At 40.5% G+C, this 72,089-nt stretch overlaps 1 protein-coding gene across 1 annotated transcript; it reads left to right on the top strand.

Moving 5' to 3' along the window:
* The first annotated feature begins 58,584 nt into the window (after positions 1–58,584).
* On the top strand, positions 58,585–66,067 carry LOC121243559 (leucine-rich repeat receptor protein kinase HPCA1-like). The gene is made up of 19 exons (XM_041141689.1): positions 58,585–58,879; positions 60,145–60,277; positions 60,838–60,909; positions 61,007–61,081; positions 61,202–61,273; positions 61,502–61,666; positions 61,813–61,887; positions 62,009–62,080; positions 62,170–62,238; positions 62,335–62,403; positions 62,488–62,562; positions 62,640–62,711; positions 62,800–62,940; positions 63,044–63,519; positions 63,606–63,761; positions 63,876–64,018; positions 64,118–64,337; positions 64,423–64,658; positions 65,572–66,067. Exons 1-19 carry the CDS (start codon positions 58,780–58,782, stop codon positions 66,061–66,063), a joined length of 2,913 nt encoding a protein of 970 aa, XP_040997623.1. The 5' UTR covers positions 58,585–58,779; the 3' UTR covers positions 66,064–66,067.
* Positions 66,068–72,089: the final 6,022 nt, after the last annotated feature.

The raw sequence follows: 72,089 nt of genomic DNA, 5'->3' as shown, positions 1-72,089 counted from the left end.
CAACCACCATCCCTGCTTACCACCATCCCTACAGTTCCTTTACACACAATGAATACTTAACAGAGCACTGTAGGCGGGAATCACAGGCGGGACTCTACCACCGTCCCTACTTACCACCATCCCTACCGCGTGCACCGTAGGCGGGAATCGCAGGCGGGACACAACCACCATCCCTGCTTACCACCATCCCTATCGCGTGCACCGTAGGCGGGAATCGCAGGCGGGACTCTACCACCATCCCTACAGTTCCTTTACACACAATGAATACTTAACAGAGCACTGTAGGCGGGAATCACAGGCGGGACTCTACCACCGTCCCTGCTTACTACCATCCCTACCGCGTGCACCGTAGGTGGGAATCGCAGGCGGGACACAACCACCATCCCTGCTTACCACCATCCCTATCGCGTGCACCGTAGGCGGGAATCGCAGGCGGGACTCTACCACCATCCCTGCTTACCACCATCCCTACAGTCTCTTTTCCTTTTACTCACATGAAAATCCAATTTTCAATAAACACATGAACATGTATGCAATCATGCGAAAACCCAGTTTTCATAAACACACGTGATCCTGCGTGCAATATGCGATGTACATGAACAAGCCATAACCAACAACCAACAACCACAATTCACAATGCAAACAAACACACAACTCCGTCCACAATCCATCCGACCCCCGAAACTCCTCGGACTCAGTCCGGTAAAACAAACCAATTCACAGATAATATGCGTTAGTGCAAAAATATATTTAAATCACGAAAGTTCTTTGAGGAAAATACTTACAGTGCAATATAACAATTTCCGAAGGATCACGAAGTTGAAAAATGCGACGTTTGAGCAACACCACAGTGTAAAATACACTGTGGCCGTGGGTCACAAATACCAACTTTCAAACGGAGGCAAACGAAGACCCAAGATTGATAGGGTAGGGCCTAGGGAGGTCGGTGAAACCAATGGTGGTGGTGGTTTGCCGTGGGTGGCGGCGAAATGGGCGGTAGAAGACCAAAATGCCCAAATCGGAAATGTAGATGGTGGAGCTTCACCGGTGACGGATCGGAACTGGGGTTGGGTCCAATGGGTTGCTAAGAGGTCGGGGATGAAGTGGTAGGAAGATGGTGGCCAATGGCGGTGCGACGGCGGCGCAACGGTGGAAAGAGTGCCGCGGCTTCGTGGGCTTCGTGGGGGCTAACGGCGGCACGAACGGAGGTGATATTGGTGGGGTAGGACGGCCGGCGGCAGGGGAATGCAAGGGACCGGGCGGTGTCGACCACCGCCGACGGACAGCGGCGCTGGGAGGGGACGTTAGAAACGGGCGGAGGAGAGGAGAGAGAGAGATCGCGCGGGAGAGAAGAAACCGAAGGAAAATAAGGAGAAAAAGAAAAAAGGGAGGAAAAGAAAAGGAGAGGAAAGAAAAAGAGGGGAAAAGAAATGAGGTCCAATCCTCATAACATGGGTCACAAAAATGATCCAACGGAGATGATTTTAAAACCACAAGTTAAATAAAATAATTTAAATGTAATGGTAAAGTCAAATTGAAATAATTAAATCCCACAGTAATTAATTTAAATATTAAAAGCAATTTAAATGCATAACAATAAATAAATATTTGGAAAGCACATAAAAATAATTTTCACCAAATTAAAATCATAGAAATAAACTTATTAAAAATCCAACCAATTTTAAAATAAGAGGATAAATTTTTGAACAATAAAAAATAATCCTTCAGTAAAAATACACTAAAATACGGGGTGTTACATCCTCCCCTCCTAAAAATAAAATTTCGTCCTCGAATTTTGTAGGGCCAAACATCACTCTAAAGCAGGATACCAAATACAACCAGAACACTCTTAAGAAAATAATTGAAACAAGTAAAATTGCCTGCCATATAATAAAATAACTAAATAAACTGAAATAACAAAAATAAGATAAATAAACAAACAATTAACGTACAATAAAATAAATTAAAATAATATTCTCCCAACAAAATAATTTCAAATCAAAATTTTAAAATTTTCTGGTACTACACCTATGGGACATGTGGTTTTACCCAGATCCGAACTGCTCTGATACCACCTATGACGCCCCGACTCCCACGTACAAAAACAAGGGAATCGTGACGTCAGGATGGTGACAACACGGTCACGCATCCCAACGAAATGTGCTCGAGTGTGTGCAACATGCAAAGGTGCACAAAAAAAAGTCGCAGCGGATAATATAAATAAGTCAACTAAGTACCAGAAATTTAAATACAAATATTTAACACAATTTATCTTTAAAAATTATACAGTCATCCCAAATATAATACAAAAGGTATATACATAAATTGATAAAAACATAACTCACTAAACAGGAGCAATCCCAGATCACTCCTCCAACGGAGCCAAGCTAAGGCTCGTCATCATCATCTGCATCAAAATCTGCGATACCATAAATGGTACCACAGGTAAGTATAAACCAAACAACTCTCGGGATAAAAAAAAATTAATGCAACCAACAATACGACAAAATACATTTAGTCATAAAATACCATTTTTCCCAGAAAAATGATTATTTCCAACACACGCCAAAAATCCCATTTTGGCCCAAAATATCCGTAAAACATTTTCCCAGAAAATTATTCACACAAACAACCCATTTATTGGACACTGTAGGCGGGAATCGCAGGCGGGACACAACCACCATCCCTGCTTACCACCATCCCTACAGTTCCTTTACACACAATGAATACTTAACAGAGCACTGTAGGCGGGAATCACAGGCGGGACTCTACCACCGTCCCTGCTTACCACCATCCCTACCGCGTGCACCGTAGGCGGGAATCGCAGGCGGGACACAACTACCATCCCTGCTTACCACCATCCCTATTGCGTGCACCGTCGGCGGGAATCGCAGGCGGGACTCTACCACCATCCCTGCTTCCCACCATCTCTACAGTCTCTTTTCCTTTTACTCACATGAAAATCCAATTTTCAATAAACACATGAACATGTATGCAATCATGCGAAAACCCAGTTTTCATAAACACACGTGATCATGCGTGCAATATGCGATGTACATGAACAAGCCATAACCAACAACCAACAACCACAATTCACAATGCAAACAAACACACAACTCCGTCCACAATCCATCCGACCCCCGAAACTCCTCGGACTCAGTCCGGTAAAACAAACCAATTCACAGATAATATGCGTTAGTGCAAAAATATATTTAAATCACGAAAGTTCTTTAAGGAAAATACTTACAGTGCAATATAACAATTTCCGAAGGATCACGAAGTTGAAAAATGCGATGTTTGAGCAACACCACAGTGTAAAATACACAGTGGCCGTGGGTCACAAATACCAACTTTCAAACGGAGGCAAACGAAGACCCAAGATTGATAGGGTAGGGCCTAGGGAGGTCGGTGAAACCAATGGTGGTGGTGGTTTGCCGTGGGTGGCGGCGAAATGGGCGGTAGAAGACCAAAATGCCCAAATCGGAAATGTAGATGGTGGAGATTCACCGGTGACTGATCGGAGCTGGGGTTGGGTTCTATGGGTTGCTAAGAGGTCGGGGATGAAGTGGTAGGAAGATGGTGGCCAATGGCGGTGCGACGGCGGCGCAACGGTGGAAAGAGTGCCGCGGCTTCGTGGGCTTCGTGGGGGCTAACGGCGGCACGAACGGAGGTGATATTGGTGGGGTAGGACGGCCGGCGGCAGGGGAATGCAAGGGACCGGGCGGTGTCGACCACCGCCGACGGACAGCAGCGCTGGGAGGGGACGTTAGAAACGGGCGGAGGAGAGGAGAGAGAGAGATCGCGCGGGAGAGAAGAAACCGAAGGAAAATAAGGAGAAAAAGAAAAAATGGAGGAAAAGAAAAGGAGAGGAAAGAAAAAGAGGGGAAAAGAAATGAGGTCCAATCCTCATAACTTGGGTCACAAAAATGATCCAACGGAGATGATTTTAAAACCACAAGTTAAATAAAATAATTTAAACGTAATGGTAAAGTCAAATTGAAATAATTAAATCCCACAGTAATTAATTTAAATATTAAAAGTTATTTAAATGCATAACAATAAATAAATATTTGGAAAGCACATAAAAATAATTTTCACCAAATTAAAATCATAGAAATAAACTTATTAAAAATCCAACCAATTTTAAAATAAGAGGATAAATTTTTGAACAATAAAAAATAATCCTTCAGTAAAAATACACTAAAATACGGGGTGTTACATCCTCCCCCCCTAAAAATAAAATTTCGTCCTCGAAATTTGTAGGGCCAAACATCACTCTAAAGCAGGATACCAAATACAACCAGAACACTCTTAAGAAAATAATTGAAACAAGTAAAATTGCCTGCCATATAATAAAATAACTAAATAAACTGAAATAACAAAAATAAGATAAATAAACAAACAATTAACGTACAATAAAATAAATTAAAATAATATACTCCCAACACCACAAGTTAAATCAAAATTTTAAAAATTTTCTGGTACTACACCTATGGGACATGTGGTTTTACCCAGAGCCGAACTGCTATGATACCACCTGTGACGCCCCGACTCCCACGTACAAAAACAAGGGAATCGTGACGTCAGGATGGTGACAACACGGTCACGCATCCCAACGAAATGTGCTCGAGTGTGTGCAACATGCAAAGGTGCACAAAAAAAAGTCGCAGCGGATAATATAAATAAGTCAACTAAGTACCAGAAATTTAAATACAAATATTTAACACAATTTATCTTTAAAAATTATACAGTCATCCCAAATATAATACAAAAGGTAAATATATAAATTGATAAAAACATAACTCACTAAACAGGAGCAATCCCAGATCACTCCTCCAACGGAGCCAAGCTAAGGCTCGTCATCATCATCTGCATCAAAATCTGCGATACCATAAAATGGTACCACAGGTAAGTATAAACCAAACAACTCTCGGGATAAAAATACATTAATGCAACCAACAATACGACAAAATACATTTAGTCATAAAATACCATTTTTCCCAGAAAAATGATTATTTCCAACACACGCCAAAAATCCCATTTTGGCCCAAAATATCCGTAAAACATTTTCCCAGAAAATGATTCACAAAAACAACCCATTTATCGGACACTGTAGGCGGGAATCGCAGGCGGGACTCTACCACCATCCCTGCTTACCACCATCCCTACAGTTCCTTTACACACAATGAATACTTAACTGAGCACTGTAGGCGGGAATCACAGGCGGGACTCTGCCACCGTCCCTGCTTACCACCATCCCTACCGCGTGCACCGTAGGCGGGAATCGCAGGCGGGACACAACCACCATCCCTGCTTACCACCATCCCTATCGCGTGCACCGTAGGCGGGAATCGCAGGCGGGACTCTACCACCATCCCTGCTTACCACCATCCCTACAGTCTCTTTTCCTTTTACTCACATGAAAATCTAATTTTCAATAAACACATGAACATGTATGCAATCATGCGAAAACTCAGTTTTCATAAACACACGTGATCATGCGTGCAATATGCGATGTACATGAACAAGCCATAACCAACAACCAACAACCACAATTCACAATGCAAACAAACACACAACTCCGTCCACAATCCATCCGACCCCCGAAACTCCTCGGACTCAGTCCGGTAAAACAAACCAATTCACAGATAATATGCGTTAGTGCAAAAATATATTTAAATCACGAAAGTTCTTTAAGGAAAATACTTACAGTGCAATATAACAATTTTTGAAGGATCACGAAGTTGAAAAATGCGACGTTTGAGCAACACCACAGTGTAAAATACACTGTGGCCGTGGGTCACAAATACCAACTTTCAAACGGAGGCAAACGAAGACCCAAGATTGATAGGGTAGGGCCTAGGGAGGTCGGTGAAACCAATGGTGGTGGTGGTTTGCCGTGGGTGGCGGCGAAATGGGCGGTAGAAGACCAAAATGCCCAAATCGGAAATGTAGATGGTGGAGCTTCACCGGTGACGGATCGGAGCTGGGGTTGGGTCCAATGGGTTGCTAAGAGGTCGGGGATGAAGTGGTAGGAAGATGGTGGCCAATGGCGGTGCGACGGCGGCGCAACGGTGGAAAGAGTGCCGCGGCTTCGTGGGCTTCGTGGGGGCTAACGGCGGCACGAACGGAGGTGATATTGGTGGGGTAGGACGGCCGGCGGCAGGGGAATGCAAGGGACCGGGCGGTGTCGACCACCGCCGACGGACAGCGGCTCTGGGAGGGGACGTTAGAAACGGGCGGAGGAGAGGAGAGAGAGAGATCGCGCGGGAGAGAAGAAACCGAAGGAAAATAAGGAGAAAAAGAAAAAAGGGAGGAAAAGAAAAGGAGAGGAAAGAAAAAGAGGGGAAAAGAAATGAGGTCCAATCCTCATAACTTGGGTCACAAAAATGATCCAACGGAGATGATTTTAAAACCACAAGTTAAATAAAATAATTTAAACGTAATGGTAAAGTCAAATTGAAATAATTAAATCCCACAGTAATTAATTTAAATATTAAAAGCAATTTAAATGCATAACAATAAATAAATATTTGGAAAGCACATAAAAATAATTTTCACCAAATTAAAATCATAGAAATAAACTTACTAAAAATCCAACCAATTTTAAAATAAGAGGATAAATTTTTGAACAATAAAAAATAATCCTTCAGTAAAAATACACTAAAATACGGGGTGTTACAAGGAGAAGACGATCTTCATCACTGATCGGGGACTACTACTACAATGCGATGTCGTTCTGTCTCAAGATTGTAGGTGCAACTTATCAGCGACTAGTCAACCGAATATTCAAAGAGCAGATTGGGTGAAACACGAAAGCCTAAGTGGATGAACTCTTGGTAAAATCAAAAAGCCCGAGTAGCATCTAGATGATCTTTAAGAAGCCTTTTCAGTGTCGAGAAAGTACAAGATGAAGCTCAACCAGTTGAAGTGTGCATTTGGTGTCGAGTCAAGTAAGTTATTGGGATTCATGGTCTTAGAACGTGGCATCGAGGCTAGCCCCGAGAAGGTCAAGGTAGTCGTAAGTATGCCCCCACCATGGACGGTCAACGAGGTCCAGAGGTTGGCATGAAGAATCGTCATGCAAAGCTGCTTTATCGCAAGATCAACCGACCATTGTTTTCCCTTCTTCAAAGTCCTCAGGAAGGCACAAGAATAGGATGATGAGTGTAACCAGGCCTTTGACGAACTTAAGAAGTATTTGGCCCACCCGCCACTTAAGACTAGCCTGGTGGAAGACTTGAAGGAGTACCTGGTCGTGACCTCAACCGCCATGTCTGCCATACTAGTTCGCACCGAAGGGAGATCTACAACCCATCTACTACAATAGCTGCGCTTTTTGAGGAGTCGAGGCTAGGTATCACTGCAGGGAAATGTTGGCCTTCGTATTAATTGTCGACGCAAGGCAACTAGGACCATATTTCCAGGCCTACCCGATGAAGGTACTCACTGACATCCCCCTTAGGAAGATACTGCAGAAGCCTGATGTGTCTGGTCGGATGAAGAACTGGGAAACTGAGTTGAGTGAGTTTGACATCGAATACCTTCTCCGGACAATGATCAAAAGGCAAGTCCTGGCCGACTTTGTGTCCGAGTTCTCAGATTTCCCTGAAGAAATAATTGTGTCACCCTAGGGCAAGCCTTGACAGGTCTACATTGATGGCTCATTCTAGCGGGGTGTAGGGGTGCTTATAATCACAGAGTCCGAAGAAGAACTCAACTATCCGATCAAACTTGGTTTCAAAATCACCAATAACGAGACAAAGTATGAGGCACTGCTGGAAGGGATGACGGTAGCCAGGTCATTGGAAGCAACCAGGTCGCAGTAAAAGTCGACTCACAGGTGGTGGTTGGTCAAGTCATGGGATAGTTTGCCACTAAAGGTGAAAACCTGAAGAAATACCTCCAGCAGGTAGGAAAGGAGAGCAACCCCTTCAGATATTTATACATCTAGCTTCCCGATGGGAGAAAACCATAAGGTAGATTGCATGGTGAAAGCCGCCTCGGGTATGGAAGAAGCGACCTTCCCGAATCACACCAATGGAATCGGCGTGTCCACAGTCCAGCTATTGCAGATGCCAGAATGGGCTGGGAACATCATAAGATTCCTTGAAGGAGGACTGGTCCCAAGCGATCGGGAGGAAGATTAGGAACAGAGCAACGCGCTTCACGTTGGTGGAAAGGGTCTTGTACAGGAAAGATATTTTTTAGCCCCTCTTGAGATGCATCTCGTTGGAAGAAGCCCAGTATGTGCTGGCCAAGATACATGAAAAAATATGTGGGAACCATTTGGGTGGAAGAGCGGTGGCTACATGTGTGACGCACGCGGGGTACTACTAGCCTAATTCCCTCAAGGATGCAGAGAACTTCAACAAGAAATGCTCTAAGTGCCAAGAGCACACGGCGAACTGTCTGCCAGAAGAGTTGACCTCCATTGTCTCCCTGTGGCCCTTTGCACAATGGGGACTCGAACTCATCGACCCGTTTCCTAGGGTTAAAGGAGGAGTGAAGTTCGTAATGGTGGTGATCGACTATCACGGCCACGATAGTCGACCGCCATAGTGGTGGCAACCCAGGCCATCATGAGGTTTATGTGGAAATCCATAGTCGGTCAGTTCAGGATCCCTCAAAGCTTCATATCAAATAACGACAGGCAGCTCGACTACTCCCATTATTGGGAATGGTGCACAGAGCTCAAGATTAAAACCAAGTACTCATCTCTGGGACACCTGCAGGCAAACAGACAAGTAGAAGCCACCAACAAGACGCTGTTTAACATCCTAAAGAAATGGCTGGGAGATCAAAAGCGGAGATGGGTTGAGGAGCTCCCCAACGTGATATGGGCCTACCAAACGTCCGTCAAAACCCGCATGGGAGAGACACCTTTCGCCCTTGTGTACAAAATTGAAACTGTGTTCCTGGCAGAAGTGGGATTGCCCACATATTGGATACAACACTTTAACACGAACAATAATAGCGAAGGACTAAAAGAGTACCTGGACCTAATAGAAGAGATACGGGAAGAAGTAGCAAGTCGGACAGGGAGCAACAAGCAAAAGGTTGAGCAGTACTTTAACAAGTAGGTCCCCAGGGATTCAAGGTAGGACGCATGGTCCTAAAGCAGATGGGCATCACCATCCATGGAATGCCAAACACTTGAAAAAATATTTTGTTTTAGAACCACGGGTTTGCTCGACTATATAATTAGCAAACTTATGAATAAAAGTTTGATTTCGCCTCCTTTCATACAAGCCGAGTTCCTTGATTAGCCGCGATGCATTAGTTGAGGGCCAGAACCTCCCAAGCTCTACCCCTATATAGCCAGTCGGACACGTCCCTTGACTTGCTGACCTTCGTGCAATGCATGGTCATGATGCAATGGCTAAGGGTCAAAGTCTCCTGATCTTTCCCCTTCACAGCCAGTTGGAACACAAGCTCTTAACTTGTCGACCTTCGCAACAAAGCCTAGTCCCTTGACTGGCCGTAATGCATTGGCTAAGGGCCAGGAGCCTTCAGAGCTTTGCCCCTTCACAGAAAGTTAGACACAAGTCCCTTGACTTGCCGACCTTCATGCGATGCATGGTTACAATGCATTGGCTAAGGGCCAAAGCCTCCTAAGCTTTTCCCTTCATAGCCAGTCAGAACACAAGTCCCTTGACTTGCCGACCTTTGCACTATAAGCCCAGTCTCTTGACTGGCCTCGATGCAATGGCTAATGGCCAGGAGCCTCCCAAGCACTGCCCCTTCACCGTGAATCAGAGACAAGTCCCTTGACTTGCTGACCTTTGTGTGATTCATGGTCGTGATGCATTGGCTAAGGGCCAAAGCCTCCTGAGCTTTCCCCTTCACAGCTAGTCACAACATAAGTCCCTTAAATTGCCGACCTTTGCACCACAAGCCCAGTCCCTTGACTGGCCTCGGTGCATTGGCTAAGGGCTAGGAGCATCCTGAGCTCAACCCCTTCACAGCCAGTCAGACACAAGTCCTTTGACTTGCTGATCTTCGTACAATGCCTTGGCATAGGGCCAAAGCCTTCCGAGCTTTCCCCTTGACAGCCAGTTAGAACACAAGTCCATTGACTTGCTGACCTTCGCACCAGAAGCCCAGTCCCTTAACTAGCCGAGATGCATTGGTAAGGGCCAGGAGCCTCCCGAGCACTGCCCTTCACAACCATTAGGACACAAGTCCCTTAACTTGCCTACCTTCGTCAATGTATAGTCGTGATGCATTTGCTAAGGGCCAAAGCCTCCCAACCTTTCCCCCTCGCAGCTAGTCGGAACACAAGTCTCTTGACTTGCTGACTTTAGCACCGCAACACAAGCCCAGTCCCTTGACTGGCCATGATATTGGCTATGGATCAGGAACCTCCCAAGCTTTGCCCATTTACAGCTAGTTGGACACAAGTCCGTTGACTTGCTGACCTTTGTGGAATGAATGGTCGCGATGCATGTCTAAGGGCCAAAGCCTTTCAAGCTTTCCCTTTCACACCTAGTCAGAACACAAGTCCCCTGACTTGCCGACCTTCACACCACAAGCCCAGCCCCCTAATTGGCCGTAGAGCACTGGCTCTACACCACGGGTCGGGACACAAGGTCATGTCTGCCACACAAAAACAAAAGTTCCAAGGGAAATAAAAAATAAGAAGAATAAAAAGAAATTGCAAGCATGAGAACACTAGGACAAAAAGGAAGCTAGCTTTGTGGGTGTGTGTATATATATATATATATGTCAACTCAAAATTACAAAAAGTTTAGATTACAGGAGGAAGAAAAGAATACAAGAAAAATATAAAGGCATGGAGGCCGTGCAAAAAAAAAAAAAAAAAAAGAAAAAAAGAAAAAAAAAAGAGCCTAGGAAGATGAAGGAGGGGCGCCCGAGGGGAATAGGCTCTTTCCTAGCTTCCTGAAGTCCTTGATGAATGCAAAACTAGAGGGTCTAGCTCCAAGGACATCAGATCCAAGGTGTTGAGGTCCACATCGGGTTTGGAACTGTTAAAGGCCCTCCTTGTAGACGTACCCCCAAGCAGCATCCCGAATGGCCCGAGTGCACTTAATCTGGGTCATGATCTCCTTTATGTGCTCAATGCTGCTTTGAAGGCTGATTATCACATCGTTGGTCGGCTGCAACTTGGTCTCAAGATTGTGGATTTGGACCTCCCTCTGCTGCACCTCAGCCTTCTAGCGCTGGACCTCCTAGACCAGGGAAAAGTGTTTGAACGGGAGTTGAGAGCACCTCCTGACAATAGAAGCAAGCTCCTGATCCAACTGGCTCTTCTCTCCTCGGAGCGCAAAAACCCCTTCCAAAGGCCGTCCTCCCTCTTTTCCGAGTCCTCAGTGCTTCTTGAAGGTGTCGGATCTCCATGGAAACTTTGGCGAAGTCCACCTTGATGTTGGCCAACTCCATCTTTAGCTCGGACTTCTACCTCTTCACCCGCTGAACCTTGTCCCATAAGTCCTCATGATGATTCTGCAATTTGTTCAGGACTCTAGCAGCAAGTCACACTCTACTGAGGTAGCCTTCATCTTCTACTGGGCTTTGCGGATCTCCTGGCAGGCAATGATGGTAAGAGATCAGAGCGCCCGAACCTCCTCCTTGAGCTCCCCACTCTCTTCGAGAATGATGCTTGCCAACTGATTAGCAACCTGCGAAGGAGGAAGGCGTTAGAGACATGAACAACAATGGAAACTCCCCCCCTAAAAAAAAAAACTAAGAGAAGAGTTATACGTGTGCGAAAAGAGGCCTCAGCTTTTTAGCCTCGCGCTCAACCGCCTAGACACGGGCCTAAATGAAGCTAGAACAGTGGGTTGGCCGAACCCGGATCAGCTCAGGAAGAAGACGCATCCCCTGCTAGATGCAATGCTGGCTGTGGGACGTCTTTAACTAGCTCCTATGAAGGACCAGTACCGAAGGTCCTAAAAAATGGGGCACAGCTAGTATGGGGACCTTATCCTCGGGGAAGGCCCTTCAGCATTGGGGACCCTTTCCCTCTGCCTGACAAGGCTTGTCTGCTGAGGGGCTGGGTGGAGACGCCTTCTCGGGTGAAGCAAAGTAAGAATCCACCTCCGGACCGGGAGAGGATCGAAAGGGCGGGGACAAAATCGACACAAAATTGTCACTAAGCTCCACGACAAGGGGGAAGCTCAGGCTCGTTCCTCCCTATCATCAAGATTTGTGACCCCCAAGCTAGAGGGGGCCCAAACATCCAAAACAATTGGCAGGCCGACGCCTTCTAGAGAGAAAACCTTTAGGAGAAAAGGGGAAGCCGGAGACTTGACCCAGGGTGGAACTAGAGGGTCAATCTCTTGAGCAAGCGACTCCTCAAAGGAAATAGGAGAGTCCATCTTTAGCCCATATGAGGGGTCGACTGGGAAAAGGCATCTAGAAAGGTGGCTCGGAAGACTTCACCTTCTCCCTCCTCTTCGGCAAGAAAGGGCTGGATGGTGGGCACTGGCGGGACTAACATCAAGGCAGACATAGAAGACTTTGGCTGCAGAAAGGAAACTGTGCCCCATATGGAAGTGGCAAGGGCCACTAGGTGCACTAGGAGCACTCCCTAGGCGGGAAGAGTAGGGGCATCTGGGCGACACACATGTTGGGATCACCTAGCCCCCCTCCAGGGAGCATCTAGGCGACATGCAAGCTAGGAAGAAGTCAGAACCTCGAAGAGGTCACAGCGAGCCACTGGGAACTTCCCACTTCGCCTCTTGAAGTCTTGAGAGGAAGGGGTGGCCTGGACTCTAGGGAGGAGCCTTCTCTACTTCGGGACCCCTCAGTAGCCTTCTTCACCGTGCGCCACCTTCCCATGCTTGCCTTTGTCGCAAGCAGCAAGAGAGCTTCAGGACTGTTTCTCCCCGAGGTGATGGCGGGTCTACTAGGAATTCCTGACCAATCACGCACGAACGGTTGGGAGAAGTCAAGAAGCTCCTGATATTGACGTCCGATAACACTGCGTTATTTTCCACATTGTAAGGGTGGGCCGACACCCAGGACAACACAGACGCAAGCCTAGTTTTTTCCCTACGGGATAGATCAATGACCATGCTTTTGGATAATGGAACGTCGTCGCTCACCCTGGGTGGAGGTGGTGGAGCCGAGTCAGAGCTGCTGCCACTAGACATCTTGGCCAGGGGCTTCTTCCCTTTTCCTTCCAAAGGTAGATTAGGGGACCTCTTACAATTAGGCTTACCTCTTCAGGCAAGGTGACAAGTGTCACTAGGGGTAACTGATGGAAACAGATCCCTTGTTTTGCATTACTCGATAGACACCATGAGTTGGCCATTGCACGAAACCCGAGCGTAGGAAGGTGAATGGGCGCATGTAAGTGGGAACATCTCAGTCATGCGTTACAGGCTGTCGAAATAATTTTTGAGAATTGATGGGATAATTAGAGGGGGCATTTCCATCTCCTCCTCTAATTGGGCCTAGTCAGGAAATTGAAACCCATCTCGACTCACGTCAATCCCTACCTGTAGGTCTTGGATCCGCTGAGAGAACCCAGCCGTGGCGACCTCTCTTGTCATGGTTGTCAGTTTCCTGGGTACCTAGTTTGCCTCTGTCTTGCACGGCCAGACTGACTCGTGCTTGCTGGGCACCTAGGCCTCCTAAGGGGGCAGTTTCATCTCTCCTCCTGCTCTATTTTCCTTTCTTATACTTTTCTAGGGCCTTGGTCCATCCCGCTGCGTTAGTATTCTTGTCAGCTTGTTACTTGGATTTCATCGAGACAGTAAAGGCCCGGAGTGTGTCCTTAGTGTTGATGAAGCCGCCCACTTGCTCCATGAACTTCTGTAGTGTGGCGGTAGATTTTCTCGCCAACTTCAACATGGGTTACAGAGCCATATCCCTCCCAAGAATGCCACTAGTGTATTTTTGCAACCTGGCCGTCTGTCTTCATATGCTCTTCATTGAACTTGGCCAAGTATCCCTTTAGGCTCCCGTCCTCATTCTGCTGGATAAATGTGAGGAACATGCGGGCCAACTTTCCCAAGCTATCAATCGAATTGGGTGCCTTTGCAGGTGATCTCCCAAGGGAACCTTTGCAGGGTAATATGAGCTTTGAAAGTTTCCAGGTGCTCGAAAGGGTCTTTATACCCATCGTACATGTCTATCTTGAGGACCCTAAGCTTCAGTGCTAATGATGCAGCCATCAGTTTTGCACTATAAGACAAATTCGTGCACTGGTAGGAAACTCCTCATATTTATCCATGAGGCTATGCAGCTCATGATGGATGTTCTTTCTTTTTTCTTCGCCGGTGTCTGCCCCGCTTACGCTGTCTAGCATTATTACTTGGTGTCTGGCTTTTACACTAGATATCAGGGGGACATTCTGTACCCTATGCCAGGGGTTAGCATCTCGAGCACAAGTCCAGGCCATAGTCTTTAATGTGGCCTGGCTTCTTGGGTTGTGCTTTGATGGTAGGCGGGCAGAGCGGTCACTTCCCATGCACTCCGTTAGAGGTAGGGGTGCTGTCTGCAATCCTCTAACTGTTCCCAATTATGATCCTTAAATGTGAGGTGTTCCTACAAAAGGGTGTCAGAGTTGGTGGGACTTGTTTGTCCACGCCGACATGGGCCTGCTGACATAGAGGCTTATGGGCTCGTGGGTCTTGTACAGCTCATGGGTCGGCTGTGTTGATGGTTCCTAGGTGCACTGGAGGGGTGCAACTCTGGCCGAGATGGGCTTTAGTAACTCAGTCAGGCCCAGCTCCACCTAAAAAGCTCCTTAGGTCTTGTCCATAGTAACCATGACCCTAACTAACTAGAAGTTGGATTATTTGAGAGAAAGAGCAAATTTTGGGAGTTTGAGTTGGCAAAGAAGTTTACATTGTCAACTTAGTAAATTTAGATTTTAGTGCTTTATTAATTTTGAAAATAAGAAACCAAGAGGCTAACAGGGGAATGACACATGGCATATTAGAGGTTTGCCACATTAATGGGCTAAATGATTTAGGTTAAATGTTAGATGGATTTGTGAAGGCCCAAGAAATTGGTTTAATAAGGGCCCTAGGTTACTGGGTAAGAAGGATTTAGAAAGACACCAAGACTTAAGCCCAACATTGTTGGACACAAGAATATGCGCCCAAGCTATTAGACACAAGACACTGTTGGACACAATCTAGTAAGCATAAGGTTATTGGGCCCAACTTAGTAAGATTCAAGACTAATTGCCTAGTTGAAGAAAAACCCAAAGTTGGGACCCAACCTATTGGACTATTGAGGTCAAGGATAGGCCCAATAAATCTGGACATAAAGCCCATGGATAAGTCCACATCTAGGCCCATGACAAAGGCTTGTTCATATGGTCCAATAAAAGCCCAACACTTGAAGCCTAAGCCTTGTATTTCATTTTACTCTTCCAATGGGACCCACATACACCATACCATTGGTTCATCTTACCCAAGCCCCAACCACATGCCCCTAGGGTTCCCCTTCAACCATTGTGAAGCTTTTAACTTGATTTAAGATTACTATTCATCTCACCCTTGAAAAGTAACTCAAGTATCATGACTTGCATGGTTTTCTTGAAACTCTTTTCTTCATACTTTAAAATCTGAAATTCTTATCTTTTACACTTGTTTTTCATCACCCTTAGGCAACCCTTGAAGGTTAAAATCAACCCAATCCATGTCACTTGAAGCAAAGGCATGTCATGCCAACTAAACGCACAAATCGTCTGTTAGGTGCAAAACCAAGTGGCCCTCCAACAAGTCACCCAAAACCAACGCCTCTTCATATGTTTTTAGAGAGGTATTCTGCACTTTCCAACCATCATTACATCCTCTAAAATCAGACCCAATAGCTAGCCAAAAACAGTCCCATAAATCAAGCCAAAAACCCAACTATTCATCTTGGACATGGGACTTGACCAAGCCAAGCTGTCTATGACTTTTTCAAAAATATTTCTGCACTAAAACCAGCCCCCTCCACACACTAATACCCAATTGCGTGTTTGACCAATCTCTTCCCATAGGCAGCAAAACTGATTGGCAAAAAGAGTGGTGATCATGTGCTCACTTGACCGAAACCCACGCACATCCAAGCTTCCTTTTAATTTTAGCTCAAGCTTAACCAATTGGTACTCAACCCCACCTCTTTACCCACCTGAGAAAGCCAGTCAATGGTGATAATTATGCCCTCAAAACAGACCAAAGGAATGGGACAAGGAAGGGATCAAAACTGGAGAGCTTTGGGAGAGCTAAAACCATTGGCCATCACTTGTGTCTCTTCTGATTTTTTTTTTTTTTTTTTTTTGTCCAAAATTCTAAAGCAAACCAGCCCTGAACCTATGGCTTCCCTCTAGCTCCTTTCCATAAAGTAATCAACTGCCTTATATCACCATTCAGCTGACTAAAACATGACACAATTGGATTTTTACACTCAACACTCCACCGCCCTCCTCCACCACACACAACACTTCCATTTCTGCCAAACCAACGCCCTTCAACTCCCACACCCCTCCATGGAGTCCTATAAATCCCTCCATTCACTTCTCACTTCTTCACAGAACTCTCTCTAGCTTTCCTCTTGTGTTCTTGAGAGCAAAACACTCAAAGTGTGAGAAAAAGGTTGATTTTTGATAGTTCAAGGATCACGATTTTGTAAGTAATCTTACCTTGTCTATTGTTAGGTGTTAGACTGACATGTTAAGCTTTGAATTATGGCATGAAAATGTAGTTTTGATTGAGTTATAAAAAGGTTTTACTCAAGTGATGCATTTCAGCTAGATTTGAAGTTTGGCATGTATATACTGTTTTGGTATGAAAATTTATTTATGACATGTTTTGATATGTTACCTTAAGTGTAGTTAATATCTTGAATATTTGTTTGAAGGTTTAGATTTGACTAAATCAACATGTCATGATAGGTTTATAAGCCAAAATCTTGTGTTGATCATCTAAGCATTTGGTTTCCATATGTATATTAATAACCTTGACATATCAAGATCTATTTCCTCAAGGATGGCCTTATGAACCTAGAAACCAGTTATCATCATGTTAGGCATTGAAATGAATGATTCATTTAGGCTTTAAAACTTGCATTGACCAAGAGAAGCTAGAAACATCATGCATACACACGGTTTGAAGGTCTGTGGATAATTTGGTGTAATTCAATGCCTAAGTGTTGGGATAAGCTAGTGTGCATAAATCTAAGTTGCAAACATGTTCCAAGATCAGATTTGTGGATTTATATTTGATGGAATTTGATCACACATGCATGCATAGAAGCTATAGGTTTGAAATCACCAACTTGCATGCCATGGGTTGGATGGTTTTGACATGGTAGTTGTATGATTCTTACAATTCTAAGGTCATATTTGGATTTAGAACAAAAAAAACAGGAGAGTTGTAAAATTTGATGAATTTTGGAGCCAAATTGCAAATATTAAAAAGTTAGGGCCTTAGTGCCAATTCCTAACTTAGAATAACTTTCGTTACAGCTATACCAATTTCCTAAAACATTAGAAGTTTGTAAGTTAGCTTCTAACTCACCTTTTGATAATTTATTTATGATTCATGCTTAAATGCCACATTCATATTATAATTGCCATTTAGCATGAAATATCATATGCTACATTGAGCATTTGGTAATTTGCTTATATGACATGTGAAGTTTGCACCATTTTAGTATGCCTTATAAAAATGTCATTTTTGCATCAAGTATACTATATGTTATCAAATGAGCACATGTCATATACTACATTTTTGTCATAAGCATGGCACGAAAATATTTTCTCACGATCTCAAAGTCTGGGATGCATAATTATCTTAGTGGAATTCCTATGTCCACTCTGTAGTGAGTAAAAATGGAGTGGTAAACCCTTAGGTTGATGAAGAATGTCAACGAATATCGACCGAGTCCTCTTTAAAGGATTCCAGGGCGTTGTCGTATGAATATGGTGCCTAATGCTGGTGGGTACCACTATGAATTAATACTCTTGCTATGGTTAATTTGGGTGGCTTGAGTATATAAGTATGATCAATGCATTGAGTATTATTTGCACAACTTTGATGACGTGATATCAATTTAAATTGTGCTACGGTTACCGGCAGGTGCTCACAGTGCATATGGGGAATCGTGTTACTACCACACGCCGTTGATGTTTCTAATGAATAAGAAAAGATTTTATGTTTTTATAATGATGAAGCATTAAATGTTCTTCAAGAAAATGTGCATCAAAGTTTTTCTAAAAAATGTCGAGAAATCTCGATCGGAGACAAATACGGAATTTTCTGCATATCTTATCTCTATGCAAGTTGGTTGGTTAACATACCAAGATTTCAAAAAAATCTCATCCTTGTGGACCCACTACCATTCCCTCCGGAATGGTAGAAGTTGTGTTAGGACCAGCTTACGATGAGCAAGATGAACTGCTGGCTTCAGATAGTTGAGGATGAGCCCGATTTGGAGAAGAGGCTGGACTTGATATTAACATTAATAGCATTGACTCTATATTATAGAGTGGATGAGAGAATTAGCCCAATTATGTAGTATCTGTATTAGGGAGATTCTATCTCCTACTTTATGTTGAACTTATGTAGACCTCTTCAGTGAGGAAATATCTATTTATGTTTTATTAATTATTGGGATGTTTAGTTCATTCTGGTATCAAATATTTGTGTCACCTTTAAATTCTGCTTCAATTATTACATACTGCTAATTGCATATTAGAATACATTTCATATTAACTGTCACGAACGAAAGTATGTAACTATGTGTTACATGTTCCAACACTCCAACTCTGTACTTCATCAGTGTCACACCCAACCCAAAGGAGGGGATGAGAATATCTCTCCACAAAACTCTCTTTCATTTCCAATGTTCAATCAATAATACAGCTAAAGAAACCCACAAAATTTTCAATAACCAGACATTGCTAGCTAGCTAGCTAGTTAGTCTAGCACGTGAAATCGAAGAAAAGGTTAAGATACAGAATGGGAGAGCAGTGAGAGTGAGTGAAGAGTGAGTTACGCTAGGAATGGACTAATTGTATTGACTTCGGATTAAAGACAAACGAAAATTAATCAATTATATAGCCAAGAAATAAGTTGGAAATTAAGGCCACCATATTCCAGCCTGGCCTCAACAGCTTGACTGTCCATTCTGATGCTGCTCCAAGAGAGCTAAGGCCATCATATTCCAGCCTGGTCTCAACAGCCTGGCTCAGCTAGTTAGTCAAGCGCGCGCTTCTTGGTCGTTCGCGAAGAAGATGAAGAGAAAGACAACTCAGCTTACTTCATCTCGACCGAAACAACTAGTTAGTCAAGCATGCGCTTTTTACATTCCGGACTATTTTTTATTTGAGTAATGTTATGATACCTTTTAAAATTATACAACTCTCTATGTTCCATTGAAATGACATCTATTGTGGTGTCACGTAATTTATTAAAAAAAATAAAAATATAAACATAAAAAGATTGAGAGAATTTAGGATTTAGTCTTCCTATTAATTTTGTGTTTCAGGGCGCTATTTTGTTTTGTTTTGATATATATTTTTTAACTTTTTTTAATAAGTCTCAATGAGGCAAAGTGAGTTGTATAAATTAGGAGACATAGTAATGGCACTCATTTTATTTTGGATTGTTTTATATGGCAATTTTATAATTTTTTAGGTATGGATAACATTTGTTTTTAAATCTTAATTCTAGAGGCATTCATATAATTTTAAAATCTAAAATGAATTTTAATAATTTTAATTTTTGGTAACTTTAAATATGTCTCCAAGTGTTCTTGGAGGCCATCAGAAGCAGGTCTAAGGAGCGGCAAAAAGGGAAGAGTCAGAGTCGAAGGGAAGGACATCGAGAATGAAAAGTAGAAATTGGAAGGGGAATAACGACTATTCCACGAGCAAGAGGGGAGAATAAATAGGGGAGAGGTGACGGTACATGAGCCACAACGGGAAGATTGATGGGACATAGAGATGCAATAGTTACAACAATTTTTGAGACATGGTAATGTGTAGTGATGAAACGAATTTAAGAAGGGTAATGGGAGCATGTGGAAAGGTAAAATTCCCACCACCCCCACATGGCAGAAATTTGCTAGGTAACTGGAAGGGGTTTTTTATACTTAGCCGGGCCGGGCCCAGGCCACTCCACCAAGGCCTGTGATCCATGGCTTGGCAGGCTAGGAAGTGATAGGGAAAAAGGCCCAGACCGGCCTGAGAAGGGGAAAATAATGGCATTCCCCCAAACTCAGTGCATGAATGAGGGAAAGACCAGTCGGGATCCTGTCCCCTGTAGGATCAGCAACATTAAATGTTATGACGAGTTGCCAACCCCAAAATTGAGTCCCTATTCCTGACAGGAGCAGCCACATTAAATGCGGCATCATGCCATTTGGAATGGGGTTGATCATTATAGTGACAAAAGGGTCCTAAAAGGATTTTGATATAAAGGGTGAAAGGCTAGCAACAGAGAAAGGTTACCCAATCACTCACTTCCTCTCTGGATTCTTTTACTTTCTTCTTCCTATGCTCTGCCAAAATACCTTCTGAATTTGGCATTGAAGGTGACACGGTCACACCCAACCATCGCTTCTTCCTCCTTCACAGGCACACGGAGTACCGTCATAGTTGGTGGCTACAAAACATGCATTAACAACTATCTTCAAGTGCAACTAGCACTCTTTCCATCAACCAAAAAATACTTTAATCGATCAAAGATTCAAAGAATTGGGTTCTCTTTGAGTGCTCAAGCACATAGGCTACCTCATTAGTTTGGACCCTATTCTTTTATTGCATATCCTTATGCTTTCCTAGGTTCAAGTCATATCTTTACCATGTGTGTGTGAGAAAGGAAGTTATATCTCTACCTAACAATGAAAATCTTCTCCAAACACAAGTGGAGAAACTTCTATCTGCACTAGTGTAGTAATTGGATAGATTTGTTGTGCCTTTTTGGTTATGGTACCCCAGGGAGTAGGGATATATGTTGTTCAACAAAAGAAACATATAGAAGAAGCCATTGGATTTAGTAAACCATTTGGTAATTAATACGTAAAATTAATTTTATTGTGATTGATTTTACAATTCAAACTCAAGACTATGTATCTAAGGAAGATGAAACATCATGCATTTCTTGGCTTATATGGCTAATTTTCTCCATATCTCGGCTTCTTGGACATCAAGTGGCAATGATAGCAGTGGTGCAGTACAACAATTAAAAGGTGCAAGATGGTTCTCTTATGATGAACTCCAAAAGTGTACCAATAATTTCACCAAGAGAAATGAGATAGGTCCTGGAGCATATGGCAAGGTAAATATCTCATGTCCACCTGAGGAGCTAATGTCGATTATTTTCCCGTGGCCCTTCGCGTAATGGGGCTAGACATCATGGGACCCATGCCCCTGGGGAAAGGAGTTGTAAAGTTCATCATAGTCACGGTTGACTACTTCACGAAATGGGCAGAAACAAAAAACATTGCGACAATAACTGTTGCTAGCGTCACCAAGTTTCTGTCGAAGGCTATAGTATGCTGGTTCAACATACCATGAGTCATCACTACAGATAACAGACAACAGTTTGACTCCGACCACTACTAAGATTGGTGCATGGAGCTGAGCATAAAAGGTATATATTCCTCCCCGGAGCACTCCTAAGCCAATGGGCAAGTCGAAGTATCAACAAAACTTTGATAGGGATCTAGAAGGACATTGGTAGCTAAAAATGGAGCATGGGTAGAAGAGCTCCTAAGGATTTTGTGGACATATTGAACCACTGTTAAAACCCCAAATGAGGATACCCCCTTCACCTTAACTTACAAAAGAAAAGTGGTGATCCTAGTGGAGGTAGGAATGCCAAGTTATAAAGTCCAGTACTTCGACGAACGACCAAACGAAGAGGCATTACGTGAGAACCTAGACGTGGTAGAGGAAAGGGGAGAGGAAGCAGAAGTAAGGATGGCCGCCAAACAAGAGGAAAATGAAACTATAGTTAAACAAAAGAGTGAGGCCTAGATCATTCAAAATATGGGACATGGTTCTAAAAGGAAACCGAAGTGACCTCAAAGAAGAAGGGAAGCTCAAACTGAAATGGGAAGTACATGATCATATCTTGCCACCAACTTGAAGCCTACTGGCTAAAGGACGTAGAGGAAAAGAGCTGCAGCGGTCGTGGAATGCCGAGAATCTCAAGAAGTATTTCACTTAAAAATTTATCATGTAAGAATGTTTCAAACACCTCATGTAAGCCCACCATCTCAATCAAACTATTTTGTGTCCTACCATGTCTCAATATTTATTATTATTGCACTAAAACAATGCCCCTAAAGTTGAGCCACGCACTTGCACAATGACTAAAGAAGGAAGCAGCTTCTTAAGCGCTTCTCTTCTCTCCATCTAGCGCGGTAGAGCCTATCTCATACCTAGCTCTCAAAGCCAAGCTCTGCGCTCGCACGAAGACCAAAGGAGGAAACAACTTCCTTAAGCGTTTACCTCCTCACTATCTAGTATGGTCGAGCTGATATCCTGCCTAGTTAATGAAGCAGAGCTTCTTGCTCGCGCAGGAAACAACTTCTTTAAGCATTTCCCTCCTTGACTGTGTGGCAACCAAAGGAGGAAATAGCTTCCTTAAGCATCTCCCTCCTTGCATCTTAAGCAGTCAAGCCCATCTCCCGCCTAGCTCTCAAAGCCAAACTCCACACCTGCATGTTGACCAAAGGAGGAAATAACTTCCTTAAGTATTTCCCTTCTCACCATGTAGCACGATCAAGCCCATATCCCACCTAGCTCACAAAGCCATGCTACGCACTCACACAGTGACCGAAGGAGGAAACATCTTCCTTAAGCATTTCCATGCTCGCCATCTAGTATGGTCGAGCCCATATCCCGCCTAGCTTATAAAGCCGAGCTCTATGCTCTCACAATGACCAAAGGTGGAAACAACTTCCTTAAGCGTTTCCCTCTTCGCCATCTAGCACGGTTGAGCCCATATCTCACCTAGCTCACAAAGCCGAGCTCTATGCTTGCACAGTGACTAAAGGAGGAAACATCTTCCTTAAGGGTTTCCCTCCTCACCATCTAGTGTGGTTGAGCCCATATTCCGCCTAACTCACAAAGTCGATCTCCATGCTCACATAGCTACCAAAGGAGGAGACAACTTTCTTAAGTGTTTCCCTCCTTGTGATCTAGCATGGTCGAGCCCATCACCAACCTAGCTCTCAAAGCCGAGCTCCTCACTTGCATGGTGACCAAAGGAGGAAATGGCTTCCTTAAGCATTTCCCTCCTTGTATCTAGTGCAGTCAAGCCTATCTCCCACCTAACTCTCAAATATGACTAGTCCTACACTCTCATGGCAATCCCAGAAAGGGGACAACTCTCCTAAGCGTACAACCTCAAAGTTGAGCATCGTCAAACCCCCATTGTGCTCAGATAAAAGAATGCCTTCCCAAGATGCCCTTTCTTTCCTCAATGAAACAATTAACAAGAAGGCCAGGACAACTTTACCTAGTAATCCAACTAGAAGTCGAGCCCAAAGGCTTCCTCGCCAATGGAAGAGGAGCACTAGTATCTACGTAGACAACTTGCTTATCAGCGGAAGGGCGGGACCCATCAAGACAGGATCCTGAAGGCTCAAACCCGTACATGGTACTCAAACTCAACGAAACTCTAGTAGAAGAAAAAACAAAACAAAGGGCACACATAGGAAATCATAAAAAGTAATATAGCGAGTAAATCACATCCATTGCTCAAGATCAACTACAAGAGTTATTACAACTGCAAAGGGAAAATACAAATCAAGGATTTGGGGTTGGAGGGGGAAAGGCAACTGGTATCAAATCCCTCCCTAGAGAATCAAGGAATTGAAATGACTGGCAATCAGGCTTGAGGATCTTCAAGGCAAGGTTACTCAAGTCGGTCTGAGGATTCTCTACCAAATGGTCCTCCCACCTCTCCAAGTCTTGCTTATACCCATAGCCTTAAGCCTTATTGAGAACCACCTTGGACCCTCGACAACTGAGGAGAAAGTTGGACCAGGTCTTCCTTAAAAGAAGCCAACTCAGGTTCCAAAATGCCTATCTATAGATCTCGAAAAACAAGTTCTTCCTTGGAAGAAGCCAACTCGGACTCCAAAGTCACGATCTGGTGGTCTTAGGAGGAGAATTTCCTCCTAATACGTAGTAGGGAGTCGCTAAGCTTGACCTGCTTGTCCTCCATCCTCTTCAACCCCTTGTGGGCAACCTCATGATGAGCCTTGAAACTCTCCATTTCACCCTGAAAGCAGTCGAGGTCCATGCGCAGGCCCCAACGAGACCCCTCATCTCAGTCCACTATAGCCTCATACCCATAACACTGCTCTTTGGTCTCCTCTAGCTCCACCTCCAGGTAGGTCAACTGATCCTGACCAATGTCCCTCAAGACATTAGTGGATTTCTTTTTTATGGCTTTAGCAAATTTTTTTTTCCCATTGAGGCAATTTTTTTTTTTGGTATTGATGTTAGAGTTCATTTGTTGGTCAGGGAACCTGTCAACCCATTGGTCCATCTCAAGAAGTTGCCGAGCCCATCCACTTGTTCTCGAAGGTAAATCACACGAGGTGGTTGTAGAGCTCGAAGGCTTGTTCACGAAGGTAACCCACTGGCAGCAGTTATGGCATGAATGTCAACACTCGGAGTTTACTAAAGGAGGTGCTCATTGTATAAGCATTGATGGTCAAGTGCTAGTGCAAGGGCACACAACTTTAGGGATAAGGGTAGAAGCAGTCAAGGAACTATCATTGTCTGTTAGTCCTTATGCGAATTGAGGGACTTGGCTTCGTGGGCGAGGGTCAAAGCAGTTAAGGAATTGTCATCACCCATTGTTCCCCGCAAGTTAAGGGACTCGTCTTTGTAGGTGAAGGTTGAAGCAGTCAACGGACTATCATCGTCCGTTATTCATTGCGTGCAGGTCGAGGGACTCGGCTTCATGGGTGAGGGTCGAAATAGTCAAGGGACTAATATCGCTCGTTGTTTGCCGCATGCAAGTCGGGAGGGGGGGGGACTCAGCTTTGTTGAAGGAGATGCTCAATTGTGCTGTTGTTGTGGGAGATGGGGCTCGACCACGCCAATGTTACAATAGGTAGGGCACGATCGTGCCGCAGTAGCAGGAGGCAGGGCTCAACAGTACTGCTATGGCAGGAGACAAGGTTCAACCTCATTAAGTGCAAATGCATTGTTCAAGAGTTTGATAGATTTGTCTACATGCTTTGTAGAAGGTGATTGACGAGCCTTGCATTTATCTTTGAGTTGGGATCAGTGATTTGCCAAGCTTACAATCTGATTGCTCGTCATATGGATGCCATGTAATGTGTTGTGGCGCAAAGAGCGGTTGCAATGATCAAAACCTGCTAGGTTGACAAAGTCTTGGTTGTCAGCACATCTTGGCTACCCACGTTCATGGCCATCAATGTCCTCCTATGCTAGGTAGTTGGTGGGTTGCTCATCTGTCCATGTCCATCGTTATGCAACTGCATGTTGTGACACAGTGACCAAGCTGATGGTGGTCTCTGGTGTCGCCGTGTGAGGCTCAACTGCTGTGGAGATAGGACTCTTACTCAATGTACACGTCCTCTTGCCGGCATTTTTGCATGTCAACCGTCATGATATCTCCTAGAAATATTTTTCTTGGTCTTGTCCGTATGCTTTGTCATGGGCTTACTACCTGCCACCAAGATGTCTACCAGTGGTGGATCATTGCTAGCTACAAGGTTGTCCGCCATATCCCTTGGGTTGCACACTCTAGCTTGTTGCTACCTAGTGTGAGGCTAGCAAGATGTTTGCTGCCATGAATGGTGCGGCGAGCAAACATTCAACTATGTGCATGGTGGCAGCACGCGTAGTCTTTGAGCAAGTTCATGGTGGCAGATCATTACCTACCACATGGGTGGTGAGCTACTTGTTGCCAGCCATGTGCGTTGCATGTTTGTCATGGTAGGCTACACAGAACTATGATGAGCATGGTTGTGGCCGCCAGTGTCTCCACAAGCTCACGGTTGGGTGTGAAACTCATGTGGTGTGAAGCATTGATGTTAAGCAACCTTTCATGTCATGCACTGGTGATGGTGGTGAGGAATGGTGACGAACATGGTCTCTGTGGTCGGGGAACTCTTTGCCGACAACAGAAAGTTCTAGTAATCTATGTAGCGGTTGCTAGCAACATTACCGGCTCATGGGTTTCATGGGAAGTGAAGAACCGTGGAGAGTTCTTGCAAATCTCTAGGTCATCTGGTCATGAGGAACTTGTGGGCAACACTTCTGTGGTCAAGGACTATCTTGCTAGAGATCTAGTGATGGCCCCTCCGTCTCATGATTGGTAGGTGTGTGGATCTCCAAGAATATGCATACTTTTGCTTGCAGCGTGCATGTTGTGCACAACTTCTGTGGTCAAGGAACCTTCTATGGCAAGGATAGTGGGAGCAAGTGTTGGTGTGCTTATTGCTCGCTACAAGGGTGGCAAGATGCTTTATGTTGGTAGCCACACCATGGAGAGGTGTTGCACATAGTGAGCCCTTGTTGTTTCTCATCTTCATGGGAGCCTATTGGCAACAGAAACTACAACTAGTGGTCTCTATCTCCGATTTGGTGGCTGGTCATGAATCCACACTACCGCCTGTGAGTATATAGTTTGCGTTCCACGCTATTGCCTGCGAGTATATAGCCAGTGAGTGGTTTACACACCAGCTTTCAACTCTTGTGGTGTGCTAGTGCCCACCATGGAGCATAGCCCTACCTTGCTCACTAGCTGGTGGTTTTAGGGGGTGATGAATGCGCTGGTGATGACAAAAAAGATCGGTAGTCCAGAAGCCATTGATTGTGACTCCATTTCTCCACAAGTAAGCTGGGTTTCTTTGTGTGGAAGTGGATATACCAATGGACCTCCAATGGGGGGAAACGATGAGTAGTTGGTGGCAAACATCCCACCAACCTTGCCTGGATATTCGGTAGCGGCAATCGGAGGCGGCGTTACTGTACAGCCTACCAACATGAGCCATTGGATGCATGACGATGTGCACACATCATGCGCATGCCCATTGTGCATGTGTCTTACGTGCATGGTTTTTGGCTCATGTGCATAGTGCACGTCCCAAGTGCGCTATGTATCATGCACATGTGCCACTTGTCCATTTTTTCTTCTTTCTTCTTTCTTCAGTAACAATATTAATTGAAATAATAATAAAAATAACAGGCAAAAAGTTGAGGAAACTTATTTGCCTCTTCAGAGAAAGTCTCATAAGCCGGAGAATCATCCTAATCTCATTTTTGGTATGAAGAATAATAAATCGATCTTACAAATGACACCAACTGTTAATGCATAAATTCACACAATAGACCAGAAAGTCTCTCAATATAACTGAGGAATTTATGGTTTCAGGATATTGAAAATTATGCCTCCCTTATGAGAGATCCGGAATTTATGGTTTCGAGATATTGAAGATTATGCTTCCCTTATGAGAGAAATTTTGGCGTCACTGTGCATAAATAAGTCTGTGCGTAGAGAAATTCCCCTTGATTTGTGGAGATCTCATTCTTATATAGAGATCTATTTTCTTCCTTTAAGTAACTAGGTCCTACTTGCCTTATAAAGTCATTTCCTTCTAGAAGTCTGAGTTAACTTACCTTATCTCTTACTAAATTCTTGGCTCTATCTCTAATCTAGATTATTGGTTTTATCTCTTCTTTTACTATTAGCGATAAGTTTTCAATTGCCTGGATCCAGTTAACTTTATCCCCAGCTAAGAATCACATTAAATATTTTGCGATGGTAAGGTGACAGAGTAGAAAAGGCTATAACCAAAAGAAAAGAAATCTTTTAGTGATGGTTAGGAGACACTTTTTTTTTTTTAAGAAAATTAATTTTGTGACTTTTTTTTTAATTAAAAAAGTGGCTGTAATTTTTGACAAAATAAATAGTTTGTACTCGCATGATAACTTTATACAAGTTTGAACAAATAACTTTAAGCTTTTTGGGAATATATTTATATAACATTTATCAAAGACTATATCGATAAAGATTCAAGCAACATGCATAGTATTAGGAATATAATTTCTTTTTATATTTTTAATTTGAAAGATAATATTATTATTAAAAATTAAAAATACAACATAATAGACCTTTCTTCCACCAATTTGTTTTCCAAGACAAATGCTGGGGGAAAATACTTGCTTGATGCCACAAAATGGGTCCGTGGCATAAGAAACTACTTTTTGCATCGACATCATTACGACCTAGTCTAATTGGTTGTAATAAGTGTTTTTTCCCACGAAGACAGCTCACCGGAAAAGAAAATTCCCAAATATACATGCATGTAAAAACTTTGATTGCATTTTGGACGAAATCTTGGTGGGAATAGATTCTCTCTTATTTCACGCGGCAAAATTGCCGACCTCCTCAGGCCAAAATCTACGAAATTGAAGATGAAACCTATCGTATTTTCTCACATTTGTTGGTCACATCCCGCAATTGATGCTTGTGATTGGGTAAATTAGAGCTTGGGGAGAGAATTTTACAGAGATCTCTACAAGGAGTCGCAAGATTTTCCAGAAATTTTGCAAATCATCCTCGGTGGGGTCCACTAGTTGGAGGCACTCCCACGACTTGCATCCAACACGTTCAACCCCAGAAACATCGGTGGAGCTTCCAACTTCTCTGACATTGTGGATTGTATTTCCCATGGTTTGACCTTGAGCTCCTACGAAGACGGAATATGGCATCGTGTCACTGCATCCCTCAATGGATTCCAGCCTGAGACGATTGAGCAAAGGGGTTCGCACGGTTCTTGGTCGAAGTTGTCCACGGACTCGTCTATGGCATCACCACTCTCGCAGGTCCTCTCTCTTGCACTATGAATAGTTTATGTAAGGGTTAGTTCTCTATTTTGTGTTTCAATAATCTTCATGTATGGGTTTTAGTTGCTTTTAATTTGGAATTACAGATAGGACTCATATGAATGGTTTAGATTTTGGTCCAAAATGAAAGAGAAAAATAAAAACAACCAATGGTGGGAAGAGCACACAGATAAATAAACTCCGTTCCCCACCTCAAACATAGAAGGAGCAACAAAGTAAGACAAGAGATTGAGATCGATCTTGAGATTAGAAAACCAAGAGCAACAACACAATCTTACCGTCCAACTACAATAGCAAAAGAAAATAATTTCTTATAATACTACCCATGTATTCTCACTGTTTAGCAATGACAAGCATCTATCTCCCATTGTTATAGCACTTGCCATCAGTCTTGTAGAAAAAAATAGATGATGTAGGCCAAAATAAACTCTCATAAACTTCATATCATATTTTTGTCTCTTATTACATACAGATTAAAAGATAGTATTATAATAAGTATGAATTTATTCAAATTGATACGAGTTTATATGAGTTGATCTATATACTAGTTATATTATTTATTAACTTAATATAATTTTTTGATCATGTCTCATTCCATAGACAAAGTTTAGACTTAAATTCAATAGACATGTTATTACAGCTTAGCTGTCCGTGTCAATTGGGTTTGATGGTGATAAGATTATATTACTGGATGACAAATGACAACTGATCCCGCTTAAGATCGAGTGTAAGTGCCTTGTTTCTAATGCCGTGTGGAAAGGAGGATATCACCTCATCAGCATCAACCCAACTATCAAGACTTCAGTACAAATTCCTTTCGAAAAAAAAAGACTTCAGGACAGATTAGAACGTTGTTTGCTTACCTTAAAAAAGGTTTTTAATAAATTTGAAAATTTCAAACTATAAACTTCTTAGAGTTAAATTATATATATCTATATAAATATATATATATATATATATATATACACTATTTTAGATTTTCATTTAATCATTATCTAAACATAAAAATCAAAAATATTTTTAAAAAAATTATTTTATTCTCAAATCGGTATATAGAGCTATACATCACATTGTCCATATCACTTAAATGATAAAATTTAATTTGTTGGATTTAAATTTTAAAATTTATCTTTTAAATTAAATTATGACATCTAAAAATTTTATTATGTGTGTTCTATAGGACGACTTGAGAATAAGATTTAATACTCTTAAAAAGTTATTTTTCAAGCATATTTTCATCTATACTTATATATCTCCACTTTCACAAATCTTAATAAATAATTTATTTATTTAAAATAAATTATTCAACTATTTCTCTCATTTCCGAAAATCTTTTAAACAAATACACCTCAAAAAAATATCTCCAAATTCTCAAACACCAAGCATTGCTAGCCAGTTAATTAGTCCAGCACGCGCGTGAGATCGAGGAAAACATTCAAGTAATAAAGGATAACGAGGGCGTTGTGTGTGATGGTCGTTTCGCCGCTGTGTTTTCTATACAAAGCTAATTACTAATGGAGAGTAGAGTTTGGTTTGTACCATGTTACAATCTCACTCGATCGATACTTCTGGTTTAAAAAATGAATGGACAAGATTATTTTAAATAAAATAATAAATTGATTTTTTCTTCGATCTTCCAATCTTGTCCGCTCACTTTTAAATAAAATCTATACAACGAATTTTTAAAAGAACGCAAGCAATGATTAATGCAAGAAAGCTGATGGTAAGGTCAACATAGAAAGATATATACAAGAGAGAAATTGAAGACTTACATCACAAACATCTATTTAATTAATATGTGATATGTCATTTTTATCATTATATTTAAACATATATATTTAAATGATAGAAAGATAAAAATATTAAATTACATATTGATTAAATAAAAATATATAGTGTAAGACTTTCTACAAAATAGATTTCATAATAAAGAAATTTTACTCATCAGTTACTATTCATATTTACACTTTATATTTATAATTTTTTTATAAAATATGAAAATATTTTTTATAGAATATGAAAATATTTTTTATAAAAATAAAATTTGAGATAATAAATAATGATTAATAAAAAAAAATTTTCTCGACAATATTATTGATCATCGTGTCTCTTATCTCAAAAAGTAGTCTAGCTTCTGTCTACATCCTAATTCATACCGTTTCAAGCCATCGACTGGCCGAAGAGAAAATAAATGGTCGGTAGACGTGGTGGCCTGCTCCATCGGCCCTGCAGCCGTACGTACAAGCTAGGTTGTGAATTCCCCTAGCATGTGGCAAATGTCTCGATCAGTAACATTCAATTTCAGTACATGACTATCATCAAAAAAATAAAAATTCAGTACATGACTAGCTAGGACTTTGGATAGCTTCGAAGCGGATAAAATATAAAAAAAAATAATTTAATTTTTTTAAATTTTAAAATAAATATTATATTCTACCTCTCTTTTAATCTTATTAAATTTTTTCTATCTCATTTCTTAAAATTTTTTAAAAAAATTAACTCAAATCATTTCATTATTTTTAACAAATTATCTCATTATTATTTATAAATTTCTCATTTCAGCTCATCTTTGTAACAAAATGAGACTTAATTAATCATGTTGGTCATGTGATTACCTTTAAATATATATAAGTACTTTTATAATTATAAAGAGATTTTATAAAAATAAACTCACAAATTGATATATCTATATGTGATACATTACATATGTTTTAAAAAAAAATTATAATCTGACGTACCACATCAATTCACATCAGTTTGTGAGTTTAGTTTTATAAATTCTTTTGTAATTAAAACATATTTTTATATACATACAAGACAATACTCTTGTTGATTGGCAGGAATTAATTAATATATATGGTCCCACAATTGATTTTAATGCCATGTTTCTCCCTAAGTGGTCGTTCGGATTTAGAAGTCATCTCATTTCATCTCATCACATCTCGTGATCTTATCTCATTTCATTTTAGTATTATAACTTTTCTAAATTTCCACATAAAATATAATAAACAAATCAATTTTTTTAAATCTCAAAATAATAATAAATATTAAAAAAGTATATTCTAATAATATTTATCCTATATCTTGATGTTATGAAAATTAAAAATTAAATAATATAATTTTAGAATATAATTTTTTTAATATTATAACTTATTTTGAGATTTGAAAAAGTTTATATATTTATTATATTTTGTGTATAAATTTTAAAAAAATATATAATAATTAAATTAAATAAGATGAGATGAAATAATTTTTGTAATCAAACTAATCCAAAACTCAAGAGTAGAGTTATGCTTGGAGTACTAATTTCATGGAATTCAAATTAACGATAAAGAGAAACTAATAGGCTGTATTTTTAAGAAAAATAATTATAATATACAAGTCTTGTATAAAATTTTTGTAAAAGAATAGATCCTAATATATAAAAAAGTGTAAAAATCCTTTTTTTTTATTTTTTTATTTATGAAAGTCTAATTTTTTACAAAAAAAAAAAAAAAAAAAAAAAATCATGTACAAAATTGTTTGACACGTATAGATAGTGTACAAAATCATGTACACTATCTAATAATTGTTTGACACGTATAGATTCTAACAAATGAAAAATAGAATTGATTGTAGGTAACAAAATGTTGCATCCCTCCTCTCCCCGTCCCTATTTCTCCTCTGTCAATCTCTCTCTCTCTCTCCGAAGAAAAATTGTCTGGTTCTAATCCACCATAGCTAATCAAAGAAGCAAAAACCAAATTTGACCACATTTGTTCTCAGTATTACTCTTAAAAAAAAGCCGAAAATTAAGGCCGTCATAGTCCAGCTTGGCCTCGATATCCTGAGTCAGCTAGCTAGTCAAGCACGCGCTTTTTGGTCCTTCGCGAAGAAGACGAAGATAGAAGTATGATAATGGGAGTGATCAGAGCTAGATCCTACAAATGATGTTCATTTTAAATTGATTTTTTTAGATCTTTTTTCCATGTTTGAAAAGAACTTTTTGTTTTAACGTTATTTCAGTATTTCTTTTAATTTTTAAAATATAACACACGTGTCAAGTTTTTATTGGTGTTGACCTGATAAATATGGCTCGACGTCGTTGTATTTCTATTGAATAATGCTAGAGCAGCTCTAATATGTATTTTTATATGTTTTTTTAAGTTATTTTTTATATAGATTTTTTTTAATATTATTAAAAAATACTTTCTTTATTAAGAAAATCTATATAAAAAATAATTAAAAAAAACACATAAAAATATATGAAAACACATGCTATAGCTCCCAGCGGGAGCTCCCCAGTGGGAGCTGTAGCATTGTCCATTTCTATTACCCTTATCCTATTGTGCTAGTTTATTATTTTTGTTCTCCGTGTCATTGCTCATGTGAAATACTATCTATTCTTTACTCGTCCAATGTTTATCTCACGATTAATGTTATATACAATCATAAAATACGTAAATATCATGAAGTCGCTTAAAAAAAGAGTGAGATTTACTATTAAAAAATTAGTTTTTTTTTATCTGAATCTCATATTTATTCACTTTTTTAAAAATATTATACGGCGCTTACGCACTCCACGACTGTAAATATTATTTCTTTTATCTCGTGTGTCCTTTGCTTTCCTTTCCTTGCCCAAAGCTTTGCATACTCTCATTCGTTATCCACTAATCTTTTTCCCATCATTTGCTTGCCTATTGTCACTTTTGCCTAGGTCTTTGTTCATCAAACTTGTTGCCTAACTAAAGCAATCGATAAAAGTACACAAATTTATTAGGTCTCATTTGTGAACTCATCTCATCTTATGTCAAAATTACTCATAATTTCTTTTTCAAACATCACTCAAATAATAATTGTGAGGGGAGTAATCCCTAGGGTTGGATCGGAGTATAAGGCCTGGGCAGGGCCAGCTTGACCTAGGAAGAAGAGCAATCGGGCAAAGCATGTTGACTAGAGGACGAAAGGCAGGACTGTCTGACACCACTACTGGCTGACATTCAGGGAAACCCCTTACCCCTAAACCCTAACGTCGAAATAGGCTAGGGGGATGGATGTACCTGTCAAGAACCACACCACATTTAATGAGATGGAGACGGGCACACCATGACAAGGAGTCCCGTCGCATTTAATGCATCATGGGATTTGACACGCCACGTCGTGCCTCTTGGGGTGTCAGTGATAGCTGCAATTAGGCTTGGCAAGTCTGCAGCACAATAGGGAGTTGACAGGGACACCTGACCCCAGCATGGAGCTACATACCCACTACCTCCACCTCGGGATCACCCTGGCCAGATATAAATAACCCCTCCCTCAACCAAGGGAGTTGTTTAGGCTCTTTCATACTTCAACTCACATTCTCCTTGATTGTATATTTCTCTCTTTCACCCTATCCCAACAATTGACTTAGGCATCAAAGGTACCATGGTACCCCGAGCCCCCATTCTCAATCTCAACAGGATCTAGATTGAGCCCAGTAGCGTGTAGTTTCCCAGGCTGTGAAACACGACATCAATAATGGTGCTGTCTGTGTGATTTCATTTATTTCCTATAGTAGTGTGTCTTCACATGCCAACAACAACGTGCTCCCAAGCCTCATGTCATGAAGAAGAGCAACCCAAAGCGATGGAAGCAAGAGCCAATGAGCAAGGTGAAATGATATGGAAGCTAAAGGAGGAGGTTACGACTCTCCGCTAGGAGAATGCCTCCCTTTGAAGGACCAACGAGAAATCGGAGGGAGGCGAGCACAGCCACCACTCTGAGTCCTGTCGAGCCCTTGAGGTAACGACAACTGAAGAAGAGCGGTGCAGGATGCACCTCGAGCTTCGTGAACTCGGGGACAGTTACATTGAGATGACCAAGCGAATGGGCACGACATCCACGGTGGACCAGCTACTCACCAGCACGGACCTGTCGTACAGGGCTGATGTTGTGACAGTCCCTCTTCCCCAAGATTCAAAGTTCCGCAGATAGATGCGTACGACAGGTCCAGGGATCCCCTAAACCTTCTAGAAACATTCAAAGCCCATATGATGCTGTATGGGTTCCCAGGAGAAGTCGCGTGCAGGGCATTTCCTCTCATGTTGAAGGGAACGGTGAGAGCTAGGTTCTGGTACCTGCCACCAGGTACCATCGATAGCTTCGCCGAGCTAGCCTAACTCTTCTTAATGTAGTTCATGGTGAGGAGGGAAAGGAGGGGTCTTGCTGCCTACCTCTTGACTGTGAAGTAGTAGGACGATGAAAGTTTGAAGTCAAACCTCTCTCGATTCAAGAGAAAGCGCATGACAACAAATGACCAAGATGAAAATATCACTCTGGCGCCTCTGCTAGCGTAACCCCATTATGACCGAGATCGCGTGGAAAACCTCCACTGTGTTAAGGGAGTTCATGTAGTGAGCCGACGGTTTCATCAACGCCGAAGATACGCTTCGGGTGCTAACGGCTCCCTAGAAGACCAAGTTGGAATGGGCAGACAAGAGAGTTGGGAAAGTAGCAGGAAGAAGGCATGCGAGGCCAAGCTCAAGGAGGAGCAGCCCAGTCGGACCTCGTACACACTCCAGCATGACCATGGAGTCTGAAAGAAACCCGAGCCCGCAGAGAAATCAGCAACAGGGCCAGGCCAGCCCTAAGTACTGCACCTACCAGCGCAACGACAGCCACCAAACAGAAGATTGCATCAACAGCAGGGTGACGAGCGGCATGATTGACGACCCAATTGTTGCGTCTAGCCAAGGAGGAGTGAAAGTCTAGCAAGGCAAAGGGCAGGAGGACGTCCCAGAGTGAGCCCATGCCGATGAAGCCTGGCCAAAGAAGATGACCTTGTGGGCAAAAGCCCCACAATCGCAGGGGGATATGCTGGGGGAGGGACCACCTCCTCAGCAAAGAGGGCCCATGCCAGAAAGGCCAGGTATGAAGAAGTGTTTACCACCAACAGGATAGTCCCGAGCACCAGGAGCTACTCAGGGGGGACTATCATAACCTTCAGTGAAAAGGATGAAGAGTGCATTCTCCACCTTCACGATGACGCTTTAGTAGTGACCGTGCAGATCGCCAACTACATGGCGAGAAGGAAACTGATCGACAACAATAGGTATACCGATATCCTATTCTAGGAAGCCTTCGTCCATATAGGAATTACGCCCGATTGGTTGTGCTAGCCTCAACACCTCTCAAAGGCTTCACTGGAGACATAGTGTAGCCGATTGGTGTTATCACCTTGTCCATCCTAGAAGGGAAGGCCCCAAGAATGATAGCTACCATGATGGATTTCCTCGTTGTAAAAGCCCCCTCCTCCTACAAGGCAATCTTGGGGTGACTAACCCTGAACAACTTGGCGGTTACCTCCACCTTCCACCTAAAGATGAAATTCCCAACTATTGTGGGAGTGGGCGAGATCCGTGGCTAGTAGGTCCTGGCATGGGAATACTATGCTCAAGAACTGAAGCAGGAAGCCAAGGACGTCCGAGCTCTCGAAGGAGTACGAGAGGGTGTCGCCCCGCTCCCACCTCCGACCTCGACAGAACTAGATAAAGAAGTGAGGGATGAGCAGGCACTATAGTAGGTCGAGCCCAATGAGCCTCTGGAATTGATGTTAGTGGATCCGCAAAGACCCAAACTGACCTTTGGAGTGGGAACCAAAATGGCTCCTGAGAAAATCCGTAAAGTTGTTCCTCATCAAGTTGCAAGACGCGTTCACTTGGAGCCACAAAGAAATGCCCATAATCGACATAGCAGTCATCGAACATCACCCGAGTGTGGATCCTAAAGAAAATAAGGTCAAGCAAAAGCATCGCAGCTTTAGTATGGAGAAGTATGCAACCATTGCCAAGGAGGTGGACCATCTCCTAGCAGCGGGGTTCATCAGGGAAGCCCATTATCCCGAATGGCTTTCTAACATGGTCCCAGTGAAAAATGGCTTTCTGTCCCGGATGTGTGTTGACTAGCGCATAGACCTGATAGTGGATTCGATGGTTGGACACCCCTTACTTTGTTTCATGGATGCGTACTCGGGGTATAATCAGATCAGGATGAACCTAGATGATGACAAGAAGATGTCCTTTATCATTGACAGGGACTCTACTACTACAAAGCTATGTCGTTCGGTCTAAAGAATGCCGGCACAACTTATCATTGGCTGGTTAATCGGATGTTCAAAGAGCAGATTGGATGGAACGTGGAGGTATATGTGGATGACCTTTTGGCCAAGAGTAGGAAACCCGAGCAGCATATCGCCGACCTTTGGGAAGCTTTTGCAATACTGGGGAGATACCAGATGAAGCTCAACTCGCTGAAATATGCCTTCGGAGTTGAGTCAGGGAAGTTCTTGGGCTTCATGGTCTCAGACCAAGGAATTAAGGCCAATCCAGAAAAGGTTGAGGCGATAGTAAGTATGTCACCATCATGAACAATTAACGAGGTCCAGAGGCTAGCAGGGAGAGTGGCAGCACTGAGAGGTTTTATTGCGAGATCAACCATCCGCTGCCTTCCTTTTTTAAAGGTCCTCAAAATGTGGGAGTGGGACGCCAAGTGCGACCCGGTGTTCAGTGGGTTGAAGGAGTATTTGGCCCACCCACCACTTCTTAATCAGATCAAGCCAGGGGAAAGCTGGACTATATACCTGGCAGTGACCCAGAACATCGTGCCTGCTGTCCTAGTCTGTATGAGGGAGGAGACCAATGACCCTTCTATTACACAAGCCATGCTTTTTGAGGAGACGAGGCTAGATACCCCTGAACGGAGATGCTGGTGTTTGCATTAGTCATCACCGCAAGGCGGCTAAGGCCCTACTTCGAAGCCCACCTGATGAAGGTACTCTTTGATGTGTCCCACAAAAATATTGCAAAAGCCCAATGTGTTTGGCTGGATGATGAACAAGGCAATTGAGTTGAGTGAATTCGATATCAAATACCTCCCATGCATGACAATCAAAGAGCAAGTGTTGGCAGATTTCGTAGCCAAGTTCTCAGACTTGCCCGAAAAGACACTTATTGCACTCCAAGGCAATCCTTGGTAGGTTTATGTTGACGGCTCGTCCTGCCGGGCTGGGAGGGTGTAGGGGTGCACATCATCACAAAGCTCGGAGAGGAGCATAACTATGCAATCAAACTTAGTTTCAAAACTACCAACAACGAGGCCAAGTACGAGACACTACTGGCATAATTTTCGGTAGCCAGGTCATTGGGAGCCACTGAGGTGGAGGTGAGAGCTGCCTCGCAGGTGGTAGTCAGCCAGGTAACGAGGTAGTTTTCCACCAAAGGGAAAAAATTGAAGAAGTACCTCCAGCAGATGGGGTAGGCGCACGACCTTTTTTAGTACTTTCATATCTAACAAATCTTGAGGGGGGAGAACCACAAAGCAGACCGTTTGACAAAGGCCACCTTAGGCCATGAAGAGGCCCCCTCTCATATCACATGGTAGCTCGAACAATTGACACCTCAACCATCGGGATCAACATATCTGTCATCCAACAGGCGCCGTCGGGGTGGGCCGTCGTTATCATGAGGCCTGGTCCCGAACGACCAGGAGGAAACACGAAAGATTATAAACAGAGCGGTGCATTTCACGTTGTTAGAAGGAATCCTATATAGAAGAGGTTTCTCCAAGCCCCTATTGAGATGCATCTCGCATGAGGAAGCCTAGTATGTTCTTGCCAAGATACACAAAGGAATCTACGAAAATCACTTTGGTGGAAGAGTGCTAGCCGCCAGGGTCACACGTGCAGGGTACTACTGGCTCCACTCCCTCTAGGATGCAAAGGATTTCATGAAGAAATGCCCCAAGTGCCAAGAACATGCGCCCATCCTCCATTGTTCGCTGGAAGAGCTGACATCCATCATGTCCCCTTGGCCCTTCGTACAATGGGGGCTTGACCTCATCAGCCCGTTTCTCGGGGGCAAGGGAGGAGAGAAGCTTGTAGTGGTAGTAGTCGATTACTTCACAAAGTGGGTGGAAGCAGAAATACTGGCAACCATCACAGCCCAAGCCATCATAATATTCCTTTGGAGATCCATAGTTTGTCGGTTCAACATCCCTTCGAGCCTCATATCGGACAATGGAAACCTTGTATTGAAAGTGGTGTGTCGAGCTCAAGATAAAATCCAAGTACGCATCTCCGGGGCACCCTCAAGCCAATGGACAGATAGAGACAACCAACAAGACCAGGTTGAGCATCCTAAAGAAGAAGGTGGGAGACTAGAAGAGGAAATGGGCTGAAAAACTCCCCAGCGTATTATGGGCCTATTGAACATCTGTCAAGACTCCCACGGAAGAAACACCTTTTGCACTTATCTAGGGACCGTAGTTGTGATTCTAGTAGAGGTGGGGATGCCCACGTACCAAGTTCAATACTTTAACCCAAACCACAACGATGAAGGATTAAAAGAAAACCTGGATCTCCTGAAAGGAAGGCGAGAAGAAGCAGCAAGTCGGATGGCAAACAACAAGAGGAAAGTTGAACAATACTTTAAAAAGTAAGTCCAACCTTGAGCTGTTAAGGTAGGAGACTTGGTTCTGAAGCGAAAGGAAGTCATCACCCAAGAAGAAGGAAAGCAAGGCCAGATGGGAAGGATCCTTTGTAGTGACTACTAGTGGAAGGCTCGACTCTTATTACCTAAAGGACTAGGAAGGTAGCAAACTGCCTCATCTGTGGAATGCCATGCCCTTGAGAAAGTATTTTGTTTAAAGGGCAAGAGTTCGCCTAACTATGTAACCAGCAACTTTTGAATGAGAAAATATGATTTCATCTCCATTTACCTCTGTCTAAAAGCTTTGATCACACAAGCCAAGTCTCTAGACTTGCCACAAAGTATGGTTAGGGCCAGAGCCTCCCGAGCTTTGCCTCGCCTATAGTCAGTCGGATACAAGTCTCTAAACTTGTCGATATTCATCCTATAGGTCAAGTCCCTAGACTTGCCAGGATGAATTGGCGCTAAAGCCTCTTGAGCTCTGCCCTATCAATAGCCAGTTAGACACAGGTTCCTTGACTTACCGACTTTCATGCTACAAGTTGAGTATTTGGACTCATTGTGATGCATTGGTCAGACTAGAGCCCCAGGACTAGCCCACACAACTAGTCTAACACAAGTCCCTTAATTTACCGTGAAGTATGGTTAGGGCCAGAGCCTCTCGAGCTCTACCTCGCTCACAACCAGTCGAACATAAGTTCCTTCACTTGCCAACTTTCGTGCTACAAGCCCAGTCTATAGACTTGTCGCAATGCATTGGGTAAGGCCAGAGCCTCTTGAGCTCTACCCCATTAATAGCTAATCTAACACAGGTCCCTTGACTTATTAACCTTCGTGTTACAAGCCAAGTCTTTGGACTTGCAGCGATGCATTAGCTAGGGCTAGAGCCTCCCGAGCTCTGTGCCACCCACACCCAGTCGGACACAAGTCTTTTGACTTGCCTACCTTCGTACTACAAGCTGAGTCTCTAGACTCACTGCGATGCATTGGTCAGGTTAGAGCCCTAGGACTTGCCCACACATCCAATTGGACAAAATTCCCTTAGCTTGCCAACCTTTGTGCCACAAGCCAAGTCTGCTATGATGCATTGGCTAGAACTAGAGCCTCTCGAGCTCTGCCCACATACAACCAGTCGGACACAAGTCCCTTGACTTGTTGACCTTTGTGATACAAGCCGAACCCCTAAGGTAGGGCTAGAGCATCCTGAGGTCTGCCTACACGGCCCCTTGGAAACAAGTCCCTACTTACCGAGACCCACGATCGACAAGGCTCAACCCTTAGACTCACCATTGGGTTGAGGCCTTGAGGTGAAGGCCGAGCTTGCTGCGTGATTTACATGTAATTGCGTAGACAGAGGTCTCACGAAGTGAGTCTAGAGACCCATGTATTACCAAAAAGGAAAGGGAGAAAACACGAAAGAATAAGTACGCAAGAAGAAATGAGGAAAAATCTTGTTAAGTTTACATGGGAGCCTGGGTTACAAAGAAAAAAGTAAGGAAAGCGAAACAGCGAAGGGTCTTAGAGCCCGTACAAAAGTAACTAAGAGGACAAAGGGGAGTGCCCAGGAGGAATAGGGGCATTCCTGGCTTGCTGAGGTTCTTGAAAAATGTGTATGCCTAAGAGTTCGGTTCCAATGATGTCAAACTCAAAGTATTGAGATCCGTCTCAAGATATTCCTGTAGATGGTCGTGTAGCCGTTTGAGGCCCTCCTTATAGCCATACCCCCAAGTGGCATTTTGTATTGCCTAAGTGTGTTGAATCTGGGACCTGATCTCCCCCACGTACTGGTCGCTGGCCTTCTGGCTGGATTCCATGATCGAGATCTTCGTGTCCTAAGCCAAGATGGTGTTCGTCGCTTTAAGCAACTTAACTTCAACGCTATGGATTAGAGTCTCCTTCCGCTGCACCTCAGCCCTCTAGCGTCAGACTTCCCAAACGAGTGAAAAATGCTTGAACAACAGTTGAGAACGCTGCCTGACGGCTGAGACTTGCTCTCTAGTCACCTGGTCCTTCTCCTCCAGAAGCATTAGGAGCCCCATTCGGAGCGACTGCAGCTCCTCCTCCCCCTTCTCTAGGTTCTTTTGCACATTCTAGAGATGCTTGCACTCCAAAGAAACTTAGGTGAGTTCCACTTTGCTCCTGGCCAGCTTCATCTTCAGCCTGCACTTTTTCCTCTTTAGCTTTTGGACCTTATCCAATAGGAGCATATGGCACTTCTTCAAAGACTCGAGGTCTTCTATTAGCTCGTTGTGCTCTAAGCAGAGGGTCTCGACGTCCCGGTTCACCTTTGGAACCTCCAAGCAGGCAAGAAGGGCTAGGGATCAGAGTGCCCGGTTCTCCTCCTCGAGCTGCCTGCGCTCCTCGATGATAATGCCTGCCAATTGATCTGTGGCCTACAAAAGAAGAAAGTGTTAAAGGGAGAAAGGGAAATGCCCCACGAGACGAGCTAAGCAAAAGGCGAAGCATATTTGGGCAAAGAGGGCCCTTAGTTTCTGAGCCTCCTGCTCAATCACCTAGGCCCCGACTTTCTCGACGGCCTCTTAGATAGAAGGAAAGATTGAGGACCCTGTCGTAGCCATGGGCGAAACAAGCAAAAAGGCCTCCTGGGCAAGTGTCTCCTCAAAGGAGAAAGAAGATTCCATGACCATAGTCCCACGAGGGGCTGGTTGAGTAAAGGCGGTGAAGAAGGTGGCCTGGAAGACTTCGTCATCTTCCTCCTCTTAGTCGATAAATGCTGGCGGGATAGACTCCGACGGAATGGAAGATGAGGCGAACATCGAATGCCGTGCCTCGTTCCTAGTAGACCCCTAAGTTGGTGGAACTAGGACCTCGAGGTGCTCAGGATGCGCGCACTGGGATCCCCCGGCCTCATTCCTAGTAGACCCTCGAGTAGGCGAAACCGACATCTCAGGTTGCACTCGCTGGGATCCCCCGACCTCACTCCTCGAAGCGTTGTGGGGAGAGGAGGGTCTGGTTCCTTTGGCTCCACTCTAGAACGAGCCCTCTTTGCACTAGGACCCCACGGCGTTGCCTCGTCATGAGCGACCTTTGGCGAATTCCCCATGCTGTTGGTTGTAGGAGAACTTGAGTGACGCTTTTTGATTGAGCTGAATTATTGCATATTTAATACATTTAAAACTAATATATTTTATTTATTTCATTACATTATTATTGGTTTTTGATGAAAAAATTGTTAAGATGAATAAATCCGAGTTGTGATTTAAATTGGTTAATAGCATCATTTATTTTTAATTTTATAACTTGTGATTTAATTGGACAATGTTCATTCACGTACACAACATATTTTTGATATTCTATTATTCTTATTTTATTTTATTTCTAATTTCTATTATTTTATTTCTAATTTCAAATTCAAAGGACTTTCAAGTGGGCAAGACGTTGGAACAACCTTAGAACTTTCAATGAGTGTAGGACTCTTCAAAGAAGGATAATGATAGGGTTTGAGAGTAATTCGGATCAGAGTCCAAAATGCGTTAGGAGACAGAATGGACACACTTTAGTATTTTAATCATCACTTTCCGCTCAAATATCGGATTGATGCAATTCTTAATGCGTTGAAAAGTTATCTTAAAGGGTCACAAAGTTGTCTCTAATAAGAATATTTTTGAAATTTTTGGCTTAGACTTTTGAGCATTTTATTTATTGTTTATTTACTTTGTGTTATTTATTTTTCTCGCATATTTAAGCTTTCATTTAACAATGATTATAATTGCTGTAACACCCCATATTTTAGTGTATTTTTATTGAATGATTATTTTTAATAATTCTAAAATTTATTCTCTAGTTTTAAATTGTTAGATTTTTAAATGGTTTATTTTTATGATTTTTAAATTTGTGAAAATTAAATTTGATATGTATCCATGATATTAATTATTTTTATGCATTTAAATTGTTCTTTGTTTTTAAATTAATTTATTGTGGGATTTAAATATTTTATTTTAAATTTTATCATTGCGTTTAAATTATTTTAATTGAGATGCTGTTTTGAAATGCTTTTCGTTGGATCATTTTCGTAACCCAAGATGTGAGGATTGAACCTCATTTATTTCTTTCAAATTTATTTTTTTTTCCACTTTTTCTTTTCTCCTCCTTTTCTTCTCTCTATTTCTTCTTTCTCTTTCTTTTTTCCTCTCCTATTTTTCCCTCTCGCGCGCGACACCTCCCCTCTCCCTTCTCCTGTTTGTGCGTCTCTTCCCCAGCCCGGCGCCGTGCACCACCGCCCAGCATCGCCGCCCACCACCACAGCTACCCCTCCCGCCGACCATCATCCCCCACCAAGTTCGGCCCCTAACTCGCCGCCGTTAGCCCCCATGCCCTTCACCAAGTCGCGGCGCCCTTTGAGCTCGGGCGCCGCCGTCGCGCCAACTCCGGCCACCATTTCTTCACCACTTCATCCTCGATCTCCTAGCAACCTAACCCACCCATCCTCAGCTCTGATCCGCCACAGGTGAAGCTCCACCATTAACATTTTCGTTTTGAGCTTTTTGGTCTTCAACCGCCCTCTACGCCACCGCCCACGGCAAACCACCACCACCACTAGCTTTACCGACATCCCTAAGCTCTACCCTATCAATTTTGGGTCTTGGTTTATCTCCATTAAAAAATGGATATTTGAGACCCACGGCTACAGTGCATTTTGCCCTGTTACGTTGTTCTGCCATCACTTCTTGCAGCTCCGTGATCCTTCAGAAATTATATTATAGCACTGTAAGTATTTTTCCAAAGAACTATCGTGATTTAAATATATTTTTGCACTAACTCATATTATTGTGATCTGGTTGGTTATGACGGATTAAGTCCGAGGAGTTCGGGGGTTGGATGGATTATGGACGGAGTTGTTGTGTGTTTGGTTTACATTATTGGTTGTTGTTATGGCGTCATTTCATGTATATGACATATTTGCACGCATGTATTGTAAAGGAAACTGGGTTTTCGTGTAATTGCATTCATGTTCATGTGTTTATTGAAAACTGGGTTCTCATGTGTTAAAGGATTTTTGGGTGCGTGTGTATCATGAGATGGGGCATTATCTTGGTGGAGCTCCTCTGGTCATTCGGGAGTGGAATATACTGAGTGACGTCCACTGGGTTGTCACCGGGCGACAACGGGATCGGACAAGATGGTCTCGTGTCGACTCCGTGGCCCCTCTGCTGGCGGGGGCTAGAGGATACTTGGCCACGAACGCGCTGGGCGTAGATCTGGGCATCGCTCGTTGCATAGAGGATGCTTGGCCACGAACGCGCTTGGGGTGGAACTGGGCATAGCTACGAAACCAGGACGTGCGGATGATCCCTAGGGGAAATCATGGTGCATATAGTTAATGGATTAATGGGCTGTTTTCTGGAAAAATATCGTGTGTTAAATAAAAAGATTTTTATGTGATTTATTTTCTGGGAAAATGATGTTTTATTGATTTTGGTCATTTTCTGGAGAAATGGCGGATTATTATTTTTGGGCCAAAATGGGATTTTGGCGTGTGTTGAAAAATATCAATTTTCGGAAAAAATGATATTTTTGGATCTGACGCATATTTCATCATATGCATGCATGTTAGTTACATTAATATGTTTTTATCTCATGGTTATTTGGTTTATACTTACCTGCGGTGTCATTCTATGGTAACGTAGATTTTGATGCAGAGGAGGATGAGGGTGAGCCTGAGGATTCAGCTCTGCCCGAGGAGTGATTGGGATCACTCGTTTATGGTTTGAGACTTTTTATTATTTTATTTGGGATGATTGTATAACTCTTTTAATCATTTTACTTATGTTAGTTTGTATTAAAAATTCTGGTACTTAATTGACTTATTTATATTTATCCGCTACGTTGTTTATTGTATACTTTTGCATGTTGCACACACTTGAGCACATTTCATTAGGATGCATGACCCGTGTTGTCATCATCCTGACGTCACGATTCCCGTGTTTTTGTACGTGGGAGTCGGGGTGTCATAATTGCTATGGATTAATTTTGGGAATTCTTTATTTGAATACAAGGATGAATCCTAGAATCTTGATTTTAGGGCTTTTCAATTTTCAGTTCGTATTTTATCAATTACTTTCTAATCTAGTTTAATTCTTAGATTAGTTTTATTAATCTCTTGGTTCCATTGCATATTAGATCGATTAAAGCTTAATTAGGACTTAAATAATTTCAGTTTTACTATTTAATTTCAGATTAATTAAGATTGTTTAGTTTAGTTGATTCTTTGATTGTTAATTTCAATTTGTTAGTCTTTTCCATTTCATTTCGACACTCAAAAATCCAAAAATATGAATCTAGTCAATGACTAGTGCCCTTTTCATTCTTGTTGCACTCTTCCATCCGTTGCATATGCCATCATTTTTTTTTTCTCTTTATGAATATTTTCACCATTTTAAACTAGTTTGATTTTAAGTAACTTTTCCTGAGGAGACGATCTAGGAATTTATTCCTAATTATTGCGCGACATCCTCCTGCACTTGTGATAGCCTTTGTGCTGCTCATTTTTGAGTGAGTCAAGTTTTTGGCGCCGTTGCCAGGGAATAGTTGTTTGATGTAAATTTAGACTCGTTATTTTTTTATTTTTTTTTATCTCAAATGTTTCTTTCATTATCTTATCTCTAATTATACATTTTACTTGTCACCTACTACTTAGTCACTTGAAACTTACTTATGCTATTTGGACTGATGTTTCATATTATGGATGAGGGACAATTGAAATAGGTTGGTTAGAGTTACATCGAGCATTGAGAGTAGTATAAACAGCCCAGAGATAGATAGCTCTTCTGTTTTTTCTACAGACGAGGACATTGAAATTGAACAAACCATGGCTGCACTTGCACCACGCACTCTTAGGGATTATTTGCAGCTCACTCGCACCACTACACCATCATGCATTATTTTACTTGATGATGCACCTAATTTTTCCATTAAGCATGACATGATGTCAGTGATACCTCAGTTCCACGGGATGGATTCTGAGAGCCCTTGTCAGCACATGACAGATTTTGAGTTGGCCTGCACTACTTTTATCAATAGAGCCACTACTGCTGAATTTATTAGACTTCGTTTATTTCCTTTCTCCTTGAAGGATAAAGCGAAGATTTGGTTTCATTCTTTGAGGCCTAATTCTATCTCTAGTTGGTCTGATATGTAACGTGAGTTCTTACAAAAAATTTTTCCTTTTCAGAGAACTCAGTATTTACAAGAGCATATCAGCCAGTTCAATCAGAAATCTGACGAGACTTTCCAAGCCAGCTAGGAAAGGTTTAAGGATTTTTTAAACATTTGTCCACATCGCGGTTTTGAATCTTGAAGGCTGGTGAATTACTTTTACACTGGTCTCACTCCAGAATAATTACTTTTACACTGGTCTCACTCCAGAATGCAAACAATTTGTTCAGACTATGTGCAATGGAGAATTCTTTTGCAATGGAGAATTCTTTAGTAAGGAACCTGATCAAGCATTGCCATTTTTTGACTATTTTGTGAGAGCGCACAACAATGGAACACTCGGACTGATTGATTTTCATTGATAGCATAATCACTGAGGGCTATTGCTAGTGAGGGCAAATATGAGCTTAAGGAGGACACTGCCGTTCAAGCCCGAATACCTACATTGACTAGAAGATTAGAGGTCATGGAGATAGAAAATGTGAAGGCCGTGAAAACTATAGAGACATGCTCTATATGCGCTAATTAGAACCACATGACCCAAGATTTTTCTATTATGCCAGTATTTCAAGAAAGTGGCTCTGAGCAGATGCAATCAGCGAACTGGGTTAACAGAGCACAAAATCATCCTTTCTCCAATACATATAATCCAGGATGGAGGAATCACCCAAATTTCTCATGGAGGAATGATCAGCGTGGTCGGTCTCCACCACTTTCTCAGCATCCATTTCATCAGGCTGCTGGTCAGCACCAGTATCAGCCATATTAGAGTTCTCAGAGCTATCCTTTTGTAGCACCTCTAGGATTTCAGCCTCATGTAGCTGCACAAAGTTCTCAACCTCAAACATCTGTAAAGAAGTCTCTAGATGACAGTATGGCACAGATGGCCAATACACTTCAGCAATTCATGCAGATTCAGGCCACCACAAACAATCAAAACACTCAGGCCATAAATGAATTGTGGGGGCACCATCAATAAAATAAACACAACATGGAGCACTAAAGAGAAAGGAAAATTTCTAGCATAGCCTCAGCCTAATCCTCAAGTATACCGACAATAGCAACAACAAGTGCATAATGTCTCAGGGGAAGTTTTTGAGACATCAAAGGTTGTTCTTACTTTGAGAAGTAGAAAGGAAATTCCCCAACCAGAGATGACTATGGACACACAGGTAGTTGCTCCTACACCTAAAGATGCAACAGAGACTGGTGAAGCTGGAAAAGAACCAGAGGTAGTAAGACCAGAATTGAAGAAGCCTGTGAGTGCAAATGCTGAAACTAGTAGGGGGTACCAACCTGTGGTACCCTATCCTCAGAGATTGGCAGCTAGCCAAAAGAACAAATATCACACTGAGATTCAGGAGATCTTCAAGCAAGTAAAGATTAATATTTCACTCTTGGATGCCTTACAACAAGTTCCTTCATATGCAAAATTTCTAAAGGACTTGTGTACAGTGAAGAGGAAGCTGAATGTAAAGAAGAAAGCTTTCCTAGCAGTGCAAGTTAGTGCATTGATATTGAGCAAGACTCCTCAGAAGTTTGGAGATCTCGGCTCTCCCCACATTTCCATTATGATTGGTGAGTCATGCATTGGGAGAGCTCTACTTGATTTGGGAAGTAGTGTGAACTTGCTACCATTCTCAGTGTATAAGCAGTTGGGATTAGGTGAGCAAAAAGAAACTTCCATCAAGCTACAGTTTACTGACAGATCAGTCAAGGTGCCGAGGGGTATTGTTGAGAATGTGCTGGTCCAGGTGGACAAATTTTACTACCTAGTGGATTTTGTAGTTCTTGATATGCAGCAGCCAACCACTACTATTTACCAGGCGCCTGTCATCCTTGGGTGCCCATTCCTTGCTACCTCCAATGCATTGATAAATTGTCGAAGTGGAGTATTGAAACTCACATTCGGGAATATGACATTGGAAATAAATGTGTTCAATACTTGCAAGATGCCTGGTGATTGCGACGAGTCAGAGGTGTATGCTGTTGATGTGATTTCAGAGCTTGATGAAATAAAAAGAGAGGCCTACGACAATTCCCGCTTGGCAAAGGAGCAAATGAAGCCCTTGCATGACAACAAGATCCATGACAAACATCTTGTCCCTGATCAGAAAGTGCTCCTCTACAATTCAAGACTACATCTTTTTCCCAAGAAGCCGAAATCTCGATGGAGTGGGCCGTACATTTTAAAGAAGGTTCATCCTCACGGGGCGGTAGATATTGTCAATCCGAAGAATGACATTAGCTTCACTGTCAATGGACAACATCTAAAGCCGTTTCCAAAGGTCTTTGATCTACATGAAGAGATCTTGATTGTGCAAGATTCCAGGGAAGTGTTTTGATCTTTTCACCCTTTATAGCTTTCTTTACTTGCATTTTGTTTGTTTTTATTTGTTGTTTTGCTTCGATTTTATATTTCATGTTGATTTGTTTTTTGTTTTGCTTTCTTATTTTTGTGCACTTTGTTTTCTTTTGTTCGATTCATTGAGGACCATGTTTCTCACTAGTTGGGGAGTGGCATGTGTGCGCAGGTTTAAAGAAAAAAAAAATTATATGATGTGAATTAATACGTATATGATTGACACACACTCCAATTTTGCTATTTTGTGAAATCTGAGCATCTTGGTGGAGTAGTTGAGCGGAATCATTTTGTGAAGATTTATTTTTAAGCTTAAGCATAGAGCATGCTTTTTGATGCATCATATTTTGTTGATGTGTGGCTTGAAACACCGGGATGCTATACCTATTGAAATGAGACTTGATAAGATTTTTGTGGAACAAGGGCAAATTTTGAAGAACGTTTTGCACATGCTTACACTTGTAGTGTTCCTTATTTACTGTTCACTGATTTAATACAGGAGAAGTAAACTGCAGGACTATCGAGCCATGCTTTACAGAAAAAAAAAAACAAAAAGTAGAAGAAAAAAAAAGAAAAAGAAAATAGATTTGAAAAGAATAAAAAAAATAGAAAAAGGATAAAGGCGACTTAGTGAACTTTCCTAAGTAAAGGGTTAGAAACAATTACCCAAGACTTTGGGGGTTGAGAGTTCAACCTTTAAAAACAGAGTTAGTGTGAAAACTGCTGGTCCCTTGGGCTTTAAGGTAGTTAGAATCAGCAATGATTAATCTTAAGATTGAAAAATCCTATGACAAATCATGGCTAGTAATGAGGAATACACAACCAGTTTAGCTCCACACACACATTTGAGTTCTGAGACATTTTTCTTAATTCTATGTGAAAGATTGTTGAGATAGTCTTGGTGGGAATAGCCCCTGGGGGTTGAGTAGTAACATGTCACTTTTGTGAGAATTCAAAATTGTGTTTGATTGTTTCTGTTTGGATTTCGATCTTTATGCAATATTTATCTCAATTAATTTTCACTATTTAGCTCAAGGATTAGTAAAACGCTAGTTAAGAGGTGTGATTCAGTTGAATTATTGCATATTTTATACATTTAGAACCAATATATTTTGTTTATTTCATTACATTATTATTGGTTTTAGATGAAAAAATGGTTAAGATGAAAAAATATGAGTTGTGATTTAAATTGGTTGATAGCATGATTTGTGCTTAATTTTATAACTTGTGATTTAATTGGACAATATTCATTCACATACACAATATATTTTTGATATTCTATTATTCTTATTTTATTTTATTTTTAATTTCAAATTCAAAGGACTTTCAAGTGGGCAAGATGTTGGAACAACCTAAGAACTTTCAACGAGTGTAAGACTCTTCAAAAAAGGATAATGATGGGGTTTGAGAGTAATTCGGATCAGAGTCCAAAATGCGTTACGAGACAAAATGGACACACTTTAGTATTTTAATTATAACTTTCTGTTCAAATATCGTATTGATACAATTCTTGATGCATTGGAAAGCTATCTTAAAGGGTTACGAAGTTGGCTCTAATAAGGATTTCCAAATTCCAATTCCTGAAGCACGTGCGTGACTGCCAAGTTAAATCTTAAAATTTAAGCGATTTTGTGTGTTAGAATATGAAGACATTAGGGCTTCTTTCCTACCCTATTTAAGCATATCATTAACACAAAATTGGAGACTTTTTGTAGAGCAGGCCGCACATTTGAAGAACTCTTCTAGAGTTCAATTGCCGCTCCAGCCGCCTCCTCCATTGCCTATCACCTCCATCTCTATTCATTTGGTTTGCTCTTTTCATTCCATACTTTTCATTTAATTTCAGTTTAAAGTTTATGGAATATTTTAGGTTTTTGGCTTAGACTTTTGAGCATTTTATTTGCTATTTATTTACTTCGTGTTATTTATTTTTCTAGCTTCTTTAAACTTTCATTTAACAATGATTACAATTGCTATGAATTAATTTTGACAATTTGTGATTTGAATACAAGGATGAACCCTAGAATCTTGATTTTGGGACTTTTCAATTTTCACTTCGTATTTTGTCAATTACTTTCTAATCTAGTTTAATTCTTAGATTAGTTTTATTAATCTCTCAGTTCCATTGCATATTAGATCGATTAAAGCTTAATTAGGACTTAAAATAATTTCAGTTTTATTATTTAATTTTCAGATTAATTAAGATTGTTTAGTTTAGTTGATTCTTTGATTGTTAATTTCAATTTTTTAGTTTTTTACATTTCATTTCGACACTTAAAAATTCAAAAATATGAATCTAGTTCATGACTAGTGCCCTTTTCATTCTTGTTGCACTCTTACATCCATTGCACATGCCATCATTTTTATTTTCTCTTTGTGAATATTTTCACCATTTTAAACGAGTTTGATTTTAAGTAACTTTCCTTGAGGAGACAATTTAGGAATTTATTTCTAATTATTACTCGACATCCTCCTGCACTTGGGATAGCCTTTGTACTACTCATTTTTGAGTGAGTCACTTTTGACCTTGGGGCAATGAGGGGTCCCTCAAGAAGTCTCACCTGAGCATGTATGAGAGGTCGGTAGTGGTCAAATAGCTCCTGATATTGAATGCGGACAGCACCGCGTCGGTCTTCACATCATAAGGGTGGGCTGATACCTAGGATAGCACTGTCACTAGCCTAGTCTCCTCCCTCCGGGACAAGTCGATGACCAGGCTCTCAGAAAGGAGGACGTATGACCAGACTGCCTGAATGGAGAACTCTCTGTCGTCCTTCTCTCCTTCGAGGTACTCCCATCTTGAGCCCAGAACGAAGAAAAACTTCTGGGACTAGTCTTGATATGTGAGTGAGATGACTCAAGGCTGGCGGTGTGCCTCCAGGCCGTGCATGCCTAAAAGGTGCACAAGCTCCCTTCAAGGTGCAGCACTCGGTACACCGACAAAAACTCCTGAACTGTCAAGTCGAGATACTCCTCTGAACTGGTGCTGAACACCCTCCAGTAAATGATGCAATTGGCCACTAGGAGTCACCAGACGTTTGGATGAAGCTGCGTGGGGGCCAACCCCAAGAAGTTGGGAACGTTACAAATGGGACAGTTGAACGGGAGCCGGAGCCTGTTTATGAACATGAGGGGGTAGAGCGCCACACGGTCCGCCATCCCTCCAACATCTTCGATAGGAAGCGTGACCCCCTGGGACCTCCAGAATAGCCTGACACAGGGATATTGTACTTCAGCTTGAATGCCTGGTGGGTTTCGGTAGAAATCGATGACTCCAGCTCTTCCCGGCAAAGTACATGGGCTTCGAACTTGAGAAAATCTTTGGGGCCATCGAAGCAACAAAGAAGAACGTGGAGAATGACGGAGAGGAAGACAAGAGATTTAGAAGAGCGAAGAAGAAATGGCAAAAGAAGACGACAAAGAGTAATGGAGAAAAGTTGCAGCAGAGAAAGACTTAGAGGGGAGCAAACGAAGGAAAGGGAAGAAGGGAACTAAACGGTGAAAACATGAGGGGGAAGAGGCCTTATATAGGCTTGTACGCAAATTGAGGCGCCACTGATAGTACGGGTAGGTAGCCTCAGGATGTCCAATTGGAGCAAGGCTGGGTAGACGTGGGAAGCCACATTAGGTGAGTGGGATGCACGACCAATAAACAACCTGGGAGGCCAGACGCACCCCGTTGGACCCAACCCTCAGGAGACGTGGGAACTGTGGAAATCTAGGTGACGCCTGCATTGAGTGATGTGGATAGGTGGCCTTAGGGAGCTCAATCGGCGCAAGGTTGTGTAGATGTGGGAAGCCACATCGGGGGTGTAGAGACCATGGGCTAGTGCACAGCTTGGGACGTGGGAAGACATCAACCCACTTTCAATGGTTAGGAAGTTGGAAAGACAACGTAAGAGCCTGAGTGCCCTCATCTAACAATGTGGGAACAACTACGAGGAATGCGTCCGAGGAAGCCACGACAAGGATGTTTTGAATTCTTACCACGCGTGTGCTAGGAATTCACGGGACAATGTGAGGGAAGTAATCCCCAGGGCCTGTCCTGGGGAATAGGTCTAGTTCATAAGACCAAGGATAAGGTCTGGGCTAGGCCAGGTCAGCCTAGAAGGCCTAGGAAGAAGAGCAATCGGGTAAAGCACACTGACTAGAGGATTGAATGCAGGATTGCCTTACACCACTACTGGCTGACATTCAGGGACTTCCCTTGCCTCTGAACCCTTCCCTAGGGGGATGGATGTACCTGACCAGAACCACACCGCATTTAATGGGATGGAGATAGGCACGCCATGACAGGGAGCCATGCCACGATGTGGCTTCCCACGCCACATTTAATGAATCCCGAGGCTAGGCACGCCACGACATGCCTTCTGGGGTGTCAGTGACAGCTGCAAGTCTGCAGCACAATAGGGAGTTGGCAGGGACACCCGACCCTAGTACGGGGATGCACACCCACTACCTTCGCCTCGGGATCACCATGGTCAGGTATAAATACCCACTCCCTCAGCTTGGGGAGGGGTTCAAACTCTTTCATACTTCTTCTTACATCTGATTGAATATTTCTCTCTTTCACCCCATCCCAATAACTAACTTAGGCATCGGAGGTACCACGGCACTTTGAGCTCCCCATTCTCTATCTCAATAGGATCTAGATCGAGTCCACCAGTGTGGAGTTGCCCAGGCTATGAAACACAACATCAACACAAATATTTTTTAATTTCAAATTTTTAACTTTTTTATCTAATCATTATCTAATTATTACAAAATTTTCAAACTCCCAAACAAAATGCAAAAAGAAATTCAGTTTTTTTAAATTATATTATAACAATATTGTAACTCTATAATATTTTTATTTAATTTTTATTTTCTAAAATCTATAAAAACATCTTAACTCAAATAATTTCACTACTATTCACAGATTTCTTATCTCATTTCATCTTATTTTCCAAGCAAAGCCTCAAGGGAGGTTTCGATAGTGAAAGCTGATTCTTAACTCATCTCATTTAATCATTATAATTTTTCTAATTTTCACACAAAATATAATAAACAATTCAACTTTTTCAAATCTTAAAACAATAATAATATTAAAAAATAATATTCTAACAATATTTTATTTAATTTTTAACTTTTATCTCAACTCAACTTACTATCCAAACCTCCCCTTAGTCTCGTACGTGGGATGTTCATTTCTTGTAATGGCATAGTTCTTACAATCAGAAAGTATACAATCCAATGTTTTGAATATAGTACCAGACGTTGTACCGGTCAAGGCACTGGAAGGAAATCTTTCGGTACCGATGCTGTTTCGGGATAGTGTTTCGGGATAACGTTTCGGGATAGTTGATATATAAATAAATCATATATAAAAATATATATAAATTATATTCCAAAATAATAGTCTATATATAAATAAATTATATATAAATACATATATATAAATTATAAATAGTCTAGTCTGAATTGGGGGTTAAAAAATATGCTTGTAGTTTAAAAAAACGAAAAAGAAAAAAAAAATACAGGTTGAAATCTAAGCCGTTATTTTGGCCGGTACGAAACGGGTATAGTACCTGTACCGGCCGGATGGCCGGTAAGAAAAATTTCGGCCGTACCAGCCGGTACGGTACGAAATTTAAAACACTGATACAATCATTAAACATAATAGATTTTATCCCCAAACGATTCGTAGACATAACCATTCATGCTGAATCACATAAGAGTTTTTCTCTCTTTATTTACCTTTCATACGTTTGATTTATTATTTATTTTATGAATAAATATTTGAGCACTGTGTCAACACAATTATATTACTTGTTGCGTAGTGCTAAGGCAAATACCCTCTCTCTCTCTCTCTCTCTCTTTTTAAATAAGAGTTAGGGTCACCTGTCCATGATCGACTCTTCCCCAAGTTTATTAAAATGTCCTAACTTATGGCAGAGGATTACTGTAGTTACAACTAAACATCTAGAAGTTTACAAAAAAAAAAACCCTCCCAAATACAAAACAAGCAACGCCAACTACAAAGCCAAAAGCAACAAATACAAACTAGGACTAAAAAGAGACCAAACTCTAAACATGCCTACAGAATTCCCATCTAAACAAGCCTAAAGACCACCAAATAAAAACAAAGTTAAGTACATATAGAGGGTAACCCTGCCTTGTCAATCCGAATAACACCCTTTAGAAACCTCGGCAATTGTTGGATATCTTCATAAAAAACATTACTTCCTAACTCACCTTGTTTAGCCAAAAAATCAGCTACTTGATTCCCTTCTCTAAATTGATGCAACACACACGGATATCCATTCCTTGCATTTCAGAAATCAACTCATTCCAATAGTCCCATAAGTACCATAGGGTGCAGTTACCTGACCGGACCCAATCCACCACCAACTTGGAATCACTTTCCACAATTACGTTTAAAAAACTTAGTCTTTTACAAAACCGAATCCCATCCAACATAACTCTTAATTCAGCTCCATTATTAGTACCAACACCAAAATGAGCCGAGAATGCCACTTTAAAATTTCCATCCATATCCCGCAAGATACCCCCACCTTCTGAAGACCCTGGGTTATTACGAGTACTCCCATCGCAATTAAGTTTGATCCACCCGGATAGTGGTTTTGACCATTTCACAAGTAGGCATTTTTGGGCAACAACTCTCGGCATTACCAAATTTAGCTCATTTAGCACATAACAGTCCTGCTCATTAACCCACCTTTGCACTCTCAATTCACCCGCTATTTTTGTGATGCAGTCCACACTTGCATCGCATTAATTTTCATCTCCTCCATACTTACTTTGCATCTCCTATTCCATAAACACCAATTGATAATGCAAGGTACCATATTGATGAGGTTACTCACCAATGAAGACTTTTTTGCACAAGTCATCCAAGTTGATATTCTTGCTTTCCAAGTATTAAACATCAAGCACGACACGATTAACATCCTACTTGCATATTCCCAAACCTGAGAAGCTACTTGACCAGTAGAAAAAACATGATCTATGCTCTCCTTAGCATGCGGCATACAACAATCACACACTGACGCAAGGGAGATTCTCTTATTTTGAACCCTCTCATCTATGGCCAGACTCTGGAACCAAGCTCTCCAATTGACATGGAAACTTTTTTTGGCAAACCTTTGTTCCAGAACCAATCATGCCAAGGCAATGGAACACCTTTTTCACTAGTTACTTCCCAAGTAGTAGCGGTTGAAAAATTGCCATCCGATGATGGCTTCCACACACAAATATCCAATGCATTCCGCCCACTAAGTTTAGTCAGCACAATTTCTTCTGTAATCGCCTCTCCCACTAACTCCTTCAAAAGATTAATGTTCCATACCTGCTCCATCCAACAATCACTAACACGAGTTTGTTTATTTGAAATGTCCGTAATTCTGGCTGATAAAGGACTCGAAGCTAGCCATCTATCAAACCAGAAAAACAAATTTCCATTTCGCAATAGAATCTGAACATTGTCCAATACTTCCAGACCCGCTTTATTATCGATCTCCACATTTTTGAATCGTAGCCTTCAGAATGTAGGACAGAGGATGACCATCCCTTATATATTTTGACTTAAAACAATCTACCCACAAACCTTCATTAGTTAGTAATCAGTAGGCAAACTTCATGTGTAAAGACTTCTGAACCTCATGTAAATCCCTCAACCCCAAACTCCCTTCATTAGTCGATTTACAAATTTTAGGCCATGATTGCCAGTGCAATTTCTTCCTTCCTCCACTTCGCCCCAAAGAAAATTGTCACCTTTGGAACATTAATCACCGGAAGGATATGTAAAGGTACACTAGATAACACATGTCGCAACAAGATTAACCAACCACCTTGTGAAAGCAATTGGAATTTCCAACCCCCATTTTATTTCTTATTTTCTCAATTAGTGTGGCTCAATGATGCATGATGTCAGTCTACATGTAACAAGTGGCGCCCCTAATAAATCACAAGGAATTTTCCTTCCTTAAATCCCGTAACTCTCAGTAATTCATGCTTCCTACTTGGATTTATAAGTTTAGAGGGAAAAATAACTGATTTCTCACGATTAATCTTTTGACCCGACCACCTTTCATAAGTGGTAAGAATTTCAACAAGTCTCTTAATAGACTTTTTCCCCCCATTGGAAAAAATCAATAGATCATGAGCATACAACAAATGAGAAACTACAGGTGCCCCAACTAGATGCGTAAATCTTCCAATCTGACCAGCCTCAAAATTTTTCCTAAGCAGTCTTGTTAACACCTCCTCCAAAATAATAAACAAGTAAGGAGGTAAAGGATCCCCTTGTCCAAGCCCTCGAGTGGATTGAAAAAATCTTTAAAAGTCTCGTTCATCATCATAGAAAACCATGGAGACTTGATACAAACACCAATCAATTTACTATCTATTTACTACTTATAATGTGTTTGAAGTTTTTTATTTTTTAATCATTTTCTTTTAAGTATTTTTTTAACATCCTTAATCATTAATAAGAAAATTAAAAAAATATATAATTTTACTAATAGCTATTTCCTTAACCATTAAATAAAATAAAAAATTAAAAAAAATCAAATACAAAAAGAGTAGTAAATGAGTAGTAGGAGAGTAGTAACCCTATCATTATCATTGTTTGAACTCTCACCATACTGAAAAATTACATTAACTAAGTTAACTATCTCTATCCTTTCGCCTAACATCCAACTACGAATCGCTGACGGCCTAGGGGTGAGCAATGTTTCATGTTTGTGTACAAAGCATTCTCTGTTAGATTTTAGATTAATGGAGATGTTCGAAGAGAGAAAGTCCCTCTTATGTCTCACGTGATTGTTGAACATAAAGATTAGAAAATCGTAGTCGAAGTATACTAAATATAATATAAGGGTCACATATTCCTTTTAAAAAAAATGATTTATATTTAAAAATTAACTTTTTTCATATAAATATTATATTTATTTACTTTTTTAAAAAATGGTGCATGAAGCTTTCGTGTTTTATGACTGGAAATATCATTCCTTTTTCCTTAAGATTTTGTTTGGTTAGTGAGATAAGATGAAATTATCTGTGAATAGTAGTGAAATAGTTTGAGTTAAGATATTTTATGAAATTTTTAAAAACGAGAGATAAAAGGTTGAAAAAATTATTATAAGTTAAAATATTATTAGAATATAATTTTTTTAGTATAATTTTTATTTTGAGATTTGAATAAATTGAATTATTTTTTATATCTTATTTAAAAATAAATTTATAATAATTAAATAAAAACATTTAAAATTTAAGATTTAAAAATATCTATACAAGATAAGATGAGAAAAAGGAAGATCGAAATAGATGGCAGTTCAAATTGGGAGAGAGAAATTCACAGTTATAATGTGGTGCCAAGGTGGTGGGAGCCGGCTCACAATCAACCAACTGTATAGACACTGACACAACTAAGTAATAAATGATGACTACGATGATATTCGTCACTGAAGTTACAATCAACCAACTGTCTAGACATTGCCACTTTAAACTAAGTAATAAATGATGTTGACGAAGATATTCTTCACTGAAGTTTATACAGTTTTGCAGGCGGCTGAGGAAAACGTACATTAATGCGACAGCGCCACTGATGAAAGATCAGTCACGGAAGAGGGAATTACAGTATGGAAAACTCCCATCTGTACCAACAGTACTCTGATTCTATGGATAGAAAACGTCGATACCATTATTTCTCTGTATGAGTAGGGCCATCCTTACAGTATTATGCATTAGTTTAGTATTGACCAACGGGATGACTTTGTCAAACACAGCTTGCTTTGTCGTCCTCCACGAACAAGACAAAGAGGAAGACGTCCTATACGTGTATACGTAGACTTATCCCTTCTTTGATATTTAGGATTGTGTGGTGAGATACTTATTAAGCGCACGCACACACAGAGAGAGAAGAGATAGATCATTGAGCTGGGAGAGAAAGAGAAAGAGAAAGAGAGAGAGAGAGATTAATGTGCAGGAAGTCGACCGGCATGAAGTTGCAGCTGCTCTTTCTTGCTTTGTTTCTTTCAGGAATTCACTTCATCGACTCATTTACCGATCCTCAAGATGGTATGTAACAGACCACGCCACCATATATATATGTTCTTCATCTGGTTTAACGTATAAATATTAATGTTTGTTGTCCTGAAAAAGGTTTACCGATCCTCGAAATTTTTTTTTTTTTCATGATAATATCATGAGTGCTTTGATTCTGGGTTGTCTCTCATCAGTGTCAACGTCGATCCGCCCAAAAATTGGTTTCATGATATCTATTTTTGTTATAATAAATAATTTTCCAAGTCTGAAACTTCCTTTCTTTCGCCACTCAATCCTCTCCAAACTCAATAAAATAGCTCAGCTTTGATCAAATTAATTATTTTTTCGTTATTCAACAGTTAAAAGTTTCAACTAAGCTCCAATGAGTATTTGACACCGTGCATCAATCGATCACAGTTTTAAAATATTTAAATGAATAATTATATTTTTTATTTAAAAAAAGACGTTTTTGACACGTACAGAGGCTTTTTAGAAGCTTGCTAATTTCTATATTGAAATCTTTTTTTAGAGTTTTTTCTAAAATTTAAATTCAATTTAAATCCTAAAAAAATTAATATTTTTAGATGTTTAAATTGAAATTAAATCTTAAAAATGATATTTCTTTTAAATTTTTATACGTTTTTTTAATTTTGAAATCGCTTATTTTGTTTTCTTATGTTACTTCGATACATGTTTTTTTTTTTTAAATTTCTAAAATAAAAATAAAAATATTTATTGGCTTTAGCCAGCTTTCTGTTCATGTATGTCAACCAATATATAGCTTATTTTATTTTTGGGTTAATGCAAAATAATATATAATATATATTTATAAATTTGGTCGGTCTCGGTCCATGAAATAGAAGATCGAGAATTTTCGATCCGATTCTTGTCCCGGGTCGGTCCGGTCAGTTTCTCCGATCCGGACTGACCAACTTTTACCCCAAGCTTTAGTCTTTCTAGTGTACAGAATATATAGCTTGCTTTATTTTTGGGTTAATGCTAAAGGATGCTGCTAGTGGGCCACCCAGTTTTTGTTGGAGGTACTGCTAGCTGATTTTTTTTTTTTACTTTTTTTTTATAATTTTTTGATAAATATTTTTTTAACATTTTTAATTATTAAAAAAATAAAAAATTACACAACTTAATTAATAGTCAATTATTTAATTATTAAATAAAAATAAAATAAAATACATGATGAGCAAGTTAACTAGTCCATTTATCATTTTCCTAATGCTAAAAGTGATCCATCTGGAGATCATTAGTTGATGATTAACCATTTTACTGGTGCATGAATGCAGTTGCGGTACTCATCGCCTTGAAGGCCACGTGGAAAAACACACCACCAAGTTGGGGGCATTCAGATGATCCATGTGGATTGCGCGGTTGGGAAGGAGTTACTTGCAACAATAGTAATTCTAGGGTTACTGCCTTGTAAACATCTTCCCCTTATTACTGTCCTTATTCATGTTCTTCCAGTAGAAAAATTTTACACACCATCCTTATATCACACACCACATACTATATATATGTAATGTGTGGTACAGGTATAATGAGTCAAATGACTATTTTCCTGTATTCATTTAGTCCTCTTTCTTACAAATCGGTTTAGAAAATACACTAACATTAATCTGCAGTACTCTTGACACAACAATATACATTATGTCTAAGATGGCTAGTTTGGTTATACAAAATCAAACTATCTCATCTGATATAATCATTATAATTTTTTCAAACTCCCATACAAAATATAATAAATAATTTAACTTTTTTCAAATTTAAAAAAAAATAATATTAGACAGTTATATTATAAAATATTTTATTAAACTTTTAACAAATATCTCATTTCATCTCATCTCATCTCATCTCATCCCATACTAATTGCGTAGCCAAACAATGTTACTTTTGCTTTTTTTCATTTTCATCCTTCTCCCTGATCTTTTGGTAAGTCTTTGTATATCCTTATTTTGTGGATTCCTTTCAAATCTATTCAGGAAATTATCAACGATGGGCCTAGAAGGGAAGCTTGAAGGTGACATTGGGGGACTCGCTGAATTGAAATCCTTGTAAGTACTATCATTCTTTCTTTTTCTTTAAGTAGATTTTGCCATTGATCCACTACTAATTTGTTGAAGTACTGCTAACATTAATATTAAATTTCAGGGACCTATCATTTAACCGTGGGCTCACAGGTTCCCTCTCTCCACAGCTTGGGGATTTGAAGAAGCTAAATTTCCTGTAACATCCAATTATAAGCATTAATTATAATCTCTGGCCTATTTGCATATTATATCCATCAAACCCTACAACAGTGAGAAGTATATCATGTATACATGGTTTTTGTCTTTCATGTTTCAGAATCCTAGCTGGTTGCAGCTTCACTGGTGATATTCCAGAAGAATTGGGAAATCTTTCAGATCTCCGCTTCTTGTAAGATCTTTCAATGCTTATTATATAAGATTACTACATGAATCACAATGCCAGTACGTAATTTTTCTCTATCTACTTTAGAAAAGTGTTAAGTACTCACAAAATCCGAATAATGTGATAGTTCTGATCTCGTTTCATCACAATATGCCATATAAATATCATGACAAGATGAGTACGTACTACGTGTCCATAATTATTACTTTTATAACAACACACTCTCCCTCTCAGGGCTCTCAATTCAAACAACTTAACTGGAAAGATACCTCCATCTTTCGGTAACTTCGCCAAACTCTTTTGGCTAGACGTCGCGGAGAATATGTTGACAGGACCTCTCCCAATATCAACCTCCATGGGGGCCCCAGGCTTGGACCTACTTTTGAAGGCTAGACACTTGTGAGTTTAATCTTTTTCTTCTCCCAATCTTGGGTTCAATCTATCATTAAGATAAATACAATAACTTGAATATGTTTAAGGATACACAACGTTTATTATTGCATTCATAAAAGAAGAATAACGTGATCATGTCTTCAAATTTGCAGCCATTTCAATAAGAACAAGCTTTCAGGTCCCATTCCAGCCAAACTATTCAGCTCTAATATGAGTTTGATACACATGTATGTTGATACCAACTATTAGTTTATTTTCATGCATGCTTTAAATGCTTCTTCCACTTCTAACTAATGCATGCTTTAAATGCTTTCTTCCACTTCTAATTAATGCCTTCTTCAAAGACAGATTATTTGATGGAAATCAACTTTCTGGAAGTATCCCACCAACATTAGGACTTATAAAAACTCTTGAAGTTCTGTGAGTAAAATACACCCTAATTTAATGACACATTGGTGTTCTTCAACTAGCCTTTTCTTGAGAATTAAAACTATTCCAACTTGCAACAGTCGGCTTGACAGAAATGCTCTGACAGGAAGTGTCCCAGATCTCAGCAACCTAACAAATATCATTGAATTGTGGGTACTTTTTCACGACATTTATATAGTGGTGGTTTTCTTTTTGTATAATCATACTGGTGGTTACCATCTTTCTCCTTCTTGCTATCGACTTAGGAATTTTGCTCAAAATAAATTGACGGGTGCTTTACCAGACTTGACTCAAATGATGAAACTCAATTACTTGTAAGTTGATGCCATAGTATTGCATGCAATTGCCAATTTCATATATATGTTCGAGTAATTTATTCTTTTTATGTATTTTACTAGGGACCTTAGTAATAACTCATTTGAGCCATCAGAAGCACCAACGTGGTTCTCAACCTTACGAACACTCACCACTCTGTATGTCTTCTATCTTTCACAGATGAAAATTCCTCAAATTTTAGCAATACTCACCATGCTATGTGATTGGTGCGCAGGGTTATGGAATATGGGTCACTTCAAGGGCCCATACCACGAGAACTGTTTAGCCTTCCACAATTACAGCAAGTGTACGTAAGTTGATATGTTATTGGTATAGGTTCATAAGAATACTCTGAAATAAAGAGAAATTAATTGTTAGTCGATTTCAATTATCAGGAAATTGAGAAACAACGAATTTAATGAAACATTGGACATGGGTGCGCATGAAGAGATCAGACCACAACTGAAGCTTATTGATTTACAAAACAACGACATTTCTTTTGTAAAAGTGGGCACTAAAATCCCGAATTTCTTAAAGTGAGTGAATTCATGGCCCTTCTTAAATGTTCAATTCGAAAATAAATATGTTGTGTATTTTCTTCTGACCATCAACCTTCTTTGTCAATTTGATGTACTTCAGACTAAAAGGAAACCCAGTGTGTAACGACGTCTATCCTATCTTGGAAACTTACTGCCAGCAAAATCACCAACCACCAAAGCCATATTCTACTAGCTTGGCTAATTGTGAAAGTACATCATGTCCTCTTGATCAAAATTGCAACCCTCGGAATTGTGAATGCGCCTATCCATATAAAGGGACATTATATGTTGGTGGATCACTTTTCAGTGAATTGTCCAATGCAACTGTATTTAATTTTCTGGAATGTAGCTTGTGGGTGAACTTGAGTCTCCTTCCACGTTCAGTTTCTATTCTAAGTACCGGGTTCAATTTTGATGACTATCTACAAGTGCAATTGGCATTCTTTCCCTCAACCGGAAAATACTTTAATCGATCAGAGATTCAGAGAATTGGGTTCCTCATGACTACTCAACAATATAGGCTACCTCTACAATTTGGAGCCTATTTTTTTATTGCAGACCCTTATGCTTTCCCAGGTTCGAATGATCATATCTTTAATTGCTGTGTGTGTGTGAGAGTGAAAATTATATCTCTACCTGACAATATTGAAAATGTTCTTCAGCCAAACATGGAGGAACTTCTATTGGCACTCGTGTAATAATTGAGATAGCAATTGCTTGTTGTGCCATTTTGGTTCTGGGACTCCTGGGAGTAGGGATATATGCGGTTCGACAAAAGAGACGTGCGGAAGCCGCCATTGGATTTAGTAATCCGTTTGGTAAATCATTTTCTTGTGATTGATTGTATAATTCAAATTTAAGACTATGTATGCATGGAACATGATCATGTATGCATTTGTTGTCTTATATGGCTAATTTTCTCCATATCTCAGCTTCTTGGAGATCAAGTGGCAATGATAGCAGCGGGGCAGCTCCACAATTAAAAGGTGCAAGATTGTTCTCTTATTATGAACTCCGAAAGTGCACAAATAATTTCGCCGAGAGAAATGAGATAGGTTCTGGAGCATATGGCAAGGTACGTATAAAATCTCAGTATTCAGTCGAACTTTTGCAAAATCCGCTTCCAAGAACTCATGTTTGCTGATGCTTTTTATCATGTTGATCTGATCTCCAGGTTTATAGGGGTTTGCTTTCCGATGGACTAGTTGTTGCTATCAAAAGAGCTCAGCAAGGATCAACGCAGGGTTTACTTGAGTTCAAGACTGAAATTGAATTGCTTTCCCGAGTTCATCACAAGAATCTTGTTGGCCTTGTGGGTTTTTGCTTTGAACAAGGAGAGCAGATGCTGGTCTACGAATTTATGCCTAATGGAACAATTAGAGATAGCTTATCAAGTACGTACGTACATTCATCATGATATCAATTTAATTAATTACCTCTTTGCAAATATCTAATATACTTAATTAATTACGTACGTAGGGAAATCTGGCATTTATCTTGATTGGAACAGAAGACTCTACGTTGCTCTTGGTTCAGCCAGAGGACTAGCTTACCTACATGAGCATGCCAATCCTCCTATTATACATAGAGATATTAAGTCCACGAATATTCTGTTGGATGAAAATTTGACTGCAAAGGTTGCAGATTTTGGCTTGTCTAAGCTAGTATCAGATGATTTGAGAGGCCACATTTCAACTCAAGTCAAAGGCACGATGGTAAGTCATGTTATTATATCTCTACCTGATCTCTCAAGAGTAGAGAATATTAATTAAAGAGTCATAAATATTATTAATAAAAGTTAAAAACCTACTTTTATCTGTAAAAATTATTTTCAATGTCATGATATATATATATATATATATATATATATATATATATATATAGAATATAAGCAGAATTCGAAGGTAAAAAGCAACTCAGTCAAGTCAATGCAGATAGAGTTTGCATAATTTTTGTATAGATGGTTGGTGAAGGTAAAAAATTCTTAAATCCCTAGACTTTCTACTTTCGCTAATCTGCCCTAAGTTTTATATATATTTTGGTCCCACTAGCTTTTAGTATTTGCAATTTGGCCCTAAACTTTTCTAAATCTACTAGGATTTAGAGTCCAAAAATTCTATGTGTATTCACGTTTGCATATTCCTTGCGCACTCTATTAATATGATTGGTTGCATCATTTTTTTTAATGCAAAATAACGATTTTTTTAATACAACACCACCATATAAATCATTTCGAATTTCTCCACTATAAAACCTGGTCTCTCTCTAAATCTCTCTCACTCATACACAAACACACACAACTATCCGCGCATTGCGTGGGTTATAGGCTCGTCTGCATAATGATTGTTGTTAATTGATTTGCAAGGTCTTGACCTTAGAGAGAGAGAGAGAGAGAGTACCTTGAGGAAGTTCAGGCAACCAAATTGGCAGATTAACATATATATATCAAAACAAATTTTTATTATTTCATTTTCTTGTTCATACATGGTATTGTAAAATTCAAAGTACTTGCAAATCCTTCAAATCCTACAACAAAATTAAAAATGTCTTATGTAATATATTTTAGACTTTGCATTCAGTGGAATACTCTTCCGATTTTAATTTTTGCAAAATGCCTTCTACTTGCAGGGTTATCTGGATCCTGAATATTATCAGACTCAAAAATTAACTGAGAAGAGTGATGTTTATAGCTTTGGAGTTTTTATGCTTGAATTGCTAACATCAAAGCGACCGATTGAGAGGGGAATGTACATCGTCCGTCAGGTGAGAACAACAATGAACAAGGACGACGAAGAGCACTATGGTTTGTGGGATATGATTGATTCGTCCATTAGAGACACACCAAATCTTATAGGGTTTGGGCAATTCTTGGAAATTACTATGAAATGCATTGAAGATTCGCCTGAAGACCGTCCAACAATGAGTGAAGTGGTAAAGGCATTTGAAACAATATTACAAAATGATGGGATGGCTTTAAGCACATCTGCGTTGTCTTCTACAAGTGACCTTGGAGCTTCAAAGCTGAGTGCTTCTAAGCATTCTTATAAGGATGTTAGTAGCATTGATATCTTCGATTATAGTGGTGCATACATAGTCTCATCAAGAGTTGAACCCAAGTAGCCAATCCTGTAACATCCCGTATTTTAATGTATTTTTACTGAAGGATTATTTTTATTTATTCAAAAATTTATTCTCTTATTTTAAAATTGATGGATTTAGTGGGTTTATTTTATGATTTTTAAAATTTACGAAAATTAAATTTGATATGGTTTCTTAATATTTATTATTGTGATACATTTAAATTGTTCTTTATTTTAAATTATTTGATTGTTGGATTTAATTATTATTTTTAATTGTATCATTACGTTTAAATTATTTGAATTGAGATACTGTTTTCAAATCATTTTCGTTGGATCATTTTTGTGACCCAAGATATGAGGATTGAATCTCATTTCTTTCCCTTCATTTTTTTTCTTCCTCTTTTTCTTTCCTCTTTCTTTCTTTTCTCCCTCTGTTTTTCCCTTCCCGCGCGACCTGCTCTCCCTTTCTCCTTTGCGTCCGCGTTGTTCGTCCACCGGTCGTCGCCGTGAGCCACCGTCCGGCGACACCGCCAGTCCCACCTCCTTCCCCACACTCCGGCGATCTCCCCACCCCGGATTCCCTTCCCCACAAACTCTCTCTCTCTCTCCCCGCTGGCTGTGTCAAACCCATACGGGTTGTAGATTTTCAGCACCGCTGTGCACCACCGTGCACCTCACCGCCCCTTCCTCCTCCTCCTCCACCCACCGGCAGCCATTCCCCTCCATTCCCAGCTTCTCCCTCGCCGCCATTACCTCCCTCGCAAGATGCAAAGCCGCGGCACCCTTTGAGCTCCTACGCCGCCACCGCACCACTTCCGGCCACCATCTCTTCACAACTTCATCCTTGACCTCCTAGGAACCCAATGGACCCAACTCCAGCTCCGATCCGTCACCGGTGAAGCACATCCAACCCCATTTCCAATTTGGGTATTTTTGGTCTTCAACCACCCTTTGCGCCGCCACCCACGGCAAACCACCACCACTATTGGCTTCACCGACCTCTCTAGGCCCTACCCTATCAATTTTGGGTCTTGGATTGTCTCCATTGAAAAGTGAGTTTTTGAGACCCACGACCACAATGTATTTTACACTGTTACGTTGCTAAGCCGCCACTTCTTACAGCCGCGATCCTTCGAAAATTATTATATAGCACTGTAAGTATTTTCCTAAAGAACTTTCATGATTTAAATGTATTTTTGCACTAACACATATTATCTGTGAACTGGTTGGTTATGCCGGACTGAGTCCGAGGAGTTCGGGGGTCAGATGGATTGTGGACGGAGTTGTTGTGTGTTTGGTTTGCACTGTTGGTTGTTGTTTTGGCGTTGTTCATGTACATGGCATATTGCACGCATGATCATGTTTGTAAATGAAACTGGGTTTTCGTGTACATACATTCATGTTCATATGTTTATTGAAAACTGGGTTTTCATGTGAAATGATTCTGAGTGTGTTTTGAAACGACTGGATTGACTGGTTTGAGAAAAAGGAAAAGAGACTGTAGGGATGGTGGTAGAGTCCTGCCTGCGATTCCCGCCTACGGTGCATGCGGTAGGGATGGTGGTAAGCAGGGATGGTGGTATAGTCTCGCCTGTGATTCACGCCTATGGTGCACGCGGTAGGGATGGTGGTAAGCAGAGATGGTGGTTGTGTCCCGCCTGTGATTCCCGCCTACGGTGCACGCGGTAGGGATGGTGGTAAACAGGGACGGTGGTAGAGTCCCGCCTGCGATTCCCACCTACAGTGTCCGATAAATGGGTTGTTTTGTGTGAATCATTTTCTAAGAAAATGATAGACTATATTTTTGGGCCAAAAGGGGATTTTGACGTGTGTTGGAAATAATCATTTTTGGAGAAAAATGGTGTTTTATGGCTAAGTGGATTTTGTCGTATGAATGCATGTTGGTTGCATTAATATTTTTTTATCCCGAGAGTTGTTTGGTATATACTTACCTGTGGTACTATTTTATGGTATCGCAGATTTTGATGCAGATGAGGATGACGAGCCTTAGCTTGGCTCCGTTGGTGGAGTGATCTGGGATTGCTCCTGTTTATCGAGTTTCATTTTTATCAATTTATATATTGCCTTTGTAATATATTTGGGATGAGTGTATAACTCTTTAAAAGTAATTTGTTTTGAATATTTATATTTAAACTTCTGGTACTTAGATGACTTATTTATATTATCCGCTGCGATTTTTATTGCGCACTTTTGCATGTTGCACACACTTGGGCACATTTCATTGGGATGCGTGACCCGTGTTGTCATCATCTTGACATCACGATTCTCTTGTTTTTGTACATGGAAGTCGGGGCGTCACAAATGCTCCCCTATATTTTTAATGACGAAAGGAAGAAACATAATTAATAAGATTTCTTACCTTATTTTTAATTGTATATCCAGGTATAGTATTAGGAACATAATTTCCTTTCATATTTTTAATTATAAAGATATTCTTATTATATGAGTCGAGTTTTATACTAGTTATATTATTTATTAACTTATCATAATTTTTTGTTCATTTCCCATTCAATAGGTTGTAGAGCGCACCATCCATATCACTTAATTAACGTAAGATTTGATTTGTAAGATCCAAATTTTAAAATTTATCTTTTAAATTAAATTATGTTATGTAAACATTTTACTAGATGTGTTCTATACAATGGCTTGAGAATAAGATTTATTTTATTTTATTTATTTATTTATTTATTTTTTACAAATACCAAAACAAAAAATACTTTTAAAAATTTATTTTCAACTCTACCTATATTTCTCCACTAAAAATCTTAATAAATAATTTATTTTTTTAAAAAAAAAATTTATTCAAATATTTCTCTCATTTCCAAAAATTCCATAAACAAATATATCTCAAAATTCTCACACACCAAACAGTGCAAGCCAGTTAGGAGTATTAGCATTGGCTTTATCAAAAGTCTAACCAAATGTAAAATATGATAAATTTTTATCAAAACACAGTTGCATTGGATTAGCTAAAAGGATGAGCAGGAAGTTTTGAGCTACAGTAAATGGATGGGTTCCTTTAAATATGAAGGGTTACTGTTCATCTACCAAATATATTCTTAATTCAAGTTTAATCCCACAATAGCCTTTTTCTTTTCCGGCTTTCCCTCTCCCACTTTCTTTTCCACCCCGTGTGTTTTCTCTCTCCCTTTCTCTCTTTCTCTTGGTTTTGCAGTACATCAAATCGGCTGAGCATCTTTGATTCTTCACGACTGAGCAGTACTCTGGCTTCCTCGCGTGACCTTCTTCTTTGTTTCGCACAGTAAGTTCTCCAAGCTTGTAGATCCTTCAATCACCATAATGCCTTGCGTAAAGGGTTAAACGAGGATGAATCTGTTGCGCAGGGTTGTGGGTGTATCGTTAGATTCTTGATTGGGGGCTCCTCCATGTTATGTTCTCAATATCTAGAACATTACTGCACTGTCAAAAACACCAAAACACAAGAGAATTCACAAGGGAAGATAAAACAAGATTACACAACGAGATAGAAATTGGACTTCAATGCAAGATTCCCTTCATGACTCTTGAGAGGGAATTTTCAAGGAATCTCCAACCTCCCAAACTAGACTGCATTTATACATGCAGTGCATGAAGGAATACCAAAACCAAGGACTCAAAACGTAAAACACACCTTATGACTCCTAAAGACAAAACACATCGATTAACTAAAAGCAAAACTCAAGACTCTACAAACAAAATTGTAACGCCCCAATGGAAGGCCCAAACCACATAACCTATACTCCAAAAGGACTAGTTAATGATATAATTGGCGCCCCATTGGAACCTTATAAATAGCAAGAAATTCTCTTTCCCAAGCAATATGGGATCCTATACACCACCTACCCCCTTTAAATTCCTAACGTCCTCGTTAGGCCTGTCCATTGTAGGTGGCACGGCTCAGGTCCCACAGTTCTGGTTGGGATAGGCTCTGATACCATTTGTAACTCCCCAATGGAAGACCCAAACCATATGGCCTATACTCTAAAGTGAGTAACCAATGATACCATTGGCCACATTGAAACCTTATAAAGAGTAAGAACTTCTCATTCCTAAGCAATGTGGGATCCTATACACTACCTACCTTTATTCATATCATATGGGGTATCATAGTCCAAACTTAAATTTCTTTGATCGAACGGACATTTTTTCAATTAATTTTTTTATTAGTATGGATTTGTGCATATATGTTTTCCATTAAAGTAATAAATATTTTTTTCCATTAATTTGTTATCATTTTCAAAATATAAAAATGTGTATATATTATATTATGATTTGCAGTAAGTTAAAATATTTATAAACTCATAAATTAATTAACTTCAAAACTTTATAGTGATTTCTTTAATGTTAAATTTATATAAATATAACTTTAAAGATAGTATCATTTTTTATATTATCATGAACAACAAGTAAAATTAAAAAAATAATCAAAGTAGTAAACACGAAAAATAAAAACCATACATTAATTATATCTCAAATATATAATGTTCAATACAACATAAAAAAGTAAAATAATAATTAAAACGATCACTATTGCCTAAGTAGATCGACATCCACTTGCAACATTTTAACACTTCCTTCCAGATCCTTAAGCTTCTCCATGATGGGCTAAACGAACTCTACAAACAGAGCTCGTACCTGATCCAAAATAGCCCCAGGAGGTTGTCTCTCAATAGCGGCAGTACTACTAGAAGCTGGATCTGTGGGAGGATCACTAGGTTGTTCTGGTGCCGTCTTCCGCAAGTGCCCCTTCCTCTTGTTGAATGTGATCTTATTAAGGGCCCCCATCCGTGGCGACCTCCGCTCAGTGGCCAACAATGTAACCCCCGATCGGAGTAGGAGGTTATATATCAGCAGTGCAAATGGTAGACTACCTCCACTGGAAAAGCGTGACTCCGATCGAATGCAGAGGAATAAATACAATGCCAGATCAATGGGATCCCCCCGTGCTATCTGCAGCAAAAATCTGGCTCGATCGATCCAGAAATCAATCTTGTGTTTTTTCGAATCGATGTTATAGCCAACAATCAAATTAAGCATTCTGAAAAATACTATACAGTCGGCTTGTTGGATCACCTTGCTCCCATCATATGGAGTAGCCGATGGGTCTCGCACTAGCTGACGTACCTTATTATTTGTGAGACCATCATTAGGTAGATCCTCATCCGTACTACCATCCGAACTAGCATCCGAATCTACATTTGGGGCTAGCGTGGAGGATGCGGCCGGTGTGTTAGAATCAGAAGGTGTAGCCACTGATCCCCGTGTAGCCACTGCAAGATATGTGTCGGTCACACGCAGGATGTCAAGGATCTCAGCAATAATGTGGGGAGAGAAATTAATACTCACTCCCTGGACAAATAAGGTGTAGAACAGAGTATCAGTGCTAAGTTCTTCCATGGCACGGTAGAACTCACCGACCATCTCTGGATATGCAGTCCCCTGTTCACAGATTGGTATCCATCTCCGCTAGGTGAAGATGGCTTGTATGCTCCGTCCCTCCCATGAAAGATTGGAGAAGTCAGACAAATTGACTAGACGCTCGACAAGTATAGGCCTCGTCTCCTGAGCATCAGTTGCTCCACTACTTTGGCTCGACTGATCTCTCGCACATTTTCTTCCGCTGGATGCCATTGATATACTGTTTAACTATAAGGAAAGTAAGAATATAATTAACCATAATATTTAAATTATATTATTGAATAATTATACTATGTTGAACTGAATTAAAATAACTCGTTCGAACGGAACATATTTTGTCCGAACTAGTAAAATCTATTCGAATGGACTGTTCTATTCATTCGAACTGGCAATCTTTTTCATTCGAATGAATTTATTTTGTTTGAACAAAAATAATGATGTTTGGCAACTGACAGTTCGAACGGAATAGAGTTAGTTCGAACGGAATAAGCCAAATAGCCATGGCTGAGTCGACTTTGCCCCGAACTGAAAAACTTACTCTCTAGAAGTTATCCTCTATTTTAATCGATAGAAATGATTAAGGAGTGAAGCCCAATCATTTCTTCTGATTATTTTTATGTTATTTCT

The sequence above is a fragment of the Juglans microcarpa x Juglans regia genome, chromosome 8D (assembly GCF_004785595.1).
Source record: "Juglans microcarpa x Juglans regia isolate MS1-56 chromosome 8D, Jm3101_v1.0, whole genome shotgun sequence".
Taxonomy (NCBI): Eukaryota; Viridiplantae; Streptophyta; class Magnoliopsida; order Fagales; family Juglandaceae; genus Juglans; species Juglans microcarpa x Juglans regia.
Note: the sequence above shows the minus strand (reverse complement) of the source record. Positions and strands in the feature narration are given on the sequence as shown.

Bases quoted from the DNA above. Each gene is read 5' to 3' on its own strand.
- LOC121243559 (XM_041141689.1), top strand. From the start codon at position 58,780: ATGTGCAGGAAGTCGACCGGCATGAAGTTGCAGCTGCTCTTTCTTGCT. The intron at 61,667-61,812 runs GTGAGTTTAATC...TCAAATTTGCAG, and splicing joins CTTTTGAAGGCTAGACACTT to CCATTTCAATAAGAACAAGC. The intron at 64,659-65,571 runs GTAAGTCATGTT...TTCTACTTGCAG, and splicing joins CTCAAGTCAAAGGCACGATG to GGTTATCTGGATCCTGAATA.